The following is a 57,500-nucleotide window of genomic DNA, read 5'->3' as shown; positions in this document are numbered from 1 at the left end:
AGAGAGAGCAAAAAAAAAGGAGGGGGTGGAATAAATAAATAAATCAGGGATAGGGGTAAGAAGGGGAGGAGGGGCATTAACAGAAGTTAGAGAAGTCAATGTTCATGCCATCAGGTTTGAGGCTACCCAGCCGGTATATAAGTTGCTGTTTCTCCAACCCGAGTGTGGATTCATTTTGACAGTAGAGGAGTCCATGGATTGACGTATCAGAATGGGAATGGGACGTGGAATTAAAATGTGTGGCCACTGGGAGATCCTGCTTTCTTTGGTGGACAGAGTGTAGGTGTTCAGCGAAACGGTCTCCCAGTCTGCGTTGGGTCTCACCAATATATAAAAGACCACACCGGGAGCACCGGACGCAGCATAGCACACTAGCCGACTCACAGGTGAAGTGTCGCCTCACCTGGAAGGACTGTCTGGGGCCCTGAATGGTGGTGAGGGAGGAGGTGTAAGGGCAGGTGCAGCACTTGTTCCGCTTACAAGGACAAGTTCCAGGAACGAGATCTTTGGGAAGGGATGGGTGGAATGAATGGACAAGGGAGTCACGTAGCGAGAGATCCCTGCAGAAAGCGGGGGAGGGGGAGGGTACAGATGTGCTTGGTAGTGGGATCCCGTTGGAGGAGGCAGAAGTTATGGAGAATTCTATGTTAGACCCGGAGGCTGGTGGGGTGGTGGCTGAGGACAAAGGGAACCCTAACCACAGTGGGGTGGCGGGCAGATGGGGTGAGAGCAGATGTGTTTGAAATGGAAGAGATGCGGGTGAGGGCAGCGTTGATGGAGGAGGAAGGGAATCCCTTTTCTTTGAAGGAGGAAGAGATCTCAGTAGTTCTGGAATGAAGGGTGATGACATTTTTACAAGTGACGGGGTGGGACGAGGTATAGTCCAGGTATCTGTGAGAGTCAGTGGGTTTATAAAAGATATCAGTAGATGGACTGTCTCCAGAGATGGAAACAGAAATATTGAGAAAGGGGAGGGAGGTGTCAGAAATGGACCAGGTAAATTTGAGGGTGGGGGGTGGAAGTTGGAAGTAAAGTTGATGAAGTTGACGAGCTCAGCATGGGTGCATGAATGAGCACCAATGCAGTCTTTGATTAGCATAGGAAGAGTTGGGGAGCAATATCAGTGTACGCTTTGAACAGGAATTTTAAATGTAGCCGACAAAAAGGGAGGCACAGCTGGGACCTATGTGAGTGCCCATGGCCACACTTTTGGTTTGAAGGTGGTGGGAGGAACCGAAGGAGAAATTATTGAGGATGAGGACCAGTTCCACCAGACGGAGGAGAGTGGTGGTAGAGGGGAACTGGTTGACTGATGTTCTGAAGAAAGTGGAGAGATTTAATGCCCACTTGAGGGGGGATGGAAGTGTATCAGGTCTGGACATCCATAATGAAAATGAGACAATTGAGACCAGCGTGCTTAAAGACATTGAAAAGATCAAGAGCGCATGAAGTGTGACGGATGTAGGTAGGGAGGGACTGAACGAGGGGAATAAAACAGTGGAGGTATGCAGATATAAGTTCAGTGGGGTAGAAGCAGGCTGAAACACTGGGTCTACCTGGACAGTCAGGTTTGTGGATCTTGGGTGGGAGGTAGAAACAGGAGGTGCAGGTTAAGGGAACTATGAAGTTGGTGGCAGTGGATGACCCCAGAGTCGGTGAGGTCAGTGACGGTGTGGGAGACCATAGTCTGGTGCTCCTTAGTGGAGTCCTGTTCAAGGATTAAGTAGGAGGATTGTCTGAGAGTTGTTTCGTGGACTCAGCAGGGTAGTGGTCAGTCCACCAGACTACTACAGCACCCCACCCTTACCTGGAGGATTGATAGGGAGGTTAGGATTAGTGCAGAGAGAGTGGAGAGCAGCGTGTACAGAGGGGTGAGGTTAGAATTGGAGTGAGGTATCTGTTTAAGGATTTTCATTGGGTTCTATATGGTTTCAATTTCGGAAATGTTTTGGGTTGACTCAGTTTGTTTTAAATATTCCTAATGTATCCAATTGCTTTTTTTTATCCTTCTATTATAGACCAAGCTTATTCAGCTTGGAAGACTAAAGGATTACTACAATTTTCCGATTTATTTTTGGATAATTGTTTTATGTCTTTTGAACAATTATCTAATAAATATAATTTGACTAGATTTTATTGTTTTAGATATTTACAGATTAGGAATTTCTTAAATACTGTACTTCCTACTTTTCCAAATTTGGTGTCTTCAGGTATTTTGGAGAATTTGTTTGAACTAAATCCTTCGCAGAATGGGCTAATATCAAAACTTTACAATATAATTATGAATATACATTCAGAGCCCTTCTATAAGATTAAAAATGATTGGGAAAGAGAACTTAACCTTACTACCCCTATTGAGAATTGGGATAAAATTCTTCAATTAGTTAATACATCATCTAAATGTGCTAAACATTCATTAATACTGTTTAAGGTTGTGCACAGGGCTCATATGTCCAAGGATAAATTGGCTCAATTTTATTCCTACATAAATCCTATTTGTGACAGATGTCATTCTGAGATAGCGCCTTTAACTCATATGTGTCCGCTTTTGAAAAAATATTGGAAACACATTTTTGATATTATTTCTACGGTATTGAACATTGATTTACAGCCTCATCCTATTACCGCCATTTTTGGTTTACCAATGATGGACTCATTCCATTTAACCTCCTCTGCTTGTCGAATGATTGCATTTCTTGCATTAACGGCTAGAAGATCTGTTTTGTTGAATTGGAAAGAAATTAATCCTCCTACTGTATTTCATTGGTTTTCTCAAACTATGTTATGTCTAAATTTAGAAAAAATTAGAAGTGTTGTATTTGATACTTTTATTAAATTTGAAAAGATATGAAGACCATTTATTCAATATTTTCACATGATGTAATATGACCCTGTTCCAAGCCTATTTGTTTTCTCAGTTTCGATTTTATATATGTTGAGAGGATCGGAGTTGACGACACTGATGATTTTGTATTTTTGTGAGATATTATAAACAGCCCATTTTTTCCATTTTTTCTTTTTCTCTTTTTTTCTTTTTTGTTTTTTCCTTATTAGTTATTAGATTATTGATTAGTTTTTTTTGCCTACATTTTTTTCTTTTACTTTTTTCTGTTTTTTTTAATATATATTATGATATACCTAGGATTGCCTTGTTTATCTGTTACTTGTATCGTCCGTGATTTGGGAAGACTCAGTTATATTGTAACTATTGCTTATGTATTCTGTCATGTCCAGTTGTAATGTGTATGTTTGTAATCCCATTATCTATGTATCAATTTTATTTTGTTGATATTAATAATAATAATAGTAAAAAGATTGAAAATGATAAGAATTGGAGTGAGGAGGGTTAAAGTTGAGACAGTTGGTGTTTCGCAGGCAATTGGCTATAAAAAGAAGAGCAGGCAGAAGACCAGAGCACGGTGTCCAGGAAGAGGAGGGTTGGAGATGGCAGACTGGGTAATCGGTGCGGTCTGCAGAGTCCTTGCCAAAGACGTAAGCATGGATACAGAGGCAATGGAAGAAGAGTTCAATGTCACGGTGGGTGCAGTGGGGCAAAAGTGAGGCCTTAATGAGGACAGAATGTTCTGCCTCAGAGAGGGGAAGGTCAGAGGGAATTGTGAAGTCCCGGCACAGATGAGAGTTGGGATCAGAATGGGGAAGAGGGTTGGTAGTGTCTGAGGAGAGAGGAGGGTTGGAGTGTCCAGGGAAGGTGGGGTTGGAGGACGATGGAGGCTCTGTGGACCCAAGAGCTGACGGTGGGGCCTGAGAGACCCGGGACTGCAGAGTGGTGGTGGGGGAAGGGGAGACTGGGTTTCCAGTGGCAGCGTGTAAAGTCTCGGCCTGGAGGTGACATTGTCAATGTCCAGGCTGGAGTCGGAGTTAGAGGTTCTGCAATTAGCAGTTTGAAGGTGTCCATGGTCATTGGAACCAGCACTGACGGCAGTGGAAACCGGGTTCTGAACCCGCTCGGGATCATTGGAACTGGAGTTGGTGATATTAGTCTCACTGGTACGGAGATGTCCAAAGCCTATGGGACTGGGGATGGATTCAGAGAGATTCGTAATCTGGGGGCATCCGATGGTATCGAGGTCCAAGCCGGCGGCAGCAGGAACTGTGGTCTCGGGGTGTCCCGGGCCACCGGCGTTAGAGACAGTGGGTCTGTGGTCTGCAGCTTGCAGGGATAAGTGCCAGGAGGAGATCAGTGGGGAGGGACGAGTGGTCACCAGGGTGGAGCGTAGAATACGTAGGGAGAAGCAGCAAGAGAAGCAGTCAATTGAACGTGGGGCTGGGGAATGGCTTTATATGCTCCTGGTATGTTAGTATAAACCAGGTCCAGTGTATTCTCACCTCTGGTACAAAAACCAACACGCTGGTGGCATTTAGGCAGAAGACAGGTCAAAATTGCAATCAGTGGGATAGGGTGAAGTTTGTCTTTAAACTGAATAATAGGTTCAACATTTCAACAGTTTGGAAAGTGAGGATGAAGTAAAAGGGAAGAAGAGTGCAGGAGGGGTTACAAAAGTCTCCAGAAAGGGATATAATTTTAACTTCTGGTAACATGGGGGTAAAATTGAAAAGGGTGATGAACACAGCACTTTTAATGCTTAGGTATGACATTGTGGGCATCACTGAGTCGTGGTTGGGAGTTTAACATACATAGTGTCTCGAATGGATAGGAGGGTAAGCAGGAGGGTTAAGGTGGGAATTGAATTCTGAGAGGGAGTTGGCATAGGATTGAGAATATGTAGAATCCTTGAAAGTAAAGTTAAGAATCTGCAAGACCAAAAAATCCCAGATGAGAGTAGTATCACACTGACACAGAGGTGTCAAGAAAACAACCTCTCCCTCAATGTCATTAAAAAACAAAGGAGCCGGTTGTGGACTACAGGAGGAATGGAGACAGGCTCGCCCCTATTGACATCAATGGATCTGGGGTGCAGAGGGTGAACAGCCTTAAGTTCCTCAGCATTAATATCACCGAGGATCTCACATGGTCTGTACATACCGGCTGTGTGGTGGAAAAGCACAATAGTGCCTCTTTCACCTCAGACGGTTGAGGAAGTTTGGTATGGGCCCCCAAATCTTAAGAACTTTCTGCAGGGGCACAATTGAGAGCATCCTGACTGGCTGCATCACTGCCTGGTACGGGAACTGTACTTCCCTCAATCGCAGGACTCTGCAGAGAGTGGTGTGGACAGCCCAGTGCATCTGTAGATGTGAACTTCCCACTATTCAGGACATTTACAGTGACAGGTGTATAAAAAGGGCCCGAAGGATCATTGGGGACCCGAGTCACCCCAACCACAAACTGTTCCAGCTGCTACCATCCGGGAAACGGTACCACAGCATAAAAGCCAGGACCAACAGGCTCCAGGACAGCTTCTTCCACCAGGCCATCAGACTGATTAATTCATGCTGATGCAACTGTATTTCTATGTTATATTGACTGTCGTGGTGTACATAATGTTTATTATAAATTGCACATTTAGATAGAGATGGAACATAAGTATAGCATCTGAGCCCCCAATTTACCCCCGTTCGCCTAGGGTGAACCGCTGTCACCCTACCAATAGTGCAATACTTCGGTGTAAATACAGTGTAATACCCCCCACCCCAGTACACACTTGCAACACAAATATCAGACAATACACCAAAGTTGAGTAAGTAATTGCAACTTTATATTTTTTTCTTAGTGATGGATTAGTAGAAACAGAGAACCAAAAGGCGCCAAATCAGTAAGTTTATCAGTTTGTGCACATAATATTTTAATGCGTTGGAGCTCACGCCTCCGGTTCCATCCACAACGACCTTCCGAGCCTTCGGCCACCGTCCGAACCACCGACGTCCAGTATCCACTGCCCTGGAACCGCTGTCCACTCCTCACACGTCATCCTCTTCGCTCGCCTCCCGAGAAAAGACCGTGAACTCCTGCTCAGCTCACAGATACAATATAGTATAACAATTCTCCATTGGCTCGTTCCCCCCTTAGCTACAGTTATAACCCAGACATTCCAGATACAGAAACCCATTCCAGCATTAAGTAACATTACAGGGAAGCCATTTCATTATAACAATACAAAGAAGCCATTTTGTTAGCCTGAACAGTTAACACCACAGTTACTGAGAGCCCTACATAAGATTTTTACTCCTGTATATAAAGTTTGTAAGTTGTAAGTTCAATTCCAATTCAATTTACACAGGCCTCAGAACAGTAACTAGGATGTGGACTACAAATTGCAACAGGAGATGGGAAGGGCATGTAAAAAGGACAATGTAATGATAACCATGGGGATTTCAATTTGCAGGTAGATTGGGAAATTCATGTTGGTGCTGGATCCCAAAAGAAGGAATTTGTAGAATGCCTATGAGGTGGCTTTTTAAAGTAGCTCATGGTTGAGCCCACCAGGGAAAAGACGTCTGGATTTGGTGTTGTCTAATGATGCAGAGATCATGATATGATAGAATTCACCCAGCAGTTTGAGAGGGAGAAGCTAAAATCAGATGTATCAGTGGGGTAAAGGGAACTACAGAGGCATGGGAGAGGAGCAGACCAAAGTTGATTGGAAGCGGACATTATTAGCGATGATGGCAGAGCAGCAATGGCTGGAGTTTCTGGGAGTAATTTGGAAATGCAGGACAGATAAATACTAAAGATAAAGTAATATTGCAAAGGAAAGATGAGGCAGCTGTGGCTGTAAAGTGAAGTTAATGACAGCATAAATTCAAACACAAGGGCATACAGTAAATCAATAATTAGTGGGAAGCTGGAGGGTTTTAAAAACTAAATGAAGGCAATAAAAAAGCAAAAACTAGAAAAGATGAAATGTGAAGGTTAATTAGACAGTAATTTAAAAGAAGAAAGCAAAAGGTTTTTCAGGTATGCAAAAAGTAAAATAGAGACAAGTGGAAAATGACCCTGGAGAGGTCATAATGCAGTATTAAGAAAGGTGGACAAACTTAATAAGTATTTTGTATTTTTCTTCACTGTGAAAGACACGATCAGTCTGCCAGAAATTCGAGTGTCGGGGGCAGAAGTCAGTGTAGTTGCTATTACGAAGGAGAAGGTGTTTGGGTTGGTGAAAGGTCTGAAAGTCGATAAGTCACCTGGACCAGATGGACAACACACCAGGGTTCTGAAAGAGGTGGCATTAGTAGTGATCTTTCAACAATCACTAGATTCTGGGATGGTTTGGGAGGAATGGAAAATTGTAAATGTCACTCCACTCTTTAAGAAGGGTGGGAGGCAAACAACAGGAAATCAAAGGCAATAAAAACCACACAGATTGAGAACAATGGACTGTTCATTTCACTCACGCAGGTATCACGTGTTGAAAACCACAGATGCAAATTCACCCACTAACAGAACTGAGAGGAGTTCCTGGAATAGGGTGCTGAGCTGATACGGAGAGTGAGACAGAAAGGTGGGGGGGGGGTGAGGTGAGAGAGGGTCAGAGAGATGCCCATGTAGTTTGTGGGGCTGAATATTCAGTTTCTCTGCAAAACATTCCAGATTATTCACTCTTGCTTCTGAGGCCATTACAGTTCCAATAGGAACATCCCTCTGGTTAATTCTGCCCTGTTCTGTTCTCCTGTTTGGCACCGGATGCAAACAGACTGAGAACAGAGGGGTTTTCACATCAGAGACACAGGTCACATTTGGTGAAAGGTCACAGGTCAGAAACAATGTATTGAGGTGTTCGAGGGGAGGGGGATTGGGAGAGTGAAAAAGTGAAAGACAGCAGAGGTGAGGGAGGACGGAGAGATAGTTACAGTCATAGAACACAGAAACAGGCTCTTTGGCCCATTGGGTACGTGCTGACCATCAAACACCGTTGACACTGATCCTACCCTAATCACATGTTATTGTCTCCACATTCCCAGGGACTGTGGCCATTTTATCTACTGATCTGTGTGTGGAATGAAAACAGGACACCCTGCTCAAGAGTTACCTCCTGAGGCCCCTCCATCTCATTATGCAAGAAGACAACACACTAGGAGGAGAAGATGTCACCGGCCCCTCAAGCCCGGGCCACCACTCATGGGTTGATATGTCCCAGTGCCACACCAGTGCACAAGAACAGAGAAGCCTATTAAAAGTGGTGGATATAGCCCAGTGCCCAGGAAAAGCTCTCCCCACCATTGAGCACATTGACAAGGAGCGGAGCGTTGACACAAGAAAGCAGCATCCATCATCAGTGACCCCCATCATCCAGACCGTGCTCTCTTCTCACTGCTTCCATTGGGCAGGAGGTACAGGAACCTTGGTCTCACATCACCAGGTCTAGAACAGTTATTACAGTTCCATTGAGGATAACTTCACTCACCTCAATACTAACCTGATTCCACAACCTATGGAGTCACTTTCAAGGAGTCTACATCTCATGTTCTCAGTATTATTTACTTATCTATTTTTCTTTTTACAGTGCCTTGAAAAAGTATTCAGGCCCTGACACATTGTTCACAAAAATGAGTATTGCAGCCAAGGATTTTGACCAATTTAACTGGGAATTTTTATTTGTAAATCACATGCTCCTTGTTTTTGCAGTGGAGCCAGGAAAAGAAACAGGGGAAATTGTAAAGCGTGAAAAACTAAGAATTCAAAAACTGAAATATCAGCAGTTCCAGAGTATTCATCCCCCCGCCCCTTTGTTCTGTACAGAAGAGGCCAGGCTGACTCGAGGGATTTGGAGTGAGGTCGAGGCAGTTTTGGGGCATGCAGAGTGGAGAAAAGTTGGATCAGCAGGCCCAGCATAAATACATCCCAGAGAAGAAGTGTTCTAACTGGAGGCTGAGGCTGACAAGGGAAGTCGAAGATAGCATAAAAGCAAAAGAGAGGGCATGGATCGCAAAATCAGTGTGAGGCTGAAAGATTGGGAAGCCGACGAAAACCAACAGAAGGCAACTTCAAAAGCAATCAGGAGAGAAATGTGAAATATGAAGGTAAGCTATCCAATAAAAGTGGATACAAAAGTTTTTTCAGATATATAAAGAGTAAAAGAGACGGGAGAGTGGATATTGGACCAGTGGAAAACCGCTGGACAGGTTCTAATGGGGGACAAAAATAGTGGATGAATTTACAAGTATTTGTGTCAGTCTTCACTGTGGAAGACAGGATGCCAGAGATTCAAGAGTGTCAGTGTGCAGAAGTGAGTGCAGGTGCCTCTAATGCCATTCATAAATTTGCCGATTCCACAACTATTGTTGGCAGCAGTTCAGGTGGTGATGAGGAGGTGTACAGGAGTGGGATAGATCAGCTGGTTGTGTGGAGTCAAAACAACAACCTTGCACTTAATGTCAGTAAGACGAGGGAATTGACTGTGGACTTCAACAAAGGGAAGTCAAGGGAACACACACCAGTCTTCAATGAGGGATCAGCAGTGGAAAGGGTGAGCAGTTTCAAGAACCTGGGTGTCAACATCTCTGAAGATCTCTCCTGGGCCCAACATTAATGGAATTACAAAGAAGGCACAACACTGGCTGTATTTAAGAGTTTGAGGAGACTTAATTTTTCTCCAAAGATGCTCACAAATTCCTGCAGAGGTCCCGCAGAGAGCATTCTAACTGGTTCATCACTGTCTGGAATGGAGGGGATATTGTACAGGATCAGAAAAAGCTACAGAAAGTTGCATACTCAGACAGTAATTCATAGGCCAGTTAGTCTGACTTCAGTGGTTGGTAAGATGTTGGAGTCCATTACTAACCATGAGGTTCTGGGGAAAGAAGGCACATGAAAAAATAGGCCATAGTCTGCATGGTTTCCTTAGGGGAAATGTTGCATGAGAAAGCTCTGAAATTCTTTGAGAAAATAACAGGCAGGAGAGAGAAAAGAGAGTCAGTGGATGTTGTTGACTTGGATTTTCAGTTTTGATTGCCAATTATAAACCCATTTTTCCAGCTGGTCTCGATCTTGCTGCAAGCTTTCATAGCTTTCCGTATTCTCCATTACAGCCCAAATCTTGGTGTCATTGGCAAATTTGTCGACATAGGTGACAAACAAGTGCAGTCCCAGATCTGAGCCCTGTGACACACATCACTAGACACAGTCCTCCAGTCAGAGAGGCAGCCATTTACACGTACAGACCCAGCTCTGATCCCTGTGGCACCCACCACTAGTCACAGACCTCCAGTCAGAGAGGCAGCCATTTACAAGTACAGACCGAGCTCAGATCCCTGTGACACACACCACTAGTCACAGGCCTCCAGTCAGAGAGGCAGACATTTACAAGTACAGACCCAGCTCTGATCCCTGTGGCACACACCACTAGTCACAGGCCTCCAGTCAGAGAGGCAGCCATTTACAAGTCCAGACCCAGCTCTGATCCCTGCGGCACACACCACTGGTCACAGGCCTCCAGTCAGAGAAGCAGCCATTTACAATTACAGACCCAGCTCTGATCCCTGCGGCACACACCACTAGTCACAGGCCTCCAGTCAGAGAAGCAGCCATTTACAAGTACAGACCCAGCTCTGATCCCTGTGGCACACACCACGAGTCACAGGCCTCCAGTCAGAGAGGCAGCTATTTACAAGCACAGACCCAGCTCTGATCCGTGTGGCACACACCACTAGTCACAGGCCTCCAGTCAGAGAGGCAGCCATTTACAAGTACAGACCCAGCTCTGATCCCTGCGGCACACACCACTAGTCACAGGCCTCCAGTCAGAGAGGCAGACATTTACAAGTACAGACCCAGCTCTGATCCCTGCGGCACACACCACTAGTCACAGGCCTCCACTCAGAGAGGCAGCCATTTACAAGTACAGTCCCAGCTCTGATCCCTGTGGCACACACCACTAGTCACAGGCCTCCAGTCAGAGAGGCAGCTATTTACAAGTACAGACCCAGCTCTGACCCCTGCGGCACACACCACTAGTCACAGGCCTCCAGTCAGAGAGGCAGCCATTTACAAGTACAGACCCAGCTCTGATCCCTGTGGCACACACCACTAGTCACAGGCCTCCAGTCAGAGAGGCAGCCATTTACGAGTACAGACCCAGCTCTGATCCCTGCGGCACCCACCACTAGTCACAGGCCTCCAGTCAGAGAGGCAGACATTTACAAGTACAGACCCAGCTCTGATCCCTGTGGCACACACCATTAGTCACAGGCCTCCACTCAGAGAGGCAGCCATTTACAAGTACAGACCCAGCTCTGATCCCTGTGGCACACACCACTAGTCACAGGCCTCCAGTCAGAGAGGCAGCCATTTACAAGTACAGACCGAGCTCTGATCCCTGTGGCACACACCACTAGTCACAGGCCTCCAGTCAGAGAAGCAGCCATTTACAAGTACAGACCCAGCTCTGATCCCTGCGGCACACACCACTAGTCACAGGCCTCCAGTCAGAGAGGCAGCCATTTACAAGTACAGACCCAGCTCTGATCCCTGCGGCACACACCACTAGTCACAGGCCTCCACTCAGAGAGGCAGCCATTTACAAGTACAGACCCAGCTCTGATCCCTGTGGCACACACCACTTGTCACAGGCCTCCAGTCAGAGAGGCCTGTGACTCGTGGTGTCCACAGGGATCAGTGCTGGGCCCGTTGTTTGTCATCTATAACAACGATCTTCATGATAATGTGGTAAACTGGATCAGCAATGTTGCTGCTGACCAGGATTGTGTGTGTAATGGACAGCGAGGAAGCTATCAATGCTTGCAGTGGGATCTGGACCAGCTGAGAAAAGGGGCTGAGAAAGGGCAGATAGAATTTATTGCAGATGGGGGTGAGATTTTGAATTTGGGAGGACAAACCGGGATAAGACTCACATAGTGAATGTTAGGGCTCTGAGGTGTACGGTAGAACCACGGGACCTGGAAATACAGATCCACATTTGCTTGAAAGCAGCGTCACAGGTAGATAGGTTGTAAAGAGAGCTTCATAAATCAGGGCGTTGTGTACAGGATTGGGATGTTATGTTGCAGTTGTAAAAGATGTTAGTGAAGGTGATTTCAAAGTAATGTGTGCAGTTCTGGTCACCTACCGGTAGGAAAGCTATCAATAAACTTGAAAGAATGCAGAGAACATTTACAAGGATGTTGCTGGGACTTGAGGATCTGAGTTACAGGGAGAGTTTGATTCCATTAGGAATTTATTCACTGGTGTTTTTAGTGGGAACGATGAAATATTTTAGAGGAATCTGAGTGGAACTTCACTCAGAGGGTGGTGTGAGTGGATCTTCACTCAGAGGGTGGTGTGTGTGGAACGAGCTGCCAACGGAAGTGGTAGATGCAAATTCAATTGTAACATTTAGGAAAAGTTTGGATAGGTGGATGAGATGAGAGAGGTCTGGAGGGCTACGGTCTAGGTGCAGAAAGATGGGAACGAAGCGGAGGAGCAGGCTGGCATGGACTAGATGGGCCGAAGTTCCTGTTTCTATGCTCCATGACTCTATGACCAACACCCTCCCATACAATAAATATCAATGTGCCATTGGCTCTCCGTACTACTGCTGCCCCTTCCTGCAGTCTGAGCTAAACACCCCACGGTTGACCAGTGTGACTACACACTTGCATCTGTGTAGAAACATCTTTGCATCTTTCATTAAATTCTCTCTAAATTCCTTCTCCATTACCGACCCTGTACACGATCCACTCCCCGTTACTGACCCATTGCCAACCTGACTGCGGGTTTGTCCTGTGTCCACTCCTCCTCTAATGTCTGTTGTCCATTACAGACGATCTACACCTTCCACTCCACAATACTGACCCATTATAAACCTGGCAACAGTAATGCTGTGACTATTTCCTCTCTGGCACCTGTGTCCATTCCTGTCCCTCTGCTCAATACTGACCCATCACTGTGGTTGTTAGAGGAAGCTCACTGACTGGGAACAATAGGCTCTTCATTACAGAGCCTCAGGATACTTGACGTTTGTTTGTTTGCTTTGCATACTTTTTCAAATCATGCATCAACTGTTCCACCGCCCCGCGCTGGCTTCATTGCTTCGAGAAGCCGGTGCGGAAAGTAGTCGTTGACCTGCCGCTGTGTCTTACACCACTCACAGCAGAGAGTGAGGAGGTTGTAGGTGGTCCCATCTCCCTCCAGTTCACCCAGCAACACCTCATTGGGAGTCACACGTGAGTAGACATCACCCAAACTGATTGAATCTGGAAATTTGTCTTGTGTTCTGTGTTTGTGTGTGGGTGTTGCAGAGAGAGAGAGAGAGGGGGAGAGAGAGAGTGTAAATAAATGAAGGTAGATGGAGCTCCTCTGTCTCATCCACCTGTGAGGTTTCAGGAAGGGATTTCTCACCTCTGTCTGGGGTCTCAGTCACGGTGATCTCACTGTATGTGTGATCCAGAGAGGGAGAGCTCACCTCCTTCCATGGGGACTCTGGAGTATCTCACCTCTGAATTCTCACTGAGGGAGGTTTCATCTCTATCTTTGGGTTGTCAGTGAGGGAGATAAAGAGATCCCACTTCTGTCTGTGGGGTCTCCATGAGGGAGATCTCACCTCTGTCCATGTGGTTTCAGTGAGGGAGTGATGAATCTATCCCACTGTAGGTGGATATCCCTTTCCATCCTCAGTTCCCATCCCCATTTACACCTTGTCCTCCGCCCCAGTGTGTCATTTCTCACTGAGTTAATTCCAGTCTTTCATTTCCAGAATGTCACCGGCTGAACTGAGGGTTGTGCTGCTGATCCTGGGTTTTCTGGGTGAGTAATGTCTTGTAGGGACAAACTGCGTGCTGTGTACAGTAAGAGGGAGTAGATGTTATTTATTGTTTCTGTAGACGAGCAGAGACAGCCTGTATTTAATGGGGGAAAAGTACTGAAGGGACCTCGGGAACATTATGAATCCAATTTGACACCGGGACACACGGCATTAGAGCTGGTGATCAGAAACATCCAGATACCCGGTTTGGTAAAACAACAGCAGGGAGTGGAGGGAGATGGGGAGGCAGAGAGGTTTCAGCAGAGAATCTCAGGCTTGAAGACTGAGGAGAAGGCACGGCTGGAAATGCAGTGATTACACTCCGAGAGGCTGGGACTGGAGGGAGTGTCCAGAGACTGGAGGAGATTACACTGGGAGGAAGTGGTGAGGCTATGTTGGGATGTGAAAGCAAAGTTGGGTTGTATGTTACTGAACCAGATTAGTGATCACAGGGATGGTGGGTGAAGGGGTTGGGGGCAATTTCAAGCACAGCCAGCAGAGTGTGTGGAGAGCAGAGTGCAGGAGTGGGAGGTGGCTGACGGTGTGAATGAGAGACGGACTGGGTCAGGGGCGGAGCTGGGTGACGTTCCAGAGGCGAGCATCACCGTGGGGCAGAGGTGCCTTTTAAATGTCATTATCATACCGAAGCGGGCCAGGCAGCATCGATGCAAAAGAGTAAATACTCGATGTTTCGGGCCAAGTTCCTTCATCGGGACCGGAAAGCAAGAGGAGAAGTCCATCTTTTTTCCCCCCAGCCCTTTCTTTCCAGTCGTGATGAAGAGTCTCAGCCTGAAATGTTGACTGTTTATTCTTTTCCATCTGTGCTGACTGACCTGCTGAGTTCATCCAGAATTTTGTATGTGTTGCTCTTGAAACCAGTGTCACTGTGTGTCCTCAGTGACCACTTTATTATGTGCGGAGTATAATTGGCTAATTAGATATTTGTATTAATGGACAAGTGTGCAGGTGTACCTGGTAAAGTGGCCACTGAGTGTATCCCCAATGACGTGACCCCCACAGTCGTCTGTGGTAATGAATTTCACTGGTATATGTTATGTAATTTGTTGTTTTGTGGCAGTACACTACAATACAAGATAAAAAACTATATATTACAATAAGAAATATACTTAAATAAAAAAGAAAGTTGAGCACAGAGAGAGCAAAAAAGTTTTTACAGTGGTGTAAATGGGTTCATTGTCCATTCAGAGATCTGATGGTGGAGAGGAAGAAACTGTTCCTGAAGCGTTGAGTGTGTGTTTTCAGGCTCCTGTACCTCCTCCCTGACAGTAGCAAGGAGAAAAAGGCATGTCCTGAGTGATGGGGGTCTTTAATGATGGATGCTGCTGTTTCGAGGTGTTACTTGTGAAGATGTCCTCGATGCTGGGGAGGCTTGTGTCCATGATGGAGCTGGTTGAGTTTACAGTATTCTGCACCTTTTTCTGATTCTGTGCTGTGGCCCTCCATACCAGACGGTGATACAACCAGTTAGAATACTCTCCACTGTACATCTGTAGAGATTTGCGAGTGTACTTGGAGTCAGACCAAGTCCTTCAAACTCCTGATGAAATGTAGCCACTGTTGGGCCTTCTTTACAATTGGCTCAATATGTTGGTCTGAGGATCGATCTTCAGAGATGTTGACACCCAATAGCTTGAAACTTCTTCTGTGGGACTCGGCAGTATTTACAAGCAAGGATAAGTTTTTTTTTAGCCGGGCTGCTTCTTTGACATTCTTCCATAAATACTTCTTTTGTGGAAGGCTTTAAAGATTGTGGAGCCATGAACTTCATCTCCAGTGTCAGCCACTGACTCCTGCAGCTCACTCAGAGTGACTGTTGTTGTCACAGTAGCCTCTCTTACAAGTGCCAATCTTCTCCGGTGACTAAGTTTAGAGAGATCGCCTGACCTGGGCAGTGTGGCTGTGGTTTTGTATTTTTCCACTGATTCACGATGGACTACACTGAGTTCTGAGGAATGTTCAGTGCCTTTGAGATGGTCTTGTACCCTTCCCCAGATTTGTGCTTCGATATTATCACTTGTCTTGAATGCTCTTTAATATTCATTTTGGTTTGGTGTGTTGAAAATCTACCATACTGTTGGCCCTTACCGGGGCAGGGGTATTTGTTCAAATGACACTCCAATTTTCTCCATCAGCAAATGGAGTGAGTTGAGGATGAATACTTTTTCAGCCTCACCATTTTGGTTTTTAATTTTCAGCTAATTGTTGACTGAATTTGGAATTTTCTTTTGATTCGACATGTTGCACACTGTTTTATAGATTAGCTCAAAATATCCTACTTCAATATATTTTAAATTTAGGAACAGAGTAGGTAATAGATGAAAATAGTTGTGGGGACTGAATACTTTTTTAAAGCACTGTATATAACACCAAGAGGAGAGGGAGACGGGAGTAGACCCGGGGTGGAGGGTAGTAGGGAGAGACCGTGGAGGGGGAGTTAGAAAGTGACCAAAGGAGATGGGGGTAGGCATGCTCCGAAGGGAGACAGTGGTAGTGAGAGACCGAGGGAGGTAATGAGACACAGAGGGGAGAGGAAAGTAGGGAGAGAATGAGGAAAAAGGAAGGTCGGGAGAGTCCGAGGCAGAGGGTGGTAGGGAGAGACGAGGGGAGACGGATATAGACAGAGAACAAGGGGACATGGAGTTTGGCAGAGTGAGGGGCAAATGACTTGGGGAGAGCCTGAGGGCAGAGTGAGTTGGAAACAGCAAGGTAAGGAGAGACCGAGGAGGGAATGAGGTAGGGAGTGGAGGAGGGGTGAATGAGGTGAGGAGAAATTTAGTAGAGAGGGAGTTATGGTGAGCCCAAGGGATGAGTGAGATGGGAAGAGATCGAATTAAACTTATTTTTGGAGAAGGAAATCGGAGGATCAGAAAGAGAGTGTGGCGGCAGCCATTTTGATTTTTTCTTCCTCTCATCGGGGTTAAGAGAGTCGGGACTGTGGGGCGTGTGACGTCGGGCAGTGAAGCGGGGAAGATTTAAAAAGGTCAGAAATCCTGAATCGGGTTTCATTTGGAGAAGAAAGTCGGAGGATCAGAACGGGAGTGCGGCAGGAACCATTTTGATTTTTTTCTTCTTCTCATCGGGGTTAAGAGAGACGGGACTGTGAGGTGTGTGACGTCGGGCAGTGAAGCGGGGAAGATTTAAAAAGGTCACAGCCTTATACAGCGGGCAACGGAGTGAGCTGGGAACAGAGTGAAGGCTTAACAGCTTTGGCTCAATGGGCTGAAGTGGAAAAGGGTGAGGCAAGGTCGGTTCAGGTTTCAGTTTTTCCTGTTATTTGAGGAAAGGGGAAGTATGAGTGTGAGGGCAGCTTGTTGTTCTCGGTGTCGGATGTGGGAGGTCCTGGAGTCTCCCAGCCTCCTGGACGTCCACATCTGCACCAGGTGCGCCGAGCTGCAGCTCCTAAGGGACCGTGTTAGGGAACTGGAGCTGCAGCTCGATAATCTCCATCTGGTCAGGGAGAGTGAGAAGTTGATAGAGAGGAGTTACAGGCAGGTGGTCACACCGGGGCCACAGGAGGCAGACAGGTGGGTCATGGTTAGGAGAGGGAAGAGGAAGAGTCAGGTACAAGAGAGTACCTCTGTGGCTGTACCCCTTGACAATAAGTACTCCTGTTTGAGTACTGTTGGGGGGGGGACAGCCTACCTGGGGGAAGCAACAGTGGCCGTGCCTCTGGCACAGAGTCTGGCCCTGTGGCTCAGAAGGGTAGGGAAAGGAAGTCGAAGGCTGTAGTTATAGGGGACTCAATAGTTAGGGGGTCAGATAGGCGATTCTGTGGATATAATCCGGAGACCTGGATAGTAGTTTGCCTCCCTGGTGGCAGGATGTTTCTGATCACGTCCAAGATATCCTGAAGTGGGAGGGTGAGGAGCCAGAGGTCGCAGTACATATCGGTACCAATGACACAGGTAGGAACAGGGAAGAGGCCCTGAACGGAGAATAGAGGGAGTTAGGAAGGCAGTTGAGAAGAAGGACTGTAAAGGTGGTAATCTCGAGATTACTGCCTGTGCCACACGACAGTGAGAGTAGGAATGGAATGAGGTGGAGGATAAATGCATGGCTGAGGGATTGGAGCAGGGGGCAGAGATTCAAGTTTCTGGATCATTGGAACCTCTTTTGGGGCAGGTGTGACCTGTACAAAAAGGACAGTTTACACTTGAATCCTAGGAGGAACCAATATATTCTGGTGGGGGGATTTGCTAAGGCTACTGGGGAGATTTTAAACTAGAATGGTTGGGGAGTGGGAATCAATTTGAAGAGACGAGGGGAGAGGAGGTTAGTTCACAAATAGAGAAAGCTTGTAGACAGTGTGAAGGAGGATAGGCAGGTGATAGTGAAGGGGAGCACTCTGACCGAAGATGTAGAGGAGAAGGAAGAAAAAGATAATAATGTTGTTTGCACCGTTCGGGATAAACAGAGAGTAAGAGGTGGAGAGTTTCTTAAATGCATCTCTTTTAATACTAGGAGCATTGTAAGAAAGGTGGATGAGCTTAGAGCATGGATTGATAACTGGAAATATGATGTTGACGCTATTTGTGAAACATGGTTGCAGGAGGGGTGTGATTGGCAACTACAAACAGTAAATATTCCTGGATTTCATTGCTTCAGGTGTGATAGAATTGGAGGGGCAAAAGGGAGAGGTGTTGCAATGCTTGATCGAGAAAATATTACAGCGGTGCTCTGGCAGGATAGATTAGAGGGCTTATCTAGGGAGGCTATTTGGATGGAATTGAGGAATGGGAAAGGTGCAGTAACACTTATAGAGGTGTATTCCAGCCCAGCTAATGGGGAGCGAGAATTGGAGGAGCAAATTTGTAAGGAGATGGCAGATATTTGTAGTAAGCACAAGGTTGTGATTGTGGGAGATTTTAATTTTCCACACATAGACTGGGAAGCCCATTCTGTCAAAGGGCTGGATGGTTTGGAGTTTGTAAAATGTGTGAGGATAGTTTTTTTGCAGCAATACATAGAGGTACCAACTAGAGAAGGGGCAGTGTTTCATCTCCTGTTCGGGAATGAAATAGGTCAGGTGACTGAGGTATGTGGTGGGGAGCACTTCGGGTCCAGTGATCCGAGGGGAGAGGGAGTTAGTGAGAGTGAGGGGAGAGTGTGAGGTAGTCAGAGTCTGAGGGGAAAGGGCTGTAGGGAGAGAGCAGGGGGAGAGGGAGGTGCCAAGAGACCGGGCAGAGAGGCAGTTGGTGAGAGTCCAAAGTGGAGAGGGAAATGATGATGGACCAAGGGGAGATGGAGAGGTAGAGACGGCCAAGGGGAGAGGGTGAGGCAGGGACTGTCCGAGGGGAGATGGAGAGGTAGAGACGGCCAAGGGGAGAGGGTGAGGCAGGGACGGTCCAAGGAGAGAGGGTGAAGCGGGGGAGGACTGAGGGGAGGGGGAAGAGTCTGCGGAGGACCGAGAGGAGGGGGGAGATGTGGGGGAGGACCGACGGGAGGGGGAGGTAAAGGAGACTCGGAGCGGAGAGGGACAGGAAGGATGAAGGGAGAGGAAGGGAGATAGACACCAGACTGAGAGAGCATGAGGGAGAGACCGAGGGGAGAGATTGTGAGGGAGAAAGAGATGGAGTAGTTGGACATAAGAAGAGTATGAGGTAAGAGGGAGGGAGACCCTGGGTGGAGACGGAATAAGGGAGAGTTCAAGGGGAGTATGAGTTAAGGAGGGACCGAGGACAGATGGAAGTAGGGAGTGTCCGAAGGGTGAGACCTTGGGGAGAGGGAGGGAGGGAGGCACCAAGGGGAGAGAGCGTGAGGGAACACCAGGGGTATACTGTTAGTGTGAGATCGAGGGGTGAAGGAGGTAGGCTGAGAGCTGAGGGAGGTAGGGAGAAGCCAAGTGGAGAGCCTGAGGGTAGTGTGAATAAGGGAAAGACAGAGAGGAGTTGGAGGTAGAGAGAGACCAAACGGAGAGGGATGTATGCAGAGATTGAGTGGAGGGGGGAGGTTGTGGGGGACTGAGGAAGGAGAGGGTAGGGAGAGACTGAGGGAAAGAGTAGCTGAGGGAGACCAAAGGGGGGAGGCAGGTGGAGAGTGACCAATTGTAGAGGAAGTTAGGAGGAGACCGAGTGGAGGGGGTAGTGTGGAGATTCCAAATAGAGAGGGAGGCAGAGACCGAGGAGTGAGGAAGGTAGGGAGTGACTGAAGGGAGAGATAGAAGGAAGTAGGAGCTTGGTGGATATGAAGGGTAGAGAGAGACTGAGGTGGGAGAGGGGTAGGTGGAGAGACTGAGACGAGAGGGAGTTACTGTGTAACCGAGAGTTAACTATGGTAGGAAGACATGGAGGGGAGGGGGAGACTGAGGGTGGAGGGTAGTAGGGAGTGTGAGTGGAAAGGGAGGATTGGAGCGACTCGGGAGAGGAAGGTAGGGTAAGACCAGAGTGGATGGTGGTAGGGAGAAATCAAAGGGAGGCAGAGTGAGGACGTATAGAGGTGGGGAGAGGGAGGTACAACGAGTTCAATTGGAGAGGGTGGTAGGGAGAAGCTGAGGCAAGAATAAGGTAGGGAGAGACTGAGGGGAGAACATGAGGAGAGACCAAGGATAGGAGGTGGTGGGGTGAGACCGAAGGTAGAGGGCGGGGGAAACCATGGGGAGAGGGAGGTGGGGAAGGACCGAGGGGAGATGTGGTTATTGAGAGAACGAGGGAAGAGGGATGTACACAGAGACCAAGGGGATGGGGAGGTTGGGAAAGTCTGAGGGGAGAAGCAGGTCACGAGAGTGAGGGGAAAGGAAGGTTGGAGGAAGCCAAAGGGTGAAGAAATGAGGGAGGCGAGGGTGAGGTGGTGGTGTCTGAGGGGAGGTGGAGGTAGAGAGAGGGAGACCAAGGGGGGAGGGTGGCAGAGTGATCTCGGCTAGATGGAGTTAAGGAGGGGAGAGAGGGTGTAGGGAGAGACCGAGGGGTGAGGAAGAGTTCGAGGTGTGAGGGAGGTGGGGAGAGGGAGTCTGTGAAAGTCAGAGGGGAGATGGAGGTAGAGAGAGACTGTGGAGGGAGGGAGACGGAGATTTGAATTGACTTTATTTCTTACAACCTTCACATGCATGAGTAAAAATCTTTACGTTACGTCTCTGTCTGAAGGGGCAAAGTGCAATATATAGTAATTTGTAATAAATAGTATGTACACCAGGACAGTCAATATAACACAGAAATACAGTTGTATCAGTGTGAATTAATCAATCTGATGGCCTGGTGGAAGAAGCTGTCCCGGAGCCTGTTGGTCCTGGCTTTTATGCTGCGGTACCGTTTCCCGTATGGTAGCAGCTGGAACAATTTGTGGTTGGGGTGACTCGGGTCCCCAATGATCCTTTTTACACACCTGTCTTTGTAAATGTCCTGAATAGTGGGGAGTTCACATCTACAGATGCGCTGGGCTGTCCACACCACTCTCTGCAGAGTCCTGCCATTGAGGGAAGTACAGTTCCCATACCAGGCAGTGATGCAGCCAGTCAGGATGCTCTCAATTGTGCCCCTGTAGAAAGTTCTTAGGATTTGTGGGTCCAGACCAAACTTCTTCAACTATCTGGGGTGAAAGAGGCGCTTACCTGCTGCCCATGTCAGTTACAAACACACGAGATTCTGCAGATGCTGAAAATCTACAGAAAATGCTGAGAAACTCAGCAGGTCAGGCAGCATCCATGGTGAGGAATGAACAGTGGACGTTTTGTGCTGAGACCCTTCATCAGAACTGGAAAGGACGGGGGAAGGAACTGAAATAGGAAGGTGGGGGGAAGAGAAGCAACACAGGCTGGGAGGTGATAGGTGGAGCCAGGCGAGGGGGAAGGTAAGTGAGAGTGAAGGTGAAGTGAGAAGCTGGGAGGTGATAGGTGGAGCCAGGCGAGGGGGAATGTAAGTGAGTGGGAGGGTGAAGTGAGAAGCTGGGAGGTGATAGATGGAGCCAGGTGAGGGGGAGGGTAAGTGAGTGGGAGGGTGAAGTGAGAAGCTGGGAGGTGATAGGTGGAGTCAGGCGAGGGGGAAGGTAAGTGAGTGGGAGGGTGAAGTGAGAAGCTGGGAGGTGATAGGTGGAGCCAGGCGAGGGGGAAGGTAAGTGAGTGGGAGGGTGAAGTGAGAAGCTGGGAGATGATAGGTGGAGCCAGGCGAAGGGGAGGGTAAGTGAGTGGGAGGGTGAAGTGAGAAGCTGGGAGGTGATCGGTGGAAAAGGTAAAGGGCTGAAGAGACCCAAAACGTTGACTCTTTATTTCTCTCCATCGATGCTGCCTGGCCTGCTGAGCTCCCCAGTATCTTGTTTGTCCGATACACATCCCAGTGAAGAATGTTTTGTCAGGGGTTTATCCCACTCCCTAATTCATGGGTTTAATTCGACTCTCTGGTCTGTGTGTCCATTCCTGTCCCGACACACAGAGCCCTTTTCCTGCCCTGAGCTGTTGCCGATTCTGTGTCCGTTGAGGAAGTTTGGGAAATGAGAACAATGGACTCTTCATTCCAGGCGGCTGGGATACATGTCAGCTCACTTACTTTGCATGTTCACCCATATCATATCTTCAGCCATGTCACTACCCAGCCCTGTGTTCTTTCACACCAGCAGCCGGTGTGGAAGGTAGTCGGGGCCAAGGCTGCCACCACTGACCCCAGAACTCAGGAGGATATAGGTAGTTCCATCTCCCTCCGTCTCTCACACAGACTGTAAACCGTGGTCAGGCACAGGTATCTGTGATCTGTGCCGTTAACAGACGTGTGTGTGCATGTGTGAGATGACCCCGAGTGAGGGTCGGTGTGTGTGACTGACGGGGTGCCATTCCCCATTGAGGGTCAGAGTGTGTGTGACTGGCGGGGTGCCGTTCCCCATTGAGGGTCAGAGTGTGTGTGACTGACGGGGTGCCATTCCCCATTGAGGGTCAGAGTGTGTGTGACTGACGGGGTGCCGTTCCCCATTGAGGGTCAGAGTGTGTGTGACTGACGGGGTGCCGTTCCTCATTGAGGGTCAGAGTGTGTGTGACTGACGGGGTGCCGTTCCCCATTGAGCTACAGAGTGAGTGAGTGTGTGTGTGTGTGTGTGTGTGTGTGTGTGTGTGTGTGTGTGTGTGTGTGTGTGTGTGTGTGTGTGTGTGTGTGTGTGTTTGTTTGTGTGTGTGTGAGAGAGAGAGATTGATTTCACCCTCTCTATGTGGTGGGAGGGAGAGGGGAAAAGGGCAAGTGAGAGGGAGAGGTATCAGCCCTCTCAGTGTGACAGAGAGATGGAGATTTCACCCTCTCCATTTGGTGGGAGGAAGAAGGGAAGGGGGTGACTGAGGGAGAGGTATCTCACCCCTCTCTGTGTGGTCTGTGTGAGAGAGATGGGCAGACAGACTCAGATGGTCTCTCTGAGATCCAGAGAGAGAGAGAGATCTCACCTCTGTCACGTCCCGTTGAGAACGTGGTGTTCCACACCCACTGTCGATAGATCCTCAGTTATTGTCCCAGTTTGCGCTCTGGTCCCTACCCCACTGCTTCATTTCTCTCTGATTTAAATTATGTTCAGCAGCAGGTGTGTTATCACTGACATATCCTGTGAGATTTGTTTTACGGATGGGTGCAGTGCATTGAATAAAATTTACATTAGATTATAATAAATATAGAAATATATTGATCTGAAAATTAAATTATGTTTTCCCCTCTTTAGCCAGCAGGGTGAGGGTCCCATCACTGGTTCTGGCTTCTCTGGGTGAGAAATTTCCATCAGCAAGGGGAAATCGTGTGGAAGTTGTGGCAAGGCAAAGGTTAATTAATGTCCAGGCAAGGGTAAATTGTAGAGAGTGCAGACAGCCCAGGCAGCAAAGGCCCTTAAAGAGCATCACTCCCATTTTGTTTTACAAAATTATAGAAGTTTGTTCACTCACAAAACACAAACATCTGTGATTTACGAGGTTGCTAACAATTTCAAGTTAAATATGGTTTCTACAATCTACAAAGCATATAATTCCCTGGAGGACCCACCATTCCCGGAAATCCCCCCTGTACCCATAGTGACTGCATTCTTCTGCTTTACAGAAACTTTGGTATAAACATAACCCCAGAAGGGGGACAGGCATTCAGCTTGGGCAGAGCCCTTGACTGCCTGGAGCCACGAATGGCCATCTTGGCCAGGTCCAGGAACAAGCCCACCAGTAGATTCTCTGAGTGACCCAACCCCCTCCGTACTGGGTGACCATATATCTGGAGCACAGGGCTGAAGTACAACCAAAACGTGAGCAGCAGCCCCTTCAGATACTCAAACAGGGGCTGCAACCTCTCACACTTCATGTAAACATTGTACACTGACTCCTCCCGGCCTCACAAAGGACAGGTGAACCGGGTGTCTGTGAAACGGCTCAAAATCTATTGCATGGCACAGGGGAAAAGTTCACTCAACTTCACTCGCCCCGTCATTGAAATGTTCCCACAACCTATGGACTCACTTTCAAGGACTCTTCATCTCATGATCTTGATATTTATTGTTATTTATTTTTTCATTATTATTTCTTCTTTTTGTATTTGCACAGTTTGTTGTCTTCTGCACTCTGGTTGAATGGCCTAACTGGTCGGTCTTTCATTGATTCTGTTGTGGTTATTATTCTATAGATTTATTGAGTATGCAACAAGAAAATGAATCTCAGGGTTGTATATGGTGACATATCTGTACTTTGATAATAAATTATTCTGAACTTTGAAATGCACCTTATGCTAAATGTCAATCTTCTGGAATATGTTTTATAATTTGTTAATTTATTTGTGGTAGTATTACTTGACGTGTTGTTGTGAATTATATGCACTGCGTTGTACTGTGGTCTGCAACATACTCCAAAGGAACGTTGATTTGTTTGGTGGTGTAGGTTTATATAGTTAAATGACGATAACCTTGAACTTGAGAGTCCACTTGTTCAGTGACAGGAGATTCACACCCAACTTCTGCAGGAATGGGGTGATAACACGGATGAGTGAGTGACTGGGGAGCTGGTGCAGGGGACAGGGTTTCAAGTTGTTGGTTCATTGGAACTTTTACTGGGAAAGGGGTGACCTGTACAAGCGGGACGGGCTGCAACTGAACTATAGGGGAACCAATATCCTGGCTGAAACGTTCACCAAAGCTACTCGGGAGAGTTTAATCTGGCTTAGCAAGGAAATGGGAAACTGGAGCATCAGGTGAGTAAGGGAAGGTCGATGTCAGGGGAAGTATTGAAATTACCGGTATGATGGGTGGGATAGTTTGAAGAATGTATATGTTAATGCTAGGGGTATTATGGGTAAAGGTGATGAACTCTGAGCATGGATCAAGTACGTGGAACTACGATGTTGTGGCCACTACTGAAACTTGGTTGAGAGAGGGGCAGGAACGGGTGATTAATGTACCAGCTTTTAAAAGTTTTTGAAAAGACCGAACTAAAAGAGGTGGTCACACTGCTGCACTCAGGGGAGACATAATGGAGGGGTCAGACCCTGAGTCCATTTGTGTAGAACTCAGGAATAGGAAGGGTACAATCACACTGACGGGATTGGATGACAGAACCCCCCAGTAGCCAGCAGGACTTTGAGGAACAGATTTATAATTAGATTAAGGAAATGTGAAAAAATAATCGTGTTGTTGTCATTGGGGATTTCAACTTCCCTAGTGTGAATTGGGACCACCTTAGTGCAAGGGGGTGAGAAGGAAAATAATTCGTTAAGTGGATCAGGGTGGTTTCTTAAATGAATATGTGTATGGTCCATCGAGAGGAGGGGCCGTACTGGACATGGTGTTGGGTAATGATCCTGGCCGGGTGTCTGACCTTTCAGTGAGTGCGCAGTTAGGGAACAGTGACCACAACTCCTTAACTGTCAGGATAGCTATGGATAAGGACAGGTATGGTCCTTGCAGGAGAGATTTAAGTTGGACCAGGGCAAACTACAAGAGTCTGAGGCAGGAACATCTGTCAAGTCCACATCAGACATGTGGAGGGTGTTTAAAGATCAGCTGCACTGAGTACAGGATAGGTGTGTTCCCATTAGAAGGAAGGACAGGGACAGAAAGATAAGAGAACGTTGGCTGTCCAGAGAGGTGATGAATTTTGTCAAGAAGAGAAAAGACAAGTATGGAAAGCTTCAGGTTAGGTTCGAATGAAGCACGTGAGGAGTATAAAGAAGCCAGAAGAGAACGAAAGAGCAGAATTAGGAAAGCCAGGAGGGTCAATGGGAAGTCCTTGGCAAGTAGAATCACCGGTGAGATCCCAGAGGTCTGGCGAGTGGCTAATGTATCTCTGTTTACTAAGGGGACAAGGGAAAATCCTGGGAAATATAGACTGGTGAGTCTCACATCAGATGTAGGGAAATAGTTCGAGAAAATTCTTCGGGATAGGACAGATGAGCATTATGGACAGCCAGTGTGTCTCCGTGAGGGGCAGGTCGTGTCTTACCAACTTGATTGGGTTTTTTGACAATGTGCTGAGAGAGATTTAAGAGGGTAGGACAGTGGATGTTGTCTACGTGGATTTTAATAATCTGTGTGCTAAAATCCCTCATTGGAGGCTAATCGAGAAGATTAAGATGCAAAAGGTCCATGGCAACTTTGCTGTTTGGGTTCAGAACTGGATTCAGCAAAGGAGATAGAGGGTGGAGGTTGAAGGGATTCGAGCTAGAGGTCTCTAATTAGTGGAATTCTGCAGGGATCTATATTGGGACTTCTGCTGTTTGTGATGTCTAAATGACCTGATGAAAATCTGGATAGGTGGGTGAGTAAGGTTGAAGATGATACCAAGATCAGTGAAGTTGTTGATCATGTGGAAGACTGACAAAGAATACAATGCGATACAGATCAGGTGCAGGTATTGGCTATTAAATGGCAGGCGGTGGTTAATCCAGATAAATATCTGTTGCACCTTGGTTGGGCAGATGAAAGAAGACAGTACACTGTTAAGGGCAAGAACTTTTAGAGTGTTGCTCAGCAGAGAGATCTTGGGATCGATATTCATAGCTCATTGAAAGTAACTACATAGATTGATAAGGTAATATACCAAATCTCCTCAAATTCCTAATGGGATTAGCTGCTGGCGTGCCTTATTAGTGATGGGGGTCAATGTGTGGGGCACAGAATGGGTCTACAGAGATGTTGATGGCTTCTCTCCACCGGCTAACTCCCAACCCATTCCCATTATTTACATCCACTGACCGATTGACATTTGTGAAATGTTACTTTGTGTCAGTGATAATGAAACGTCCTTTGTTCTCTCATGAAATATTAACCCGTGGGGTGGTTCTATTAGAAATGTTATAGTTGCAACATCAATAGACAGTTATTCAGAAGATGCTGTACAGGAATGTGTAAATCAGCCCAGCAGTCCAATGAAAGTGATGGATGGTGCACAGGGAGTGTTGTACAATCGATGGTCAAGGTGGTGTCTGCGTAGTGTTGTACAATAGATGGTCAAGATGGTGTCTGAGTAGTGTTGTACAATTGATAGTCAAGATGGTGTCTGAGGAGTGTTGTACAATAGATGGTCAAGATGGTGTCTGAGTAGTGTTGTACAATCGATGGTCAAGATGGTGTCTGTGGAGTGTTGTACAATCGATAGTCAAGATGGTGTCTGAGGAGTGTTGTACAATAGATGGTCAAGATGGTGTCCGGGGAGTGTTGTACAGTCGATGGTCAAGATGGAGACCGGGGAGTGTTGTACAATCGATAGTCAAGATAGTGTATGTGGAGTGTTGTACAATCAATGGTCATGATGGCGTCCGGGGAGTGTTGTACAATCGATAGTCAAGATGGTGTCTGCGCAGTGTTGTACAGTAGATGGTCAAGATAGTGCCCATTTTTTTTAAAATTACAAAATCCTTTATTACAAATATCGGTGCTATACAATATATACAAAACAGTGGCAAACACAATTACTGCACTACAAATAGACAATAGACATTATACCAGAATGTTGCCATCCCTATCCACGATGGCATTTACACCCCGCGGAGCCCAAAGGTCTCGAAACTCCTCTAAGGTCGCCGTGGACTGTTTTTCAATAGTTACCCAGGCACGAACATACCCCCTAAACATCTCCAGGCAGTCTGCCCGGGGAGATCCTCCCGCCACCCGTTTCCAAGACCCACGGATGGCGGATTTCGCCAGCCCCAGGAGCAAGTTGACTAGGACATCCTCATCCCTCCATGCCCCCTTCCTTACTGGATGACCATATATAAACAGGGTGGGACTCAAATGCAGCCAGAAGGCGAGGGAGAGTTCTACAATCGATAGTCAAGATGGTGTCTGGGGAGTGTTGTACAATTGATAGTCAAGATGGTGTCTGTGGAGTGTCGTACAATAGATGGTCAAGATGGTGTCTGGGGAGTGTTGTACAATTGGTAGTCAAAATGGTGTCTGGGGTTTGTTGTCCAATAGGTGGTCAGTATGTTGTCTGGTTAGTGTTGTACAGTCGATAGTCAAGATGGTCTCTGGAGAATGTTGTACAATAGATGGTCAAGATGGTGCCTGGGGTGTGTTGTCCAATTGATGATCAAGATTGTGTCTGGGGAGTGTTGTACAATTGATAGTTAAGATGGTGTCTGGGGAGTGTTGTACAATTGGTAGTCAAAAAGGTGTCTGGGGTTTGTTGTCCAATAGGTGGTCAGTATGGTGACTGGTTAGTGTTGTACAATCGATAGTCAAAACGGATTCTGTTGTGTGCTAAATAATAGATGGTCAAAATTGTGTCTGGGGAGTGTTGTACAATCAATAGTCAAGATGGTGTCTGGGGAGTGTTGTACTATAGATAGTCAAGATGGTGTCTGGGGAGTGTTGTACTATAGATCGTCAAGATGGTGTCTGGGTGGTGTTGTCCAATTGATGATCAGTATGGTGTCTGGTTAGTGTTGTACAATCGATAGTCAAAATGGATTCTGGTGTGTGTTAAATAATAGATGGTCAAAATGGTGTCTGGGGATTGTTGTACATTGGATGATCAGGTTGGTATCTGGGGAGTTTTGTACAATCGATGGTCAAGATTGTGTCTGAGGAGTGTTGTACAATAGATTATCAAGATGGTGCCGGGGGAGTGTTGTACAATCGATAGTCAAAATGGTGTCTGGGGACTGCTGTACAATAGATCGTCTAGATGGTGTCTGGGTAGTGTTGCACAATTGATAGTCAAGATGGTGTCTGTGGAGAGTCGTACAATAGATGGTCAAGATGGTGTCTGTGGAGTGTTTTACAATCGACAGTCAAAATTTAGTCTGGTGTGTGTTGTACAATCAATAGTCAAGATGGTATCTGGGGAATGTTGTGCAATAGATGGTAAAGATTGTGTCTGAGGAGTGTTGTACAATAGATTATCAAGATGGTGCTGGGGGGTGTTGTACAATCGATAGTCAAAATGGTGTCTGGGGACTGTTGTACATTCGATGGTCATGATAGTGTCTGGGGACTGCTGTACAATAGATCGTCTAGATGGTGTCTGGGGAGTGTTGTACAATTGATAGTCAAAATGGTGTCTGGGGAGTGTTGTACAATAGATGGTCATGGTGTCTGGGGAGTGTTGTACAATTGGTAGTCAAAATGGTGTCTGGGGTTTGTTGTCCAATAGGTGGTCAGTATGGTGTCTGGTTAGTGTTGTACAATCGATAGTCAAAACGGATTCTGGTGTGTGTTAAATAATAGATGGTCAAAATGGTGTCTGGAGAGTGTTGTACAATCGCTAGTCGAGATGGTCTCTGGAGAATGTTGTACAATAGATGGTCAAGATGGTGTGTGGGGATTGTTGTACAATTGATGATCAGGTTGGTATCTGGGGAGTTTTGTACAATCGATGGTCAAGATTGTGTCTGAGGAGTGTTGTACAATAGATTATCAAGATGGTGCCGGGGGAGTGTTGTACAATCGATAGTCAAAATGGTGTCTGAGGACTGCTGTACAATAGATCGTCTAGATGGTGTCTGGGTAGTGTTGTACAATTGATAGTCAAAATGGTGTCTGTGGAGAGTCGTACAATAGATGGTCAAGATGGTGTCTGTGGAGTGTTGTACAATCGACAGTCAAAATCTAGTCTGGTGTGTGTTGTAAAATCAATAGTCAAGATGGTATCTGGGGAATGTTGTGCAATAGATGGCCAAGATGGTGTCTGGGGAGTGTTGTACAATCGATGATCAGGTTGGTTTCTGGGGAGTGTTGTCCAATCGATGGTTAAGATTGTGTCTGAGGAGTGTTGTACAATAGATTATCAAGATGGTGCTGGGGGGTGTTGTACAATCCATAGTCAAGATGGTGTCTGGGGAGTGCTGTACAATTGGTAGTCAAAATGGTGTCTGGGGTTTGCTGTCCAATAGGTGGTCAGTATGGTGTCTGGTTAGTGTTGTACAATCGATAGTCAAAATGGATTCTGGTGTGTGTTAAATAATAGATGGTCAAAATGGTGTCTGGGGAGTTTTGTGCAATCAATAGTCGAGATGGTCTCTGGAGAATGTTGTACAATAGATGGTCAAGATAGTGTGTGGGGATTGTTGTACAATTGATGATCAGGTTGGTATCTGGGGAGTGTTGTACAATCGATGATCAAGATTGTGTCTGAGGAGTGTTGTACAATAGATTATCAAGATGGTGCCGGGGGGTGTTGTACAATCGATAGCCAAAATGGTGTCTGGGGACTGTTGTACATTCGATGGTCAAGATGGTGTCTGGGGAGTGTTGTACAATTGATAGTCAAGATGGTGTCTGTGGAGTGTCGTACAGTAGATGGTCAAGATGGTGTCTGGGGAGTGTTGTAGAATTGGTAGTCAAAATGGTGTCTGGGGTTTGTTGTCCAATAGGTGGTCAGTATGGTGTCTGGTTAGTGTTGTATAATCGATAGTCAAAATGGATTCTGGTGTGTGCTAAATAATAGATGGTCAAAATGGTGTCTGGGGAGTGTTGTACTATGGATAGTCAAGATGGTGTCTGGGGAGTGTTGTACTATAGATAGTCAAGATGGCGTCTGGGTGGTGTTGTCCAATTGATGATCAGTATGGTGTCTGGTTAGTGTTGTACAATCGATAGTCAAAATGGATTCTGGTGTGTGAAATAATAGATGGTCAAAATGGTGTCTGGGGAGTGTTGTTCAATCAATAGTCAAAATTTAGTCTGGTGTGTGTTGTACAATCAATAGTTGATTTGGTGTCTGTGTGGTGTTGTATAATTGATAGCCAAGATGGTGTCTGGGGAATGTTCTACAGTAGATGGTCAAGATGTTGTCTGGGTAGTGTTGTACAATCGATAGTCAGGATGGTGTCTGGGGAGTGTTTTACCATCGATGATCAAGATGGTGTCTGACGGGAGTTGTACAATAGATGGTCAAGATGGTGCGCAGGGAGTGTTGAACAATTGATGGTCAAGATGCTGCCAAGGGAATGTTGTACATTCGATAGTCAAGATGGTATCTGGGGAGTGATGTGCAATAGATGGTCAAGATTGTGTCTGAGGAGTGTTGTACAATAGATTATCAAGATGGTGCCAGGGGAGTGTTGTACAATCGATAGTCAAAATGGTGTCTGGGGACTGTTGTAAATTCGATGGTCAAGAAGGTGTCTGGGGAGTGTTGTACATTCGATAGTCAAGACAGTGTCTGGGGAGTGTTGTACCATCGATGGTCAAGATGGTGTCTCGGGCGTGTTATGCAATCGATGGTCAAGATGGTGTCTGGGGACTGTTGTACAATAGTTGGTCATGATGGTGTAACTCCCTGGGTCGCCTCAGGCTCGCTCAGCTCGTTCTTGTCTCGTGGGAGCAGCCTTCGGCTCCGCCAAACTGGATAATCAGCTGGTGTGGATGCTGTGTGATGTCCCCGCCTCGCCCAAAACCAGACAGTACACCATATGCGATTAAATGAGTACAATTTATAAAGGTTACTATAACTAAGTGATTAATAACGATACAGTATATATGAAGAGAAAATTAAAGAAAAGGCGCCAAACTTATCAAAGTCCAAACCACTTCGTGCACAACCGTTGGAGCTCAATTACTGAAGTCTTCTGGCCACCATTCGATCCCCACCGAACTCCTCGACTCGCAGCTCAGGACCCTCCGAACTCCTCGACTCTCCAAACAGCTCAGGACCCTCCGAGTGGTCAACCAAGCACATCTAGCTTCATCCACCCCCCCCCTCCTCGGAGAATCTCCCGGCCTCGGACCCCCCTTTGGGGTCCGATCCTCGCCCAGCTTAGAGCATTGCGTCCTCTCTCTCGACCCCCTCGCGCCGATCTGCCCAAAAGCCCGTCAAGAAAAGCTTACAGACTCAGAAGAAAGAACATTAATCCCCATTTGGTTTACAAAGGAATACCATTCTCGTTATCAGTAAATTAGCATTCCTGCTAGTTAACAAATGGAGACCCTTTCCCAACAGTAACAAAGAAAAAAAAGAAACCCCCTTTACAATGGTGTCTGGGGAGTGTTGTACAACCGATAGTCAAGATGGTGTCTGGGGACAGTTGTACAATAGTTGGTTAAGATGGCGTCTGGGGAGTGTTATACTATAGATGGTCAAGACGGTGTCTGTGGATTGTTATACAATCGTTGGTCAAGATGGTGTCTGGGGCGTGTTGCAATGTGGATGGTCAAGATGGTGTCTGGGGAGTGTTGTGCAATAGACGGTCAAGATGGTGTCTGGGGAGTGTTGTACAATAGATGGTCAAGATGGTGTCTGGGGAGTGTTGCACTGTAGATGGTCAAGATGGTGTCTGGGGAGTGTTGTTCAATCGATAGTCAAAATTTAGTCTGGTGTGTGTTGTACAATCAATAGTTAATATGGTGTCTGGGTGGTGTTGTATAATTGATAGCCAAGATGGCGTCTGGGGAATGTTTTACAATAGATGGGCAAGATGGTGTCTGGGGAGTGTTGAACAATCGATTATCAAGATGGTGTGTGGGGAGTGATGTACAATCGATAGTCAAGATGGTGTCTGGGGACTGTTCTAGAATAGATGGTCAAGATGGTGTCTGGGGAGTGTTGTACAATCGATGATCAGGTTGGTGTCAGGGGAGTGTTGTACATTCGATGGTCAAGATAGTGTCTGGGGAGTGTTGTACATTTGATAGTCAAGATAGTGTCTGGGGACTGCTGTACAATAGATCGTCAAAATGGTGTCTGGGGTTTGCTGTCTAATAGGTGGTCAGTATGGTGTCTGGTTAGTGTTGTACAATCGATAGTCAAAATGGATTCTGGTGTGTGTTAAATAATAGATGGTCAAACTGGTATCTGGGGAGTGTTGTGCAATCAATAGTCAAGATGGTGTCTGGGTGGTGTTGTACAATCGATAGTCGAGATGGTCTCTGGAGCATGTTGTACAATCGATGGTCAAGATTGTGTCTGAGGAGTGTTGTACAATAGATTATCAAGATGGTGCCGGGGGGTGTTGTACAATCGATAGTCAAAATGGTGTCTGGGGACTGTTGTACATTCGATGGTCAAGATGGTGTCTGGGGAGTGTTGTACAATTGATAGTCAAGATGGTGTCTGTGTAGTGTCGTACAATAGATGATCAAGATAGTGTCTGGGGAGTGTTGTACAATTGGTAGTCAAAATGGTGTCTAGGGTTTGTTGTCCAATAGGTGGTCAGTATGGTGTCTGGTTAGAGTTGTATAATCGATAGTCAAAATGGATTCTGGTGTGTGCTAAATAATAGATGGTCAAAATGGTGTCTGGGGAGTGTTGTACAATCAATAGTCAAGATGGTGTCTGGGGGGTGTTGTACTATAGATAGTCAAGATGGTGTCTGGGGAGTGTTGTACTATAGATAGTCAAGGTGGTGTCTGGGTGGTGTTGTACAATCGATAGTCGAGATGGTCTCTGGAGAATGTTGTACAATCGATGGTCAAGATTGTGTCTGAGGAGTGTTGTACAATAGATTATCAAGATGGTGCCGGGGGTGTTGTACAATCGATAGTCAAAATGGATTCTGGTGTGTGTTAAATAATAGATGGTCAAAATGGTGTCTGGGGATTGTTGTACAATCGATGATCAGGTTGGTATCTGGGTAGTTTTGTACAATCGATGGTCAAGATTGTGTCTGAGGAGTGTTGTACAATAGTTTATCAAGATGGTGCCAGGGGAGTGTTGTACAATCGATAGTCAAAATGGTGTCTGGGGACTGCTGTACAATAGATCGTCTAGATGGTGTCTGGGTAGTGTTGTACAATTGATAGTCAAGATGGTGTCTGTGGAGTGTCGTACAAAAGATGGTCAAGATGGTGTCTGTGGAGTGTTGTACTGTAGATGGTCAAGTTGGTGTCTGGGGAGTGTTGTTCATTCGATAGTCAAAATTTAGTCTGGTGTGTGTTGTACAATCAATAGTTGATATGGTGTCTGGGTGGTGTTGTATAATTGATAGCCAAGATAGTGTCTGGGGAATGTTCTACAGTGGATGGTCAAGATGTTGTCTGGGTAGTGTTGTACAATCGATAGTCAGGATGGTGTCTGGGGAGTGTTGTACCATCGATGATCAAGATGGTGTCTGACGGGAGTTGTACAATAGATGGTCAAGATGGTGCCAAGGGAATGTTGTACATTCGATAGCCAAGATGGTATCTGGGGAGTGTTGTGCAATAGATGGTCAAGATGGTGTCTGGAGAGTGTTGTACAATTGATGATCAGGTTGGTATCTGGGGAGTGTTGTACAATCGATGGTCAAGATTGTGTCTGAGGAGTGTTGTACAATAGATTATCAAATTGGTGCTGGGGTGTATTGTACAATCGATAGTCAAAATGGTGTCCTGGGACTGTTGTACATTCGATGGTCAAGATGGTGTCTGGGGAGTGTTGTACATTTGATAGTCAAGATAGTGTCTGGGGACTGCTGTACAATAGATCGTCTAGATTGTGTCTGCGGAGTGTTGTACAATTAGTAGTCAAAATGGTGTCTGGGGAGTGTTGTGCAATCAATAGTCAAGATGGTGTCTGGGGAGTGTTGAACTATAGATAGTCAAGATGGTGTCTGGGTGGTGTTGTGCAATCGATAGTCGAGATGGTCTCTGGAGAATGTTGTACAATCGATGGTCAAGATTGTGTCTGAGGAGTGTTGTACAATAGATTATCAAGATGGTGCCGGGGGGTGTTGTACAATCGATAGTCAAAATGGTGTATGGGGACTGTTGTACATTCGATGGTCAAGATGGTGTCTGGGGAGTGTTGTACAATTGATAGTCAAGATGGTGTCTGTGGAGTGTCGTACAATAGATGGTCAAGATGGTGTCTGGGGAGTGTTGTACAATTGGTAGTCAAAATGGTGTCTGGGGTTTGTTTTCCAATAGGTAGTCAGTATGGTGTCTGGTTAGTGTTGCACAATCGATGGTCAAAACGGATTCTGGTGTGTGCTAAATAATAGATGGTCAAAATTGTGTCTGGGGAGTATTGTACAATCAATAGTCAAGATGGTGTCTGGGGAGTGTTGCACTATAGATAGTCAAGATGGTGTCTGGGGAGCGTTGTACAATCGATGTTCAAGATGGCCTCTGGGGAGTGTTGTACAATCGATAGTAAGGATGGTGTCAGGCGAGTGTTGTACAATAGATGGTCAAGATGGTGTCTGGGGAGTGTTGTACTGTAGATGGTCAAGATGGTGTATGGGAGTTTTGTACAATCAATAGTCAAGATTGTGTCTAGGGAGTGTTGCAGAATAGATGGTGAAGATGCTGTCTGCTGAGTTTGTACAATTGATGGCCAAGATGATATCTGGGGAGTGTTGTGCAATAGATGGTCAAGATGGTGTCTGGTGTGTGTTGTACAATAGATGGTCAAGATAGTGTCTGGAGAGTGTTGTACAATCGATGGTCAAGATAGTGTCTGGGGTGTGTTGTACAATAGATGGTCAAAATGGTGTCTGGGGAGTGTTGTTCTATTGATGGTCAAGAAGGTGTCTGTGCAGTGTTCTTCAATCGATAGTCAAGATGGTGTCTGGAGAGTGTTGTACAACAGATGGTCAAGATGGTGTCTGGGTCGTGTTGTACAATCGATAGTCAAGATGTTGTCTGCGGAGTTTTGTACAATAGCTGGTCAAGATGGTGTCTGGGGTATGTTGTACAATCGATGACCAAGATGCTGTGTGGGGATTGTACAATCGATGATCAGGTTGGTATCTGGGGAGTTGTACAATCGATGGTCAAGATGGTGTCTGGGAATGTTGTACTGTAGATGGTCAAGATGGTGTCTGGGGAGTGTTGTACAATTGATAGTCAAAATGGTGTCTGTGGTTTGTTGTCCAATAGATGGTCAGTATGGTGTCTGGGGAGTGATGTACAATCGATAGCCAAAGTGGTGTCTGGGGAACGTTGTACAATAGATGGGCAAGATGGTGTCTGGGGAGTGTTGAACAATCGATGATCAAGATTGTGTGTGGGGAGTGATGTACAATCGATGGTCAAGATGGGGTCTGGGTAGTGTTGTACAATCGATAGTCAGGATGGTGTCTGGGGAGTGTTGTACAATCGATGATCAAGATGGTGTCTGACGGGAGTTGTACAATAAATGGTCAAGATGGTGCGCAGGGAGTGTTGAACAATTGATGGTCAAGATGGTGCCAATGGAATGTACAACAGATGGTCAAGATGGTATCTGGGGAGTGTTGTGCAATAGATGGTCAAGATGGTGTCTGGGGGGTGTTGTACAATCGATGATCAGGTTGGTATCTGGGGAGTGTTGTACAATCGATGGTCAAGATTGTGTCTGAGGAGTGTTGTACAATAGATTATCAAGATGGAGTCTGGGGAGAGTTTTACATTTGATAGTCAAGATAGTGTCTGGGGACTGCTGTACAATAGATCGTCTAGATGGTGTCTGGGTAGTGTTGTACAATTGATAGTCAAGATGGTGTCTGTGGAGTGTCATACAATAGATGGTCAAGATGGTGTCTGGGGAGTGTTGTACAATTGGTAGTCAAAATGGTGTCTGGGGTTTGTTGTCCAATAGGTGGTCAGTATGGTGTCTGGTTAGTGTTGTATAATCAATAGCCGAAATGGATTCTGGTGTGTGCTAAATAATAGATGGTCAAAATGGTGTCTGGGGAGTGTTGTACAATCAATAGTCAAGATGGTGTCTGGGGAGTATTGTACAATAGATAGTCAAGATGGTGTCTGGGGAGTGTTGTACTATAGATGGTCAAGATGGTGTCTGGGGAGTGTTGTACAATTGGTAGTCAAAATGGTGTCTGGGGTTTGTTGTCCAATTGATGATCAGTATGGTGTCTGGTTAGTGTTGTACAATTGATCGTCAAAATGGATTCTGGGGTGTGTTGTCCAATTGATGATCAAGATGGTGTGTGGGGATTGTTGTACAATCGATGATCAGGTTGGTACCTGGGGAGTTTTGTACAATCGATGGTCAAGATTGTGCCTGAGGAGTGTTGTACAATAGATTATCAAGATGGTGCCGGGGGAGTGTTGTACAATCGATAGTCAAGATGGTGTCTGGGGACTGCTGTACAATAGATCGTCTAGATGGTGTCTGGGGAGTGTTGTACAATTGGTAGTCAAAATGGTGTCTGGGGTTTGTTGTCCAATTGATGATCAGTATGGTGTCTGGTTAGTGTTGTACAATTGATCGTCAAAATGGATTCTGGGGTGTGTTGTCCAATTGATGATCAAGATGGTGTGTGGGGATTGTTGTACAATCGATGATCAGGTTGGTATCTGGGGAGTTTTGTACAATCGATGGTCAAGATTGTGCCTGAGGAGTGTTGTACAATAGATTATCAAGATGGTGCCGGGGGAGTGTTGTACAATCGATAGTCAAGATGGTGTCTGGGGACTGCTGTACAATAGATCGTCTAGATGGTGTCTGGGTAGTGTTGTACAATTGGTAGTCAAGATGGTGTCTGTGGAGAGTCGTACAATAGATGGTCAAGACGGTGTCTGTGGAGTGTTGTACTGTAGATGGTCAAGATGGTGTCTGGGGAGTGTTGTTCAATCGATAGTCAAAATTTAGTCTTGTGTGTGTTGTACAATCAATAGTCAATATGGTGTCTGGGTGGTGGTGTACAATCCATAGCCAAGATGGTGTCTGGGGAATGTTGTACATTCGATAGTCAAGATGGTATCAGAAGAATGTTGTGCAATAGATGGCCAAGATGGTGTCTGGGGAGTGTTGTACAATCAATAGTCAAGATGGTGTCTGCGGAGTGTTGTACAATCGATAGTCAGGATGGTGTCTGGGGAGTGTTGTACAATCGATGATCAAGATGGTGTCTGACGAGAGTTGTACAATATATGGTCAAGATGGTGCGCAGGGAGTGTTGAACAATTAATGGTCAAGATGGTGCCAAGGGAATGTTGTACATTCGATAGTCAAGATGGTATCTGGGGAATGTTGTGCAATAGATGGCCAAGATGGTGTCTGGGGAGTGTTGTACAATCGATAATCAGGTTGGTTTCTGGGGAGTGTTGTACAATCGATGATCAAGATGGTGTGTGGGGATTGTTGTACAATCGATGATCAGGTTGGTATCTGGGGAGTGTTGTACATTCGATGGTCAAGATGGTGTCTGGGGACTGCTGTACAATAGATCGTCCAGATGGTGTCTGGGGAGTGTTGTACAATTTGTAGTCAAAATGGTGTCTGGGGTTTGTTGTCCAATAGGTGGTCAGTATGGTGACTGGTTAGTATTGCACAATCGATAGTCAAAATGGATTCTGATGTGTGTTAAATAATAGATGGTCAAAATGGTGTCTGGGGAGTGTTGTACAATCAATAGTCAAGATGGTGTCTGGGGAGTGTTGTACTATAGATAGTCAAGATGGTGTCTGGGTGGTGTTGTACTATCGATAGTCGAGATGGTCTCTGGAGAATGTTGTACAATTGATAGTCAAGATGGTGTCTGTGGAGTGTTGTACAATTGGTAGTCAAAATGGTGTCTGGGGTTTGTTGTCCAATAGGTGGTCAGTATGGTGTCTGGTTAGTGTTGTACAATCGATAGTCAAAATGGATTCTGGGGTGTGCTAAATAATAGATGGTCAAAATGGTGTCTGGGGATTGTTGTACAATTGATGATCAGGTTGGTATCTGGGGAGTTTTGTACAATTGATGGTCAAGATTGTGAATGAGGAGTGTTGTACAATAGGTTATCAAGATGGTGCCAGGGGAGTGTTGTACAATCGATAGTCAAAATGGTGTCTGGGGACTGCTGTACAATAGATCGTCCAGATGGTGTCTGGGTAGTGTTGTATAATTGATAGCCAAGATGGTGTCTGGGGAATGTTCTACAGTAGATGGTCAAGATGTTGTCTGGGTAGTGTTGTACAATCGATAGTCGAGATGGTCTCTGGAGAATGTTGTACAATAGATGGTCAAGATGGTGTCTGGGGTGTGTTGTCCAATTGATGATCAAGATTGTGTCTGGGTGGTGTTGTACAATCGATAGTCGAGATGGTCTCTGGAGAATGTTGTACAATAGATTATCAAGATGGTGCCGGGGGGTGTTGTACAATCGATAGTCAAGATGGTGTCTGGGGACTGTTGTACATTCGATGGTCAAGATGGTGTCTGGGGAGTGTTGTACATTTGATAGTCAAGATAGTGTCTGGGGACTGCTGTACAATAGATCATCTGGATGGTATCTGGATAGTGTTTTACAATTGATAGTCAAGATGGTGTCTGTGAAGTGTCGTGCAATAGATGGTCAAGATGGTGTCTGGGGAGTGTTGTACAATTGGTAGTCAAAATGTTGTCTAGGGTTTGTTGTCCAATAGGTGGTCAGTATGGTGTCTGGTTAGTGTTGTATAATCGATAGTCAAAATGGATTCTGGTGTGTGCTAAATAATAGATGGTCAAAATGGTGTCTGGGGAGTGTTGTACAATCAATAGTCAAGATGGTGTCTGGGGAGTGTTGTACTATAGATAGTCAAGATGGTGTCTGGGGAGTGTTGTACTATAGATAGTCGAGATGTTGTCTGGGGAGTGTTGTACTATAGATAGTCGAGATGTTGTCTGGGGAGTGTTGTACTATAGATAGTCAAGATGGTGTCTGGGTGGTGTTGTCCAATTGATGATCAGTATGGTGTCTGGTTAGTGTTGTACAATCGATAGTCAAAATGGATTCTGGTGTGTGTTAAATAATAGATGGTCAAAATGGTGTCTGGGGATTGTTGTACAATTGATGATCAGGTTGGTATCTGGGGAGTTTTGTACAATCGATGGTCAAGATTGTGTCTGAGGAGTGTTGTTCAATAGATTATCAAGATGGTGCCGGGGGAGTGTTGTACAATCGATAGTCAAAATGGTGTCTGGGGACTGCTGTACAATAGATCGTCTAGATGGTGTCTGGGTAGTGTTGTACAATTGATAGTCAAGATGGTGTCTGTGGAGAGTCGTACAATAGATGGTCAAGATGGTGTCTGTGGAGTGTTGTACAATCGACAGTCAAAATTTAGTCTGGTGTGTGTTGTACAATCAATAGTCAAGATGGTATCTGGGGAATGTTGTGCAATAGATGGCCAAGATGGTGTCTGGGGAGTGTTGTAAAATCGATGATCAGGTTGGTTTCTGGGGAGTGTTGTACAATCGATGGTTAAGATTGTGTCTGAGGAGTGTTGTACAATAGATTATCAAGCTGGTGCTGGGGGGTGTTGTACAATCGATAGTCAAAATGGTGTCTGGGGACTGTTGTACATTCGATGGTCACGATAGTGTCTGGGGACTGCGGTACAATAGATCGTCTAGATGGTGTCTGGGGAGTGTTGTACAATTGATAGTCAAAATGGTGTCTGGGGAGTGTTGTACAATAGATGGTCAAGATGGTGTCTGGGGAGTGTTGTACATTTGATAGTCAAGATAGTGTCTGGGGACTGCTGTACAATAGATCATCTGGATGGTATCTGGATAGTGTTTTACAATTGATAGTCAAGATGGTGTCTGTGGAGTGTCGTGCAATAGATGGTCAAGATGGTGTCTGGGGAGTGTTGTACAATTGGTAGTCAAAATGTTGTCTAGGGTTTGTTGTCCAATAGGTGGTCAGTATGGTGTCTGGTTAGTGTTGTATAATCGATAGTCAAAATGGATTCTGGTGTGTGCTAAATAATAGATGGTCAAAATGGTGTCTGGGGAGTGTTGTACAATCAATAGTCAAGATGGTGTCTGGGGTGTTGTACTATAGATAGTCAAGATGGTGTCTGGGGAGTGTTGTACTATAGATAGTCGAGATGTTGTCTGGGGAGTGTTGTACTATAGATAGTCAAGATGGTGTCTGGGTGGTGTTGTCCAATTGATGATCAGTATGGTGTCTGGTTAGTGTTGTACAATCGATAGTCAAAATGGATTCTGGTGTGTGTTAAATAATAGATGGTCAAAATGGTGTCTGGGGATTGTTGTACAATTGATGATCAGGTTGGTATCTGGGGAGTTTTGTACAATCGATGGTCAAGATTGTGTCTGAGGAGTGTTGTTCAATAGATTATCAAGATGGTGCCGGGGGAGTGTTGTACAATCGATAGTCAAAATGGTGTCTGGGGACTGCTGTACAGTAGATCGTCTAGATGGTGTCTGGGTAGTGTTGTACAATTGATAGTCAAGATGGTGTCTGTGGAGAGTCGTACAATAGATGGTCAAGATGGTGTCTGTGGAGTGTTGTACAATCGACAGTCAAAATTTAGTCTGGTGTGTGTTGTACAATCAATAGTCAAGATGGTATCTGGGGAATGTTGTGCAATAGATGGCCAAGATGGTGTCTGGGGAGTGTTGTAAAATCGATGATCAGGTTGGTTTCTGGGGAGTGTTGTACAATCGATGGTTAAGATTGTGTCTGAGGAGTGTTGTACAATAGATTATCAAGATGGTGCTGGGGGGTGTTGTACAATCGATAGTCAAAATGGTGTCTGGGGACTGTTGTACATTCGATGGTCACGATAGTGTCTGGGGACTGCGGTACAATAGATCGTCTAGATGGTGTCTGGGGAGTGTTGTACAATTGATAGTCAAAATGGTGTCTGGGGAGTGTTGTAGAATAGATGGTCAAGATGGTGTCTGGGGAGGGTTGTACAATTGGTAGTCAAAATGGTGTCTGGGGTTTGTTGTCCAATAGGTGGTCAGTATGGTGTCTGGTTAGTGTTGTACAATCGATAGTCAAAACGGATTCTGGTGTGTGTTAAATAATAGATGGTCAAAATGGTGTCTGGGGATTGTTGTACAATTGATGATCAGGTTGGTATCTGGGGAGTTTTGTACAATCGATGGTCAAGATTGTGCCTGAGGAGTGTTGTACAATAGATTATCAAGATGGTGCCGGGGGAGTGTTGTACAATCGATAGTCAAAATGGTGTCTGAGGACTGCTGTACAATAGATCGTCTAGATGGTGTCTGGGTAGTGTTGTACAATTGATAGTCAAGATGGTGTCTGTGGAGAGTCGTACAATAGATGGTCAAGATGGTGTCTGTGGAGTGTTGTACAATCGACAGTCAAAATCTAGTCTGGTGTGTGTTGTAAAATCAATAGTCAAGATGGTATCTGGGGAATGTTGTGCAATAGATGGCCAAGATGGTGTCTGGGGAGTGTTGTACAATCGATGATCAGGTTGTTTTCTGGGGAGTGTTGTACAATCGATGGTTAAGATTGTGTCTGAGGAGTGTTGTACAATAGATTATCAAGATGGTGCTGGGGGGTGTTGTACAATCCATAGTCAAGATGGTGTCTGGGGAGTGTTGTGCTATAGATAGTCAAGATGGTGTCTGGGTGGTATTGTACAATCGCTAGTCGAGATGGTCTCTGGAGAATGTTGTACAATAGATGGTCAAGATGGTGTCTGGGGTGTGTTGTACAATTGATGATCAGGTTGGTATCTGGGGAGTGTTGTACAATCGATAGTCAAAATGGTGTCTGGGGACTGCTGTACAATAGATCGTCTAGATGGTGTCTGGGTAGTGTTGTACAATTGTTAGTCAAGATGGTGTCTGTGGAGAGTCGTACAATAGATGGTCAAGATGGTATCTGTGGAGTGTTGTACAATCGACAGTCAAAATTTAGTCTGGTGTGTGTTGTACAATCAATAGTCAAGATGGTATCTGGGGAATGTTGTGCAATAGATGGCCAAGATGGTGTCTGGGGAGTGTTGTAAAATCGATGATCAAGATGGTGCTGGGGGGTGTTGTACAATCGATAGTCAAAATGGTGTCTGGGGACTGTTGTACATTCGATGGTCAAGATGGTGTCTGGGGAGGGTTGTACAATTGGTAGTCAAAATGGTGTCTGGGGTTTGTTGTCCAATAGGTGGTCAGTATGGTGTCTGGTTAGTGTTGTACAATCGATAGTCAAAACGGATTCTGGTGTGTGTTAAATAATAGATGGTCAAAATGGTTTCTGGGGATTGTTGTACAATTGATGATCAGGTTGGTATCTGGGGAGTTTTGTACAATCGATTGTCAAGATTGTGTCTGAGGAGTGTTGTACAATAGATTATCAAGATGGTGCCGGGGGAGTGTTGTACAATCGATAGTCAAAATGGTGTCTGAGGACTGCTGTACAATAGATCGTCTAGATGGTGTCTGGGTAGTGTTGTACAATTGATAGTCAAGATTGTGTCTGTGGAGAGTCGTACAATAGATGGTCAAGATGGTGTCTGTGGAGTGTTGTACAATCGACAGTCAAAATCTAGTCTGGTGTGTGTTGTAAAATCAATAGTCAAGATGGTATCTGGGGAATGTTGTGCAATAGATGGCCATGATGGTGTCTGGGGAGTGTTGTACAATCGATGATCAGGTTGTTTTCTGGGGAGTGTTGTACAATCGATGGTTAAGATTGTGTCTGAGGAGTGTTGTACAATAGATTATCAAGATGGTGCTGGGGGGTGTTGTACAATCCATAGTCAAGATGGTGTCTGAGGAGTGTTGTACAATAGATTATCAAGATGGTGCTGGGGGGTGTTGTACAATCGATAGTCAAAATGGTGTCTGGGGACTGTTGTACATTCGATGGTCACGATAGTGTCTGGGGACTGCGGTACAATAGATCGTCTAGATGGTGTCTGGGGAGTGTTGTACAATTGATAGTCAAAATGGTGTCTGGGGAGTGTTGTAGAATAGATGGTCAAGATGGTGTCTGGGGAGGGTTGTACAATTGGTAGTCAAAATGGTGTCTGGGGTTTGTTGTCCAATAGGTGGTCAGTATGGTGTCTGGTTAGTGTTGTACAATCGATAGTCAAAACGGATTCTGGTGTGTGTTAAATAATAGATGGTCAAAATGGTGTCTGGGGATTGTTGTACAATTGATGATCAGGTTGGTATCTGGGGAGTTTTGTACAATCGATGGTCAAGATTGTGCCTGAGGAGTGTTGTACAATAGATTATCAAGATGGTGCCGGGGGAGTGTTGTACAATCGATAGTCAAAATGGTGTCTGAGGACTGCTGTACAATAGATCGTCTAGATGGTGTCTGGGTAGTGTTGTACAATTGATAGTCAAGATGGTGTCTGTGGAGAGTCGTACAATAGATGGTCAAGATGGTGTCTGTGGAGTGTTGTACAATCGACAGTCAAAATCTAGTCTGGTGTGTGTTGTAAAATCAATAGTCAAGATGGTATCTGGGGAATGTTGTGCAATAGATGGCCATGATGGTGTCTGGGGAGTGTTGTACAATCGATGATCAGGTTGTTTTCTGGGGAGTGTTGTACAATCGATGGTTAAGATTGTGTCTGAGGAGTGTTGTACAATAGATTATCAAGATGGTGCTGGGGGGTGTTGTACAATCCATAGTCAAGATGGTGTCTGGGGAGTGTTGTACTATAGATAGTCAAGATGGTGTCTGGGTGGTATTGTACAATCGCTAGTCGAGATGGTCTCTGGAGAATGTTGTACAATAGATGGTCAAGATGGTGTCTGGGGTGTGTTGTACAATTGATGATCAGGTTGGTATCTGGGGAGTGTTGTACAATCGATAGTCAAAATGGTGTCTGGGGACTGCTGTACAATAGATCGTCTAGATGGTGTCTGGGTAGTGTTGTACAATTGTTAGTCAAGATGGTGTCTGTGGAGAGTCGTACAATAGATGGTCAAGATGGTATCTGTGGAGTGTTGTACAATCGACAGTCAAAATTTAGTCTGGTGTGTGTTGTACAATCAATAGTCAAGATGGTATCTGGGGAATGTTGTGCAATAGATGGCCAAGATGGTGTCTGGGGAGTGTTGTAAAATCGATGATCAAGATGGTGCTGGGGGGTGTTGTACAATCGATAGTCAAAATGGTGTCTGGGGACTGTTGTACATTCGATGGTCAAGATGGTGTCTGGGGAGGGTTGTACAATTGGTAGTCAAAATGGTGTCTGGGGTTTGTTGTCCAATAGGTGGTCAGTATGGTGTCTGGTTAGTGTTGTACAATCGATAGTCAAAACGGATTCTGGTGTGTGTTAAATAATAGATGGTCAAAATGGTTTCTGGGGATTGTTGTACAATTGATGATCAGGTTGGTATCTGGGGAGTTTTGTACAATCGATTGTCAAGATTGTGTCTGAGGAGTGTTGTACAATAGATTATCAAGATGGTGCCGGGGGAGTGTTGTACAATCGATAGTCAAAATGGTGTCTGAGGACTGCTGTACAATAGATCGTCTAGATGGTGTCTGGGTAGTGTTGTACAATTGATAGTCAAGATTGTGTCTGTGGAGAGTCGTACAATAGATGGTCAAGATGGTGTCTGTGGAGTGTTGTACAATCGACAGTCAAAATCTAGTCTGGTGTGTGTTGTAAAATCAATAGTCAAGATGGTATCTGGGGAATGTTGTGCAATAGATGGCCATGATGGTGTCTGGGGAGTGTTGTACAATCGATGATCAGGTTGTTTTCTGGGGAGTGTTGTACAATCGATGGTTAAGATTGTGTCTGAGGAGTGTTGTACAATAGATTATCAAGATGGTGCTGGGGGGTGTTGTACAATCCATAGTCAAGATGGTGTATGGGGAGTGTTGTACATTCGATGGTCAAGATGGTGTCTGGGGAGTGTTGTACAATTGATAGTCAAGATGGTGTCTGTGGAGTGTCGTACAGTAGATGGTCAAGATGGTGTCTGGGGAGTGTTGTACAATTGGTAGTCAAAATGGTGTCTGGGGTTTGTTGTCCAATAGGTGATCAGTATGGTGTCTGGTTAGTGTTGTATAATCGATAGTCAAAATGGATTCTGGTGTGTGCTAAATAATAGATGGTCAAAATGGTGTCTGGGGAGTGTTGTACAATCAATAGTCAAGATGGTGTCTGGGGAGTGTTGTACTATGGATAGTCAAGATGGTGTCTGGGGAGTGTTGTACTATAGATAGTCAAGATGGCGTCTGGGTGGTGTTGTCCAATTGATGATCAGTATGGATTCTGGTGTGTGAAATAATAGATGGTCAAAATGGTGTCTGGGGATTGTTGTACAATCGATGATCAGGTTGGTATCTGGGGAGTTTTGTACAATCGATGGTCAAGATTGTGTCTGAGGAGTGTTGTACAATAGGTTATCAAGATGGTGCCAGGGGAGTGTTGTACAATCGATAGTCAAAATGGTGTCTGGGGACTGCTGTACAATAGATCGTCTAGATGGTGTCTGGGTAGTGTTGTACAATTGATAGTCAAGATGGTGTCTGTGGAGTGTTGTACTGTAGATGGTCAAGATGGTGTCTGGGGAGTGTTGTTCAATCGATAGTCAAAATTTAGTCTGGTGTGTGTTGTACAATCAATAGTTGATATGGTGTCTGGGTGGTGTTGTATAATTGATAGCCAAGATGGCGTCTGGGGAATGTTGAACAATCGATGATCAAGATGGTGTGTGGGGAGTGTTGTACAATCGATAGTCAAAATTTAGTCTGGTGTGTGTTGTACAATCAATAGTCAAGATGGTATCTGGGGAATGTTGTGCAATAGATGGCCATGATGGTGTCTGGGGAGTGTTGTACTGTAGATGGTCAAGATGGTGTCTGGGGAGTGTTGTTCAATCGATAGTCAAAATTTAGTCTGGTGTGTGTTGTACAATCAATAGTTGATATGGTGTCTGGGTGGTGTTGTATAATTGATAGCCAAGATGGCGTCTGGGGAATGTTGAACAATCGATGATCAAAATGGTGTCTGGGGATTGTTGTACAATCGATGATCAGGTTGGTATCTGGGGAGTTTTGTACAATCGATGGTCAAGATTGTGTCTGAGGAGTGTTGTACAATAGGTTATCAAGATGGTGCCAGGGGAGTGTTGTACAATCGATAGTCAAAATGGTGTCTGGGGAGTGTTGTGCAATAGACGGTCAAGATGGTGTCTGGGGAGTGTTGTACAATAGATGGTCAAGATGGTGTCTGGGGAGTGTTGCACTGTAGATGGTCAAGATGGTGTCTGGGGAGTGTTGTTCAATCGATAGTCAAAATTTAGTCTGGTGTGTGTTGTACAATCAATAGTTAATATGGTGTCTGGGTGGTGTTGTACAATCGATAGCCAAGATGGTGTCTGGGGAATGTTGTACAATAGATGATCAAGATGGTGTGTGGGGAGTGATTTAGTCTGGTGTGTGTTGTACAATCAATAGTCAATATGGTGTCTGGGTGGTGTTGTACAATCGATAGCCAAGATGGTGTCTGGGGAATGTTGTACAATAGATGATCAAGCTGGTGTGTGGGGAGTGATGTACAATAGACGGTCAAGATGGTGTCTGGAGAGTGTTGTACAATCGATAGTCAAGATGGTGTCTGGGGACTGTTGTACAATAGTTGGTCATGATGGTGTAACTCCCTGGGTCGCCTCAGGCTCGCTCAGCTCGTTCTTGTCTCGGGGGAGCAGCCTTCGGCCCCGCCAAACTGGATAATCAGCTGGTGTGGATGCTGTGTGATGTCCCCGCCTCGCCCAAAACCAGACAGTACACCATATGCGATTAAATGAGTACAATTTATAAAGGTTACTATAACTAAGTGATTAATAACGATACAGTATATATGAAGAGAAAATTAAAGAAAAGGCGCCAAACTTATCAAAGTCCAAACCACTTCGTGCACAACCGTTGGAGCTCAATTACTGAAGTCTTCTGGCCACCATTCGATCCCCACCGAACTCCTCGACTCGCAGCTCAGGACCCTCCGAACTCCTCGACTCTCCAAACAGCTCAGGACCCTCCGAGTGGTCAACCAAGCACATCTAGCTTCATCCACCCCCCCCCCCTCGGAGAATCTCCCGGCCTCGGACCCCCCTTTGGGGTCCGATCCTCGCCCAGCTTAGAGCATTGCGTCCTCTCTCTCGACCCCCTCGCGCCGATCTGCCCAAAAGCCCATCAACAAAAGCTTACAGACTCAGAAGAAAGAACATTAATCCCCATTTGGTTTACAAAGGAATACCATTCTCGTTATAAGTAAATTAGCATTCCTGCTAGTTAACAAAAGGAAACCCTTTCCCAACAGTAACAAAGAAAAAAAAGAAACCCCCTTTACAATGGTGTCTGGGGAGTGTTGTACAACTGATAGTCAAGATGGTGTCTGGGGACAGTTGTACAATAGTTGGTTAAGATGGCGTCTGGGGAGTGTTATACTATAGATGGTCAAGACGGTGTCTGTGGATTGTTATACAATCGTTGGTCAAGATGGTGTCTGGGGAGTGTTGTACAATAGATGGTCAAAATTGTGTCTGGGGAATGTTGTACAATAGATGGTCAAAATTGTGTCTGGGGAATGTTGTACAATAGATGGTCAAAATGGTGTTTGGGGAGTGTTGTACAATAGATGGTCAAAATCGTGTCCAATTATAATATTCTTCACAGTACACCTATATAAATCGGCTGTGTCTTCAGTTACAATTTGTTATTATAAGCTAATTATTATTAGATTACTTAAGCAGAAATTATTAGAATATTGGAATTACTGTGACATGTAGAAGTAGAAACAGACTCTGTTTACCCTTCTTGCTGCCTCATTAAAGCACCCAGCGTAATCAAAGACCCCACCCCGGACAGTCTCTCATCTCCCCTCCCATCGGGCAGTAGATACAAAAGTCTGAAAGCACGTACCACCAGGCTCAAGGACAGCTTCTACCCCCACTGTCATCAGACTCTTGAACAGACATCTTGTACGATAAGAGGATCTGTCCTGGGACCAGTATGTAAGTGTCATGACAAAGAAGGCATGGCAGCTCCTCGACTTTCTGAGAAGTTTGCACAGATTCAGTCTGTCACCAAAAATGTTGATCAACTTCTATAGAAGCGCTATGGAGAGTACTTCTGACTGGTCCCATCCCGGCCTGGTATGGTAACACCAATGCCCAAGATCAGAACAGTCGTGGGTGCAGCCCAGTCCATCACAGGAAAAACCCCGCCCACCATTAGACACATCTACAAGCAGCATCCATCATCAAGGACATCACCATCCAGTCCATGCTGTCCTCTCACTGCTGCCATCAGGAAGGAGGTACAGGAGCCTTAGCTCCCACACTACCCCTCAAACCATCAGACTCCTGACCTAGTGTAGGTAACTTCAGTTCCTGTCTGGGAGTTTCTTAAATGCCCCTAATATATCTGACTCTACCACCACCCCTGACAGGACATTCCATGCACCGACCGCTCTCGGTTTAAAAAAATTACCTTTGAAAATTATGACCCCTAGTATTAGCCACTTACACGCTGGAAAAATGTCTGTTCGATTGATGCCCCTTACCATCTTGTACGCCTTTATCAAGTCACCTCTCATCCTTGTCTGCTCCAATGATAAAAGATCACAAGGCAAAGGAGCAGAAGTGGGCCATTTGGCCCATCGATTCTGCTCCGCCACTCCACCATGAGCTAAACTATTCTCCCATCTAGTTCTGATTTCCGGCTTTTTCTCCATGTCCCTTGATACCCTGACTGATTAGATACTTATTAATCTCCTCCTTAAACACCCTCAATGATTGCGCCTCCACAGCTGAATGTGGCAACAAATTCCATAAATCCACGACCCTCTGGCTAAAAAATTTCTCCTCATCTCTGTTTTAAATGGGTACCCTCTAAATCTAAGTCTGTGGCCCCTTGTCCTGGACTCACCGACCAAGAGAAACAGCCTCAGTGAAAATGCCTGAGCACACCCTTTAAAGCTTCCTATCTTTCCTGTATCCATCTGGCCCAGTCTGCCCTGCCACATATGGGGAGTTCAAAAACATTGTAAAATCTGTGGTGAGGAAGAGTGAAGGAGACTGGAGGGGTAGGAGGGGAAAGACCGAGGTGGAGAGAAGACCATGAGGTGAGGAATGAACGTGGGAGGAGGCAGCAGAAGAAGCGGAAGTGGAGAAAGACTGAAGGTTGGGGATGGGATTAAGGTCTTGGGTTTGGGATGAAGTAAGGTGACTATCGGGGGGGAGCTGAGAGGGAGCCATGGGAAGGGGTGTGCTTGTGGGAAATTTTCTGGAAGTCTCCCTTTAAGCCACACACTGTTCTGACTTGGAAATACATTGCTGTTCCTTCAGCATCTCTGGGTCAAAACCCTGGAACTCGCGAAATCAATGTGGGTGTCCCCACATATCAAGGACTGCAGCAGATCAAGAAGTCAGCTCACCACCACCCCCACTGACTCAAGGACATCCCTTGCCCAGGGGTTGCTGAGGGTGGAAGTGCAGATGGGGGTTGTGGTTGGCAGAGAAAGAGGATGGGGAACGTGAGCTGTACATTAACACTGAACATCGTTCTGTCCCTCAGTCACAGACTCCGCACTCGGTGATCCGTGTGATACCCACACCGTCCTGGATCAGCCCTGGAGGAGCACGGATTGTAACTGCACAAAGTGTACCGGTGGAGAATGGAAGGGAGATAAAAATCTTGCAGTGGGATGGTACAGATTTAACAGGTAAAGTGAGGAGATAATCACTGAGAAACTGGACACAGAAGGGGAATGTAAACAGGGGAACAAGGGGTGTGTGAATGGGAAATGCAGGGAGACCGGGATCATCAGTGACTACACTGAGATGGGGAGTAAACACAGGGAGAGGGGAGATCCCATATTCTCGGGGTAGAGACAAGGGAGAGGTACAACAGAGAGGGAATTCCCAGGATTGGGGGGTTATTGACCAGAGACAGGGTACGGACAGGGTGAGTATAATTTCCCGTGTCTCTCTGAGTGAATAAATTCCCTCAGATCAGGGACTGACTCTCTGATTGTTGTTTCAGTTCCGGAGGATCGAAGATTCCCGAGATGGTCGTTCCACAGGGTTGCTGCTGCGGGAAGAAATCAGGCTGGTTAAACGGTAGGGTCAGAGTGTGGCTCAGTTATTTCCAGACAGGGTCTGACTGATGACAGATCCCTTCACGTACAAATACAAACACAGATCTCAAACTCCCTGAGAGGGCTTCCAACAGTTACCCAGATCACACTCCAGCCCTGGATCCTCGTGAAGTCCAGTGGAGGAGTTCCAACTTCCTCGAGTTTCCCAGCTGGGCTGTCGTTCCATGGATTCAGAGCTGGTGAATTCTCTGAATGTCGGTAAAATTTTTACTGATGCTCTGTCTGGGCTTTGCATCTGAACCCAAAGTGAGGAACATCAGGGGTGGGGCTTCACCAGCTGTCAGTCACATCAGGGGTGGGGCTTCACCAGATGTCAGTCATATCAGGGGTGGGGCTTCGCCAGCTGTCAGTCACATCAGGGGTGGGGCTTCACCAGATGTCAGTCACATCAGGGGTGGGGCTTAACCTGATTTCAGTCACATCAGGGGTGGGGCTTCACCAGATGTCAGTCACATCAGGGGTGGGGCTTCACAAGATGTCAGTCACTTCAGGGGTGGGGTTTCACCAGATGTCAGTCACTTCAGGGGTGGGGTTTCACCAGATGTCAGTCACTTCAGGGGTCGGGTTTCACCAGATGTCAGTCACATCAGGGGTGGGGCTTCACCAGATGTCAGTCACTTCAGGGGTGGGGTTTCACCAGATGTCAGTCATATCAGGGGTGGGGCTTCACCAGATGTCAGTCACATCAGGGGTGGGGCTTCACCAGATGTCAGTCACATCAGGGGTGGGGCTTAACCTGATTTCAGTCACATCAGGGGTGGGGTTTCACCAGCTGTCAGTCACATCAGAGGTGGAGCTTCACCAAATGTCAGTCACATCAGGGGTGGGGATTAACCTGAATTCAGTCACATCAGGGGTGGGGCTTCACCTGATTTCAGTCACATCAGGGGTGGGGCTTCGCCAGATGTCAGTCACATCAGGGATGGGTCTTCACCAGATGTCACTCACATCAGGGGTGGGGCTTCACCTGATTTCAGTCACATCAGGGGTGGGACTTCACCAGGTGTCAGTCGTATCAGGGGTGGGTTTTCACCAGCTGTCAGTCACATCAGGGGTGACGCTTAACCTGATTTCAGTCACATCAGGGGTGGGGTTTCACCAGATGTCAGTCATATCAGGGGTGGGGTTTCACCAGCTGTCAGTCACATCAGGGGTGGGGTTTCACCAGCTGTCAGTCACATCAGGGGTGGGGTTTCACCAGCTGTCAGTCACATCAGGGGTGGAGCTTCACCTAATGTCAGTCACATCAGGGGTGGGGATCAACCTGAATTCAGTCACATCAGGGGTGGGGCTTAACCTGATTTCAGTCACCTCAGGGGTGGGGCTTCGCCAGATGTCAGTCACATCAGGGGTGGGGCTTCACCTGATTTCAGTCACATCAGGGGTGGGGCTTCACCAGATGTCAGTCACATCAGGGGTGGGGCACCACCTGATTTCAGTCACATCAGGGGTGGGGCTTCACCAGATGTCAGTCACATCAGGGGTGGGGCACCACCTGATTTCAGTCACATCAGGGGTGGGGCTTCACCTGATTTCAGTCACATCGGGTGGGGCTTCACCAGATGTCAGTCACATCAGGGGTGGGGCTTCACCTGATTTCAGTCGTATCAGGGGTGGGGCTTCGCCAGATGTCAGTCACATCAGGGGTGGGGCTTCACCTGATTTGTCTCATCAGGGGTGGGGCTTCACCTGATTTCAGTCTCATCAGGGGTGGGGCTTCGCCAGATGTCAGTCACATCAGGGATGGGGCTTCACCAGATGTCAGTCACATCAGGGGTGGGGCTTCACCTGATTTCAGTCACATCAGGGGTGGGGCTTCACCAGATGTCAGTCACATCAGGGGTGGGGCTTCACCAGATGTCAGTCACATCAGGGGTGGGGCACCACCTGATTTCAGTCACATCAGGGGTGGGGCTTCGCCAGATGTCAGTCACATCAGGGATGGGGCTTCACCAGATGTCACTCACATCAGGGGTGGGGCTTCACCTGATTTCAGTCGTATCAGGGGTGGGGCTTCGCCAGATGTCAGTCACATCAGGGGTGGAGCTTCACCTGATTTCAGTCACATCAGGGGTGGGGCTTCACCAGATGTCAGTCACATCAGGGGTGGGGCTTCACCTGATTTCAGTCGTATCAGGGGTGGGGCTTCGCCAGATGTCAGTCACATCAGGGGTGGGGCTTCACCTGATTTCAGTCACATCAGGGGTGGGGCTTCACCTGATTTGTCTCATCAGGGGTGGGGCTTCACCAGTGGTCAGTCACATCAGTGGAGGGGCTCACCAGATGTCAGTCACATCAGGGGTGAGCCTTCACCAGATGTCAGTCACATCAGTGGTGGGGTTTCACCAGCTGTCAGTCACATCAGGGGTGACGCTTAACCTGATTTCAGTCACATCAGGGGTGGGGCTTCACCAGCTGTCATCACATCAGGGGTGGGGTTTCACCAGATGTCAGTCATATCAGGGGTGGGGTTTCACCAGCTGTCAGTCACATCAGGGGTGGGGTTTCACCAGCTGTCAGTCACATCAGGGGTGGGGTTTCACCAGCTGTCAGTCACATCAGGGGTGGAGCTTCACCTAATGTCAGTCACATCAGGGGTGGGGATTAACTTGAATTCAGTCACATCAGGGGTGGGGCTTAACCTGATTTCAGTCACCTCAGGGGTGGGGCTTCACCAGCTGTCAGTCATATCAGGGATGGGGCTTCACCAGATGTCACTCACATCAGGGGTGGGGCTTCACCTGATTTCAGTCGTATCAGGGGTGGGGCTTCGCCAGATGTCAGTCACATCAGGGGTGGGGCTTCACCTGATTTCAGTCACATCGGGTGGGGCTTCACCAGATGTCAGTCACATCAGGGGTGGGGCTTCACCTGATTTCAGTCGTATCAGGGGTGGGGCTTCACCAGATGTCAGTCACATCAGGGGTGGGGCTTCACCTGATTTGTCTCATCAGGGGTGGGGCTTCGCCAGATGTCAGTCACATCAGGGATGGGGCTTCACCAGATGTCAGTCACATCAGGGGTGGGGCTTCACCTGATTTCAGTCACATCAGGGGTGGGGCTTCACCAGATGTCAGTCACATCAGGGGTGGGGCTTCACCAGATGTCAGTCACATCAGGGGTGGGGCACCACCTGATTTCAGTCACATCAGGGGTGGGGCTTCGCCAGATGTCAGTCACATCAGGGATGGGGCTTCACCAGATGTCACTCACATCAGGGGTGGGGCTTCACCTGATTTCAGTCGTATCAGGGGTGGGGCTTCGCCAGATGTCAGTCACATCAGGGGTGGGGCTTCACCTGATTTCAGTCACATCAGGGGTGGGGCTTCACCAGATGTCAGTCACATCAGGGGTGGGGCTTCACCTGATTTCAGTCGTATCAGGGGTGGGGCTTCACCAGAGGTCAGTCACATCAGTGGAGGGGCTCACCAGATGTCAGTCACATCAGGGGTGAGCCTTCACCAGATGTCAGTCACATCAGGGGTGGGGTTTCACCAGATGTCAGTCACATCAGGGGTGACGCTTAACCTGACTTCAGTCACATCAGGGGTGGGGCTTCACCAGCTGTCATCACATCAGGGGTGGGGTTTCACCAGATGTCAGTCATATCAGGGGTGGGGTTTCACCAGCTGTCAGTCACATCAGGGGTGGGGTTTCACCAGCTGTCAGTCACATCAGGGGTGGGGTTTCACCAGCTGTCAGTCACATCAGGGGTGGAGCTTCACCTAATGTCAGTCACATCAGGGGTGGGGATTAACTTGAATTCAGTCACATCAGGGGTGGGGCTTAACCTGATTTCAGTCACCTCAGGGGTGGGGCTTCACCAGCTGTCAGTCATATCAGGGGTGGGGCTTCGCCAGATGTCAGTCACATCAGGGGTGGGGCTTCACCAGATGTCAGTCACATCAGGGGTGGGGCTTCGCCAGATGTCAGTCACATCAGGGATGGGGCTTCACCTGATTTCAGTCGTATCAGGGGTGGGGCTTCACCAGATGTCAGTCACATCAGGGATGGGGCTTCACCTGATTTCAGTCGTATCAGGGGTGGGGCTTCGCCAGATGTCAGTCACATCAGGGGTGGGGCTTCACCTGATTTCAGTCACATCAGGGGTGGGGCTTCACCTGATTTCAGTCGTATCAGGGGTGGGGCTTCGCCAGATGTCAGTCACATCAGGGGTGGGGCTTCACTTGATTTCAGTCTCATCAGGGGTGGGGCTTCACCAGATGTCAGTCACATCAGGGGTGGGGCTTAACCTGATTTCAGTCATATCAGGTGTGGGGCTTCACCAGAGGTCAGTCACATCAGTGGAGGGGCTCACCAGATGTCAGTCACATCAGGGGTGAGCCTTCACCAGATGTCAGTCACATCAGTGGTGGGGCTTCACCAGATGTCAGTCACATCAGGGGTGGGGTTTCACCAGATGTCAGTCACGTCAGGGATGGGGTTTCACCTGATTTCAGTCACATCCGGGGTGGGGTTTCACCAGATGTCAGTCATATCAGGGGTGGGTTTTCACCAGCTGTCAGTCACATCAGGGGTGGCGTTTCACCAGATGTCAGTCACATCAGGGGTGTGGCTTCACCAGATGTCAGTCACATCAGGGGTGTGGCTTCACCAGATGTCAGTCACATCAGGGGTGGGACTTCACCAGATGTCAGTCTCATCAGGGGTGGGGCTTCACCAGATGTCAGTCACATCAGGGGTGGGGCTTAACCTGATTTCAGTCACATCAGGGGTGGAGATTAACATGATTGCAGTCACATCAGGGGTGGGGCTTCAACAGCTGTCTGTCACATCAGGGGTGGGGTTTCACCAGATGTCAGTCACTTCAGGGGTGGGGCTTCACCAGATGTCAGTCACATCAGGGGTGGGGCTTAACCTGATTTCAGTCACATCAGGGGTGGAGATTAACATGATTGCAGTCACATCAGGGGTGGGGCTTCACCAGCTGTCTGTCACATCAGGGGTCGGGTTTCACCAGATGTCAGTCACATCAGGGGTGGGGTTTCACCAGATGTCAGTCACATCAGGGGTGTGGCTTCACCAGATGTCAGTCACATCAGGGGTGGGACTTCACCAGATGTCAGTCTCATCAGGGGTGGGGCTTCACCAGATGTCAGTCACATCAGGGGTGGGGCTTAACCTGATTTCAGTCACATCAGGGGTGGAGATTAACATGATTGCAGTCACATCAGGGGTGGGGCTTCACCAGCTGTCTGTCACATCAGGGGTGGGGTTTCACCAGATGTCAGTCACTTCAGGGGTGGGGCTTCACCAGATGTCAGTCACATCAGGGGTGGGGCTTAACCTGATTTCAGTCACATCAGGGGTGGAGATTAACATGATTGCAGTCACATCAGGGGTGGGGCTTCACCAGCTGTCTGTCACATCAGGGGTCGGGTTTCACCAGATGTCAGTCATATCAGGGGTGGGGCTTCACCAGCTGTCTGTCACATCAGGGGTGGGGCTTCACCAGATGTCACTCACATCAGGGGTGGGACTTCACCAGATGTCAGTCACATCAGGGGTGGGGTTTCACCAGATGTCAGTCACATCAGGGGTGGAGCTTCACCAGCTGTCAGTCACATCAGGGGTGGGGCTTCACCAGATGTCAGTCACATCAGGGTCTGGGCTTCTCATTCTGTCAATCATACTGTATAAGGGCCTCACCTGGTGGACTCTCAGACCAGGTGCTGTAGGGAGGGTGGGGTATGGAGTGTGAAGACAGCACGTCACTGCTGACTGATTTACAGTGGGTCCTGATTCACATTCCCTGCTGTACTGTGGGACCGGGTACATTTTACAGAGTTTCTAAATCTCATTCCAGGTCCCCATCCCAACGTGGGAGAGGGGGAGGTGACCAGGACCGTCTGCTTCAGCAAGGATGAAAACCCCTGTGAGAAGAACCAGGAGATCAGGGTGAAAAACTGCTCTGGTTACTTTGTGTATCGGCTGTGGCCGACAACCGGGAATGATTCTGTGTACTGTACAGGTGGGTCATCGTTCCCCAGTGACACTGGAGTGTGGAGGTGGGGTGGAGGGTGAGGGAAAGAGCGAAAGACTAATGTATCTGACTCTACCACCCCTTGTGGGGAATTTCAGTCGCTCACAACTCCCTGTGTGAGGGACCTGTCTCCGAATCAGGATTTATATCACAGAGTTATGTTGTGGAACATGTTAACTTTACGGCAGCAGTACATTGCGATACATGATAAATAGATATAGGGAAAACAAACTGAGTTACATCAAGCATAGATATGACTATTAAATAGTTAAGTAAATAGGAAATGAGAAAAGTAGTGAGGTTGTGTTCATGGGTTCAATGCCCATTTAGGAATCGGATGGCAGAGGGGAAGAGCTGTTCCTGAATCACTAGGTGTGTGCCTTCAGGCTTCTGTACCTCCTACCTGAAGGTAACAGTGTGAAGAGAGCTTGTCCTGGGTGGTGGGTATCCTTAATGATGGATGTCGCCTTCCTAAAGCATCCCTCCTTGAAGATTTCTCAGATACACGGAGACTAGTACCCATGTTGGTAAATTTGTAAGTTTTTGCAACTTATTTCAATCTTGTCCAATTGCACCGTCCCCACATACCAGGTGGTGATGCAGCCAGTCAGAATGCTCCACTTGCGGGGTGGGGGGGGACGCCACTGAACAGTTTCTATTAAAGTCAGGCAAGCCATCCTCGGAGAGTGATTAAAGAATTC

The 57,500-nt window shown here is 46.7% G+C and overlaps 1 protein-coding gene across 1 annotated transcript; it reads left to right on the top strand.

Annotated features, from left to right (window-relative positions):
• Positions 1-7,967: 7,967 nt before the first annotated feature.
• On the top strand, positions 7,968-56,787 carry LOC132389398 (oncoprotein-induced transcript 3 protein-like; the record flags this gene model as incomplete). Its single annotated transcript, XM_059961922.1, has 6 exons — positions 7,968-8,250; positions 8,660-8,940; positions 13,611-13,660; positions 50,213-50,360; positions 50,681-50,757; positions 56,623-56,787. Coding segments are annotated over exons 3-6 (439 nt in total), but the record flags the coding sequence as incomplete, so codon positions are not given.
• Positions 56,788-57,500: the final 713 nt, after the last annotated feature.

Source organism: Hypanus sabinus, unplaced genomic scaffold (assembly GCF_030144855.1).
Source record: "Hypanus sabinus isolate sHypSab1 unplaced genomic scaffold, sHypSab1.hap1 scaffold_556, whole genome shotgun sequence".
Classification (NCBI taxonomy): domain Eukaryota; kingdom Metazoa; phylum Chordata; class Chondrichthyes; order Myliobatiformes; family Dasyatidae; genus Hypanus; species Hypanus sabinus.
Note: the sequence above shows the minus strand (reverse complement) of the source record. Positions and strands in the feature narration are given on the sequence as shown.